At 37.9% G+C, this 72,089-nt stretch overlaps 2 protein-coding genes across 4 annotated transcripts in view; one reads left to right on the plus strand and one right to left on the minus strand.

The window, feature by feature from the left end:
- DNAJC19 (DnaJ heat shock protein family (Hsp40) member C19) overlaps positions 1-8,241 on the plus strand; it is a 9,481-nt gene extending 1,240 nt beyond the window's left edge. The window contains exons 2-6 of the mRNA XM_070945933.1: positions 3,513-3,564; positions 5,377-5,450; positions 5,864-5,940; positions 7,050-7,120; positions 7,488-8,241. Of these exons, the coding sequence (XP_070802034.1) occupies positions 3,513-3,564; positions 5,377-5,450; positions 5,864-5,940; positions 7,050-7,120; positions 7,488-7,558 (345 nt within the window). The 3' untranslated portion in view covers positions 7,559-8,241. The remainder of the gene's footprint in view (positions 1-3,512; positions 3,565-5,376; positions 5,451-5,863; positions 5,941-7,049; positions 7,121-7,487) is intronic.
- Positions 8,242-10,935: 2,694 nt separating this feature from the next.
- Positions 10,936-50,870, minus strand: FXR1 (FMR1 autosomal homolog 1). Of its 3 annotated transcripts, XM_070945931.1 has the most exons (18): positions 50,852-50,870; positions 50,566-50,655; positions 33,574-33,626; positions 33,122-33,215; positions 30,710-30,781; positions 29,413-29,561; positions 27,665-27,758; positions 26,650-26,766; positions 26,348-26,518; positions 24,253-24,331; positions 23,772-23,881; positions 21,553-21,639; positions 20,582-20,789; positions 17,569-17,772; positions 15,825-16,025; positions 15,003-15,083; positions 12,772-12,863; positions 10,936-11,959 (listed from the first exon to the last, which is right to left on the minus strand). In XM_070945931.1, exons 2-18 carry the CDS (start codon positions 50,614-50,616, stop codon positions 11,789-11,791), a joined length of 2,034 nt encoding a protein of 677 aa, XP_070802032.1. In that variant the 5' UTR covers positions 50,617-50,655; positions 50,852-50,870; the 3' UTR covers positions 10,936-11,788. The 3 variants fall into 3 exon arrangements, with proteins under 3 accessions (XP_070802032.1, XP_070802030.1, XP_070802033.1); XM_070945929.1 differs by lacking the exon at positions 50,852-50,870 and having other exon boundaries at positions 50,566-50,713; XM_070945932.1 differs by lacking the exons at positions 15,003-15,083; positions 50,852-50,870 and having other exon boundaries at positions 50,566-50,713.
- Between the last annotated feature and the right edge of the window lie 21,219 nt (positions 50,871-72,089).

The following is a 72,089-nucleotide window of genomic DNA, read 5'->3' on the forward strand; positions in this document are numbered from 1 at the left end:
ATTAGCCTAATGTTACCAGCTGGCTTCCATGCCTAAGAAGTCTTAAGTTCACAGGTACCTGCAGGACCATCTTTTACTAAATAATCCATTCAGACTATCTGGAAGAAGCATTTGGATAAACTCCTTTTCTGTGAAATAAGGCATATGAGCTCAATTTTGAGAAAATATCTTTCCTTACAAGTAAGGTTTTCTCTGTCCAGTATAATATTACAGAATGGATTAGAACAGCCAATGTTATGTTATTACTGAATAAATACTGTGGCTGGAGTAGAACCTGAAGTGTGGGATTTATTCATTGCTGAAATTAAGCCATCTCCAACAGCTGGTAAATTTAAACATGGCTGTAGCCACCTTTGTAGTTTTTTTGGCCATAATATAAGAATGGCTTGTCATTGCATTTATTTTAAAGTTTTTACTGTCCATCAAAAGACTTGGGCAACTTAAATGTTAAAGAAGAGAAATTCAGTATCTATCCACTACTTCTCCATCAATCTCTGTTAAGGTTTCCATAGCACTGCAGTTGTGGTTAAATCAGTAACCTTCTCTATATCTCACCTTCAGATGTATGATTGGCTGTACAGAGTTTTCTGTTGGTTTCATAGGTCACTATTTTAAAAGGTTTTTTCCCCTTGGATTTCTTCATATCCTTAAAGGAATGGGTTTTTTCCCCCAGCTTCCCAGTCTACTTCATAGTCTTGCTTTTCCTTGGGGTGGACTTCAAAATAAGAATACCAAATCTGGGCTGCAAAATATGGTTGCTTCAGAGGATAGAGTTTTCTATATCTCTTTGCTGTCTTTTAATCAGATGACTGTCTCAATTTTGTAGACATAACTGAAGCACTAACCAGGTTAAACCTTAACTAATTTTTCAGCACCTAGTCAAGGTCAGCTAGGTGCTGCCATCTGCTGGGCTATTAAATAAAACTTAGTTAATTCACAGTTTCTGTGTGGAAGGTTCTCAGTCAACCAGATAGAGTTGTCAGAGTTGAGTCACAGCAACTGGACTGCTTGTTGGTTCAAAATGTTTCACTACTTATCCAAGTAGCTTCTTTAATCTGGCCATGTTGGTTAGGGACACCCAATATATGTCCTTCAAGGAGGTTTCATTTAGTGCCTAACCTGGATAGGCTCATTAGGTGAGTAGGCAGAGAGGAGTTAAGGTAAAAGATTTAGGAGTCGAAACTACTCAACTTCTCTCTGCCTACTCACCTAATGAGCCTATCCAGATTAAGTAAGAAATAAAACCTCCCTGGAGGACATATATGAGATTCCTCCTAACCAACTTGCTCAGACTGAAAAAGCTACTTGGATAAGCAGTGAAATGTTTCAAACCAACAAGAAAAGAAGTTCAGTTGCCATGACTCAATTTCCAGATCATGACTGCTGTGTGTGCATGTGCAAGATTTGGGAGATTGGTAGTGTGAGAACACCTTCGACCAGTTTATATTAAAAGTGTATGTTGAAAATATACCATAGTACATAATGTGTTTATTTTCCAAACCCAAGTTTAGTTCCTCTGTCCTGTTTGTGATACCTGGACATGACATAGTTGAGTTTGTTATCTATTCATGTCTAGGCAAAGCTGGCATAATTTGAATTACTGCAATGTGCTGCACATGTATGTGATTGTTTTTGAAAACTATTTAGAACCTTCTGGTACATACTGTATCCAATTTTCCTCTTCTTGTAACTCAGATAATACTGTAGCAATGGTCATATCCCATGCATCCAAGTACTACTGTGATGGCCAGGCAGAATTCAAAGTGCTAGCATAAATGTATAACCATAATAATAAAGTGTAATTCACTTAAATCCATGATATTTCAAGGACTGCCTACAGATTTGAGCTTTATTCATCTTTGGAAGCGATACTCGCCAAATCACTATATAAATATGTAAGGTTAGCAGGTGATAGGGCACATACTCCATCATTCAAGAGAAGATGGATAGTCCCATCTCTGGCAGCATTTTAAAAGGGCATTAAAATGCATTTTTTTCTTTGTCTTTCATTTTTAAATTGCTACATTTGTTGCTGATAAATATTTGAACTTGCATTTTATTTAAAGTAATTGTTTTAAAATTATTTAAATGCCAGAGTTCTTTATAGTTGGTATTGATTTTTACTATTTTATATTTTTAAATATTTTGGAGAAAGTATGATCTTAAAAAAGTGGCTAAAATATATTAAATAAAATTCAAGTGTACCATCTGCTAGATACAATAGAGCTGTAATATTCTTGAGATACAAGCCACAATCTTTTAAGAGAAAAATTAAAAAGCCCCAAACTGCACAGCTTTTGCACAGCTCCCAGAGTTATTCTATTTTACCCCCACTGAAATGAACTAGACGCTACATAAATAAAATATATTGAAATAATATACTGGAACTTCATCCTACTAAATTTTAGATATAAAATATTTCCTATTTAGGACTTTTGAGTAGCTGCAGGAAAGTTGTTTTCTGCTGTGCTATAATACTTGATTAAAAAAAACTACAATGATGTAATTTTAGGAACCTTGCTTATCTCATTTCTGATATAACTTCAAATATAGATTATTAACTTGCAAAAGAAATAAGTATTTCCCATGAGACTGCCTAAACATATAAATGAGAACTACCTATGGAACATTTATGGCTTAAAATTAATAACATTGATTGCTCGCTGCTATAATTATTTTGGAAAAGACAACATAAATCATTTATATATATACAGTGAAAGAACCCTGGAAAGTATGTTCTTAACTCATGAGTATCTTAACTCATGAATTGTTGATAGATACTTGAATTTTAATAAGTATTTTGTGATGAGAAATAAACAAAAATCTTCTTAGAGACAATATTTTGTTTATTTTTAAAAATGCTATTTTATCCAGCTGGAATAAAAATAACTCTTAAGATTTCTGAGAACTTTTAAGAGCTGAATTTCTTATACATATGCAGTTATTTCAATACAGAACAATTAAACTGATTGTCTAGCTCTCAGTTATGTTTGCAATACCTACATGCACCAAAGGTTTGCTCCAAAAGGTTGGTAGAAGACACTAAAGTAAAATCCCATTGGTGAAGTTATTCATTACAGTACCTATATAAGATTGGAAATTGGCATAATAGAAGCTTCTGAATTATAGAATATCTCTGATAGTCAAAAAGGAATGAACAAATACCAAAATGTTTTGTGTCCCAGTTTTAAAAGTAAAGTACAGTATTCATGTTTCACTAACCATATAAATCTAGGTTTCAAGATGACTTCCCTAATTATCCTCCCTTCCCCCCCTCTCTGACACACACACACACACACACACACACACACACACACAGTAAATTCAGTATGATTTCAAATGCATGGAATTGAAAATGGCCAACTGAAGACCTGTATAATGTTTAAGCAATATTTGTCTCAGATATTTGGTTACACTTTTATATATTCAAAAAATCTTTTTCACTGATAGCGTACAAGCAAAATGTTCTGACATTAATATTTCATTTTTATTCCTTTTTTCCTTTCTTTTAGGCTGGTACTATGATAGTAGTTGGCCTGACAATAGCTGCTGCTGGTTATGCAGGTTTGTTCTTGAAAAGCTTGCTTTATTTCTGCTTATGTTAAATATGTACTCTATAATGGATAGTAGTATTACAGTTGGGAAACATAGGCGTCTGTCTACAAGGCTATTTTGGATGGTTTAATAAACAGAAAGACAGTGGATCGTGTGAATGGCTTCAGTGGCACTTTTTTTTTGCCAAATATTGCTAATATTATTTGATACATTTCATTTCATATCACGTTTGTTATTGTGACGTTGCATTTGATGCTTTTAAGTTTAAAATAGATATCATCAATGTAGGCTCACATATTGCAGAAAAACATTGATTTGCTAACCGTAGTTTATTGACTGACTCAACATTTGTTAAGTAAGGTTCACATAGCCATACTACATTACGGCTTAATGTAATTTGTAAATTGGCTCTGTACGACTTAATCTGTTTGAATTACAGCTGTATTATTGGACATAATTCTGCCTATGGCTTGCACATGGAAATCTGGAGTTTGGACCAAAATGATTTAAAATATGGTTAACACCTTCATTCACCAGGATGAGAAATATCAACTAAGTGCTCTAATCTAGGGAATTACTTAAATCAAGGGTCGCCTTGGGGTCTCGTTAAATCAGGGGTTGGACCTCAGAGACCACTAAATTCAGAATTTTAAATCCCACGGACCACTAATATGATTTTTTTAAAAAGATAAATAGTGTTTAGTGCAATATAAAAAATGTAAATTTTTCTGTGGACCACCAAAATTTTCTTGCGGATCACCAGTAGTCTGCGGACCACCAGTTGGTGACCACTGACTTAAATGACAGCCCTCATTGTATTGCATCCACAATAAATTGTCCAGCTTCAAAAGAGAGGATGGATCCTCAGGTACCTGTGCTTGTATCCTATATGAAAAGATGATATACACTCTCAGAATTTGTTATCACATCAGAGGAAGCTGATGGCCAGGTTATGGGGATTTCCATTCTCGTGGGGTAGAATCATACTTGGAATGCTGACCAAGTACCACAAAGGTATTACAAAATGACCATTATGAAGGAGACAGACCATTTATAAAATGTCTACCATGAAAGCTATGGACAATCACAAAACTTGGTAATACTAAAAGCATTAGTAACGCTAGTGAAATTTCATTCATCCCACTGACTTTTGTCTCCCTTTCAAGACAACTTTTTAAACTGACATTCCTCACCCTGCACACTTCCCTGGGTTAGGCATTTCTCTTAATTCTATTGCAGATGTATTATTCTCGCATTACAATACCACAGCTGTCTTTGTTTTGTATATATAAATTACTTGAAACTTGATTTTCTGAAAGAAAGGAACACCATAAAGAGAATCTGCCTTGCTCTTTTGTTTCTGCTGCCCAAACATAACATAAATGGTTCTTTAAGGGATGTGTTTAGTACCCCTGTAAGTAATCCTTAATTTAGATTATTTATGGTTGACTTTGTGAAATTCTTAAAATATATTGCCTTTTTTAAAATTGCATCAATAAATGGTACTTAGTCCTTTAAAATAGAATTTAGATTGTGCAAGGCAGAGGGAAAAATAATTTTGAGAGTGGTGTATGCAGCCTTTCCCGGGATTTAGTAGCCTGAGTGCTGTGGGGTGGGGGGTGGGGATAAATTAAATCCTTTCAGTGGGATAGGAAGTACTGGATGTCTGTTTACACTCTCTTCAGCCTATTGCAGTAGTAGGAAGCTTCTGTGGAAGCATTACATTTTGTCCATTTTGGCCTGGGATTGTCTAGTTGCGTCTACAGGTTCTGCAGATCTCAAATCTAAATAACTGAAATTGAACCTTTTCTTTCCTTCAAGGTCGCTATGCGCTGCAAGCAATGAAGCAAATGGAACCACAAGTAAAGCAAACACTGCAATCTCTGCCAAAAACAGTGAGTTTGTTTTTAACTCCGTATTCTTTTGCAGCAATATCATTTTCTTCTTTGCTTACCATGAGACATGAGACAGAAACAGTTCAATGCATTGGATTATGAGATCCCAAATCTGCCCATTATAAGCCTTGTGTTTATTAAGGTATGCAAATTAATTAAAAATAATTGCTGAGTTTTATAGAAATATTTTTGTCTCATGCTAGAAAAAAAATGATTAGTTGGTAATGATGAACTAAGCCAAGTGGGAGGACATTAAAAGTAAGAAATTGTGTCGCCTCTTCTACTTCTTGGCAATGCTGTATGTAATTGGATGGTGTATTTTCTATTTGCCACAACTGAGTGATGTGCATCTTTAATTTCTTATTGGCAGTATTGCATAATGCTTTCGTAATAACAATGTATTTTATTTTCAGGCCTTCAGTGGCTATTACAGAGGTGGATTTGAAAGCAAAATGAACAAGCGAGAAGCTGCCTTAATATTAGGAGTGAGGTAAAATTAAAAATCACAGGAATATTTTCCAAGGAAATCTGTATTAAGAAAAGAATGGGAAACATCTTAGTTGGCGTAATTTTTGTAGCTATGATTTGAATGATAAAAAGCTTACGGTAATCTTTTTGGATCATACAGACTGTAACTCTGATCAGAATGTAACAGCCAATTTTATGTTCAGTATTGTTAATGACAGGGTCTCCAAGATAGTGACTGGACATAGGGATGCAAAGTGTTCAGATTGTTCTATAGTAGCAATAGCACTTAGACTTATATAACATTTAAAGTGGTGGTGGAGTGGTTAGAATGCAGTATTGCAGGTTAACTCTGCTGACTGTCAGTAGTTTGATACCGATCAAGGTGGACTCAGCCTTCCATCCTTCTGAGGTTAATAAAATGACCCAGATTGTTGGGAGCAAATGCTGACTCCGTGAACGGCTTCGAGAGCGCTGTAAAGCACTATGAAGAGGTATTTAGCAATAGCACTTACATACTGCTTCACAGTGCTTCACAGCCCTCTCTAAGCCGTTTACAGAATCAGCATATTTCCCCCAACAATCTGGGTCCTCATTTTACTGACCTCAGAAAAATGCAAGGCTGAATTGAACCGATCAGGATCAAACTCCTGGCAGTGGGTAGAGTTAGCCTACAATACAGTATTCTAACCCATTGCATCACCACAGCTCTATAAAATTTTGAATGCTATTTTCTCAAGCGAACAGTTTTGTCACATTTTTAAGTCACCTAGCCAATTAAGCAAAGAAGTTCAATAACTGGGTAATGTAATGAGGGATCTGATTTTTTTTTTACTATCCTAATAAGACAATGGGAGGGGAGGGAATAAATTTATTTGTATGTATAATCGCAGAACAATCAGAATTGTGTTTGTTGGTAGATTATCACAAAAAATAACATAGCTTGCAAATATCTCTTAAGCAAACTGTAAAATTCAAGAACACAGTATATCATTCTTCTTCCTAATAGTCATATTGTGAAATGAGGTAGTGAACTGATATAGATGCAGTAATTTGGTGTTTTTAATAATAATCTGGCTAATATTTGATATTTTTCCTAGTTATAAATTATCTAATTAAAAAATAAACTGTTAGTCCTACAGCTAACAAAGCAAAAATCAGAGAAGCTCATAGAAGAATCATGCTTTTGAATCATCCTGATAAAGGTAAATCAGATGTTAATATATTAAATGGCTCATGTAAAACGAGGCTGTCCTATGGGGCTGCATGGGAACATTTTAAGAATTGAATTTAGACATTTTGAGTTCTATTTTCCTATTTTTTTTTTATTTGAAAGTTGTGCACGCACGAGGGAAAAACTAGAATTTTCTGATAAGCCTGGCACGCTATTGTTTCATTACTGCAGCTAATGTAGTTAAATGTTTTTGTACATGGATCATTTTATTATTGAAATGACTAAAATGTTATATTATTTTGAATATTCAGTTCACTGATCACATATACTTCATTTACCAGAATAATGGAATAATTTCTGTCTTGTGAACATGACAACCATATTTTCCTCTTTACCAGGTGGGTCTCCTTATGTTGCAGCCAAAATTAATGAAGCTAAGGATTTACTGGAAACTCAAGCTAAGAAATGAAAACTCATCACTGACTTAACTATTAGAATATATTTTCAAAATAGCCCAAAGAAAATTGACAAATGAAGCTGTCATACATGCCAAAAGGAAATCGTTTTGATGTAGGGCACATCCTTCCCTGTGGTTATTTTCAGAAATTAATGTCAACCACAACTTCTGATGCACTTTTAATGAAGTGCAAGTTTTGTACAGAACCAATTAATCAGATAGTAATATCTGAAATTCACTGTTATTGTTTTAGATTAAAAAATTAGCAGGATAAGTGCAAACATCCAAGATTCTGCTGAAAACACCTGTGAGGCTTAATAGTATTTTAAAGTAATTTATTTCTCAGCTGAGAACAGCTATATTATTTTATCATAGAATTATGGTGCAGTATTCTTCAAAAATGATTTTTATTACCATGATTGCTGAGCAATAAAATTCATACAGTATTTCTCTATATGACTGCATAAGAAAGTGTTGCTATAGAACAGTCACTCTTGTAAGCTGGTCTATACCTTCCTGCTGGTCAAACAGCCATTCATGAATGAGAATCTAATTGGTAGTCTCTAACTTTCTAATAGAGCTTTTAAAACAAGAGTTTTCAATTCTTCATACCAAGAAAAGCTTAGATTTATTTCTGAATAATGGCACCTGCCTTTGTGAACATTTCAAGACTATTAAAATGGGAAAGAAATTGGCTTGAAGCTGTCATGGATTTTAAAAATCCAAGTATTAAGTATTGTGAATAATGTTCTCTGTCTTAGATGTAAGCTAGAATTTTCCCCCCTTTAAATGAAGGGGAAAAAGAGTTCTATTGAGGCATTTTAATTGATTTTGTGGCTTCTAAAACTCTGTTTTTATGTTTTAAGCCTTCTGTAGCTTACAAAACATATTGTTCAACCTATTCTGGAAGCTGTATGCTTTTTTTTTTTACTTTTTTTTATCTTGGAGGTTGCCTCATTTGTTACCCAGATGAACTCGAGTTGCATGGTCCATAATTGAATCTAATTAGAGCAAGAAGCTCTATAGGACAGCTCTTGGAATTCTACATTTGAGTGAGTAGCTCCGGGAATTTTTCTGCGGGACTCTAGTATGGAAGGATATGAAGTATTTGGAGATGGCAGATTCATCTAGAGATAATTATATTATATTTTACATTTTGGGCAGAATTCAAGACACAGCATCAACAGTCATAAATATAAATACATGAAATGATAGATTTCTTCCCAAAGGGACCTGGAGATATTTAGGAAGCTATCTGGAGCAATTTTGTCTTCTTCATGGTACCATATTTCTGCCACTTGTAGTATGGATGTCGTATTTGTGCCTACCTGCTGAAGTATAGGAAGAAATACAATTACAGAAAACGTGAACAAACTTATCTCCAATATTTAGGAAGGGTGAAAGAAGACAGAATAGTTCTGTGAAAGAGCACATGGAAACAGGGAGAGAGGCATGGCAACCATTAGGAGAATGGAAGAATATTGCACATAAGATCAAGGAATAAGATACTAAACCAGTGGTCCCCAATGTTTCCAGCTTGGTGGCGTGGGAGGGTGAGTGGCAGGCATGTGCACACCTCCATTTGTGCAAGCGGTGCACGCACGTGCACTCTTGCGAATGAAGCTTTGCACATAAGCAGAGGGTGCTTGCGCACAAAGCTCCACTCACAAGCAGCCTGCAGTTGCACTCTTCCACAAGCTCCATTCACGCAAATGGCACACAGTTGCACCTGTGCACAAAGCTCCACGTGAATGGAGTTTGCCTGCCACTCACACAAGTGGAACCTAATGCACGTGCTTGCCCATTTCTCCCGCAACCTGGTTTTTGAAGAAGCTGCAGCCCGGTAGCGGGCCGCAGGCTGGGTGTTAGGGACCCCTGCACTAAACTATATACTGAATCTGGACCTATATTTCAGTGGTCAACAACTATTTTTCACAAATCCATTAACATTGTCTTAGATATCCTTATTGGTACAATAGTAAAATACGAACAGCATTATTTATTCCTTGGTAGCGTAACAGCTGGATAACTATACGATACTTAATAATTCCTCTGTCTCAATCTAGAGGAAGAGCTAGGAAAGTATCAAACTCATATAAATTACCTGCAAGAAGCTAAAGAAACATTGCTAATGTTAAAGCTATGTTAATGTAGTCATGAGTATAAGAAAAAAGAATTTTTAATAGATTTGAAGCTTAGCTTTTAACTTGAAGTTCAGTTAAAATGACTTTTTTTGCAGAGAACCTCCATAATTTTAAGGTAGCAGAAATCTAGTTAGGTGGCAATTCAAGCTAGGTATCTTAATGGATCACTAGCAGACCGTGCTAATAGAAATATTATTTTTTTTAAAAAATGTTACTATGAATTTAAAAATTTACTGTTGCAAACATAGTATTTCAATCAAGTTACATTTAGAATAGAGACCATTTATAGTTGACACATTTAAGAAGGATGTTGGCCAGAACATATTGAAGCAGAATTAAATAAGATAGAAGACAAGAGTCCAAATTCTAGAAGTATTGAAAGAAGTTGGCATCCTTACCTTGAAGAAATCTAGGAGATATTATAATGACTTTAAATAAAAAGAAATGCTTCACAAATTTATTAGCATAAGTAAACTCTCCCTTTCCAAAATAATTGTCACCAGTTTTCTGCATGGTATAAACATTAAATACTTTGGATTTTTTTAAAAAACACATCAGAGGGTCATGGGCAGGATACACCAATTCTTACAAAGGACAAAAAAAAAAAACATGGAGTAGACAATGAGAAGTAGTACCAGTAGTAGTAGTAATAGTAACCTAGATGGCAGATGGCAGTGAGCAGGCTTTTGAAATTATAGTGGCATTGACAAGAATATGGCAGGAACTGCAAGGCAGTGATTCACAGCTAAAGGGAATGCTAAGCAATAAGTATGACCCAAAGGCTAAGCTTTTCTTAATCTACAGGGGAAAAGCATGATAAAAGAGGTTCTGTGACTTAGTTCTAATGATGTTTCTCTGAAAAAAATGATTGATTGATTGATTTTTGCAAAAGCAATGCATTCTGTGTGCTACATCAGAAAATGAAGTCAGACTTGCTCTCGGGATAAAATATGTGTTATGGGATATCTAATTAGAATGCCAGGATTTTTAGGATCAAAAATATAAATCAGGGAGAGAATCCAATTGTGAATTGAATTTTACCATTTTTTTCCTAAATTGTCCTATTACTGCTTTCTATGAAATAACCGGTAAAAAGGAAAGACATTTAGACCTGCAACTTAAATGAGGAACAATGTTGCCAGCGACATAAACCTTTCAGAAAATGACAATATACTCTTTCATTCAAAGGTACTGCCTCCATGAGAACTTATGTCCAACCCTTGTAGAACAAATAACTAGCAAATGTTTAAGGATCAACCAATGGAAGATCAAGGTTTATTTTTCTACCAGCATACAAAAACATATTGCACATCAAACAACCAAAAATAAAAATACTCTAAGGACTAACATATGTAGTTTATACAGAATAAACTTTCTGGAAATTGATCTTTTCAGTAGTTCTGGTTATCTTAATGGACATGACTAATTCAGAATTAAGTGTTTTAACTAAAGCTATGTTTGATTTTTAAATACTGTACAGTTTAATAAATAAATCAAACAAAGCCTCAATGTAGAACAGTCACTGCCAATGTCACCCAATATCCCTGCAGATTGAGAATTTAATAAATGTATTCCAGTGGTCTGCAGTTTTCCCCCACTACATACAGCATTTAAAAAACATGTATTAAAACAGACCAGTTTCCAGACTAAACTAATGGAGAAATTACAATTCAGTGCAAAATATTTTAGACTGCATTTTTTTTTCTAGTTTTCCCTCAGGTGAAGAAGTGGTTGCATATTATTAAAAATGTAATAAAAGCAGCTAATGCTTTCATAAAGTAGGTTATGTTAGGGATTCGCCCCCCACATCTGTCATATTTTGAAAACAAAATAACATTTCCTATAGCCAGCAATTTGTTTTTATTTAAATGTTACATATACTATTCTCAAGGCACATCTGATGATATTTATAACACAGTAGGTGTCAAAGTATGTTCAACATTGGATTTTTTTTCAGGATCCCTCCCTGTTGTTTTCCAAAATGGAGGAACTGAAAGTGCGGTGTCAAGACTCGCAATCCATATTCTATCTTTGGCAAGCTTATACAAGCACTATTGTAAAATGTAATGTAAAAGAACTGTAAACTAGGAACTCTTGTTTATGAAACACCATTCAACACAGCTTCTTCTTGTTTATTTCCATCTTCTTGTATAGTACTAGGCTTTTCTTCAGGACTATGTTGCTGCTTGGAAGATTCAGTCCCAGAAACCACTGCCGGGCCATTTACTGCTTTTTCAGAAAGGCCAACCTCTTCAATCACCTCTTTCACCTTTTAAAGGACAAAAAAAAAAAAATTGTTGAGAGAACTGTGAATCATTACAGCATAATTAATACACCCCCCACCCCAATTTCAGACTTCATAAGAAAATCCACAGAAGGTATTAATTTTAGAAAGATGAGATGATGAACATTTTACGTGTATTAGTGGATGTTATACCCAGTTATCTGTAGTACCTATTTATTTAAATAATTCCTAAAATCCAGTTGAAAACACTCAAATGAACAAGGTAGGTAATTATTTCTAGACATAAACTGCATTCTTGCCTTAAGCTGCCATTCTTAGAAAGCTGGAGAATCTGATTAAGGCAAGGTATTCTTAACAGAAGTTGTCTAAATTGGCTAATAAATTTGTAACATATAATTTTCCTATTTTTATAGAGCCCTCCAGATTGGCAAACCTTTTTCAGCACCTACAGATAGATGTAGTAATTTACATAATCTTGGAAGTAAATTCATATGTAGGTATTATGTACAGATAAAAGGTTTCCCTATCCAGTCGTGTCCAACTCTTGTTAGCCAAGGGAGCCAGCCATCATTGTCCAAAGTCGTTTCTATATGATGACATACCACATACCAAAGACATTTCCAGTATGACATCATACTGCAGCACAGAATGTATGGCAAAAACACGGAACACTGTTACCTTCCCACCAAAGTGGTAGCTATTTATTTACGAGCTCACTCTGTCATGTCTGGAACCTAGGCTGTTAGTTTTCCAGCTGACAACCTCGGCTTCTAAAGCACTGAGCCATTGTGCCCCCTCTAGCTAGGTATTGGTTTGTACTTTGATATGTTTCTTACCGTTTCCTTCTTGTTTTTACCCAGTGTTTCCTTTGGGAGGTTTCTTTGTCTACTCTGAGATTCTGCTCTTGATATATAATCAGCAACTGTAACTGTAAGGAGAAAGATTTTCAGACTTTTACGTTTAGGAAATATCCAACTCCTGGTTAACAATTGAAAAGGATAAATTATGTTTATCCTTTTATGTTCCAAGGCTCATATTATACAAATTCAGTCATCTTTTGAGGCCCTCCAAAATAGAAAGACTTAATGATTAATCCTGAAGCTTCATAGAGCTAATTTAAATTAAATCCATATTGGCCTGTTTTTGCTTTTTTTTTTTTTAATGTCAGTTTCAAAATATTTTTGCCTTATTTATTATCAAAGGAGAACTCTACAACTTTCCTGGGAAAGGAGGGGGGTGTTAGGTATTTTTAAAGGTACTGAAGATTTGAAAGATGGTCCAGATTTGGAAAAGAAACCTGGAAAATGATTTTTTAAAAAAAAAAAAAACATGCTTTCATCCAAACTGGTGAGAGACTTGAGGCAGATGGATACAGAGCCCAAAGAGATCTTTTCGAAGGATGCTCTTAGATTTAGGAACATTTTTTTCTGAAGTGAGAAATATATAAGGAAAAATTAAAGGGGTATTAATATCCCACCTTAGCCATGAAAGCCAGCTGGGTTTGGCCAATCCTTTTAGCCCAGCCCACCTCACAGGGTTGTTGTGGGGAAAATAGGAAGATCACACATGTTTTATTTTATTTATTGGCCACACATCTTACCATATGGTAACTCTAGGCAACTTACAATGTTAAAAGGATAAAACTACAAATCCTATATTCAATACAAATCAAATACTATAAAAATATACTCAACCCTAACTAAAAGATTGGGAGGCAGGGAACAGGATTGGGGGGGGGGGGGAAATCTGTTATTTATCAGTCACCCCCAAGGTGGAGCCCCCTCCCCATTGGAGCCCCAAGCCAAGTGGCTGAATCAGGTCTCTGGCAGAAGGTCTGGCGGGTTGGAACCAATCTCACCACCTTAAGTGATTTATAGAAATAATTAAAGGCAGGATACAAATAAAAGTCTTAAAAATCTTTTTTCTTCTTTTGGAGAAAAGTATTCTTAGGACAGATAGTACCTTGGCTCATTGTGTCCTTTTGACTCCATATAGCAACTATATTTTCCAATATAATGTATTGGAAAAGAATTGGAAGAAAGAGGTATTAAAATGAGTTCTGTGTGATGTACAAGGTGTAACTAATAAAGAAATTCACCATATGGCCAAAAATATGCAGCATATATGAAAATACTTCCCAGCAGTGGCTGTCATTATCTCTCTCAGAATTTAAGATTAATTGATCAAAAAGCATACTGCCTTAATTTGTTAAGGATCCCTATGGGTGTAATATTTTTGATTACTATATTTCTCCAGTGAAGTCATACTGCAGTTCTCCAGAATTAAAGTGAAACCATCAGGAGCAGATTGAGAAAGCAATTTTTAATTATCCATCAAAGGATTTTTGTGGTTAACTGATCAATATTATGTGTCTATTATTCTATAGCATTTTGTGGTGTGAAATCCATTTCATTTTTAATTGTACTCAACTGTTCATAAGCCTTTGAACTCTACAGAAACATATTAGAGGACACATTAATGTTCTTGAACTTGTTTAGCAAATGCAAGATATTTACAAATGCAACAAACATGGATTGTTCTGGAAACTAAAATCTGCACTTTTAAGATGTTAGTACATATTTAAAGATGCATCAAACCACAATGGCAGACAGAACATGCAACTATTTTTTGTTTTACAGCAGTTGTGCGATTTCTGTTGTCCTTGAAATGCTGATCGTATTGATTCAAAATGAGAGACAGGCAAATACCATGCAAGTCACTTCATGTTTTATTGCAGTACAATAAGCTGGCCAATATTCCTACTAACAAGTAGTTGCCAGAAATAAGCCTCACCAGGCAGTGTTGCTTTCATTATGGCATATATTTCCATTCTGACATCTACAAATCATTCCATTTCAATGATGCTTGCACTGGGAGCATGACCAGTTTATAAGACACTAATGTTAGTTACTGGTAGATGAGTAACTAGAAATTTCTGAGCCTGTAGTCTAGTTATTAAGTAATTATTTACAAAAGGCACTTCACACGCTTTAGAGGTACACAAACAGACATGGAGCATTCCTTCATGCTTGTGACCTGAGGTGGGCCACCTTTCCACTTAAGTTACCTGGCTGTCTATCTTCTGCCTGACCCCTGAAGCGACGCCTGCGACTACGATTGCGTCGCTGGGTTTTTTTGTCTCTATCATCTGCAATTGCAAAGTTGAGGCATGAACCATCTTACAGATGAATATTTTTTCTCAGCACAAAGCAGAAAGAAAAAGCCCTATTTCATACTTGCAAGTGGAGTAGCAACCGTATAAGACTATGTTTAAATTGGCATTAATTTATGTTGATACCAAAAGTTAAACATTGGTTCAAGGAATCATTTCCCTATCTTATTAGAAATGTTTCTCCTTGATGTACTTTGCATAAACTATTATCATGAAATGGCAGTTACAGAATGCTGAGAGACACCTACACACAAAGAAGTCCTACTGACTTCAATTACTTCTAATTCTGTTAATTCCACAAATTTAAGCAACAAAATCACTCAGGCCCTACCAAACATAAAATGGATGTTAAGTTTACATTTATTTATTCTAAACAGGATTTCAAAATCCTCAAGACTGAACCAACTTTGCACTTCATGGTAGGTACAAAATGGACACTTGTTTGTTGAGACAAATGCTCTGTTGTTCTAACACGGCGGTGTAAACTCGGTTCTGTTCAAACCAGAAGGATTTTAATGCAATTATAAGAACATGGCCTCAAATGTTTTGGTTACATGTAAGTGACATTTTTAATTATGCAAACAGTTAACACTATATTAAATTACAATTCGAGTGGTGACGATAAAAATGTTGAGTAATTGACTGTAATAGCGCGTTACAATTATACAAGTTTGTGGGTATGAACCTCTTCGGTTTTGTTACAAGTGATTTACATACCTAAGCCATTTTCATTAACTGACGCCGTGTCAGATTCTGTCATGCCATCCATTAAGGCAGCATCTTCATCAGTCCTCCGTCTGCGAGATCGCCTGCGTCGGTTCGTGGTGTGATGCGATTCACTTGCATCAGTATCTGCAGTCTGGTCAGACTCTGTGTTATCGAGTAAGCTATAAGGATTGCTGTCTGGGTCTTTCAGCACTAAAGTAATGAGGGAAAAAAAAAAACCCCACAAAGGCCAGAAGTGGCACATAAATTTGTGTTGTTTTCATCTACCATTTTAAACAAAATGTTGCGAGGGTAACCAAATACAAAGTAATCTAATCCAGAACATGCATACTAATATGCCAAGCAACCTAGGAAAAATCTGAAACTTTCTTGAAAACCTGAGAATATTGCTCTTGAAAGGGAAACAAAAACTAAAGAGTAGATGGTACAGACTTTGGAGGTTATGAACATTAAGGCCATTCTTTTAATTCTATCCTCCAGAAAATCCCAGAGGCAATTGGTTTTTTGTTCATCTTGTGAGGTAAATGATCAGACATAAATTTCTTGTCTCTTTCTGGTGGTCTTTAAATTAGGATATAAATAAAGAGGGAAGAATATGCACATCATAGCTACTGGAATTCTTTCCAGTGGTGTTTATATGAGATATTTATCTATATGCACATATTGGAAAATATAGGCAGGCTGCTTCAATTTAAGGGTTTGTGAGCAGGAGACGTTTCTCTGAATACAGAAATTGATAATATCCTAAAGCAGCTGCCCAACGGTCTCCCAATGAGGAGAATTTTTCTTGGGAGTATCATTCTCCACAGTCCCAGTCTATTTTCAAACTTGATTTTTCCTTTCCTGAATTATCCCACTATATTAGCTTTGGTCCTCTTTGGCTCAGTTTTCAGAAAGTCATCCCACTGAGAGACTGATGATAAGAGACTTGAACCCCTTTCCATTGGATGAGAAAAAATAAAATGGCAACACAAAAGCATTTGAAGTTCAAATTTTAATAACCTCAGTGAATCAAGGCCAAGGCCCATCTTAGTTCAGCATTTTCTTTCTCATGGCAATTGAGAAAGCACTCTGGGATGCTTGAAGCAGGTACAGAAATCCCTGTGGTTGTTCGCTGGAGGCAGACTACCAGCTCAGAAATAACAATGAATCTTTCAGGTTTGTTTGTTTTTTTACCAGTCATATTTTAGAAGGTTCCCCCTTAAAACTTGGGCCCTACCACAAGTAGTCCTTGACCACGACTGGTTGCTTAGCAAATAGTTAATAATCCTGACTAATGACCCTCTTCATTGGTTTTTGATATGAACCTTGGTTTCTTTTTCATCTGTCAGTCATGTCCCTCTATTAACCCACTTGCAACATTGTCCTTATCTCTTAGGATATTTTTTGAAATATCTACAACCTTCCAAATCAGAAGGTGCTCAGGATCTATCTGCTTTTCCCCAGGAATTAATTTAAAAGCTTTTCTGCTATTGTTTTTTGTGTTATGCACCAGTAGACCTCGCAATCTAAATTTGGCCTCCCGGATTAGACAATCCCATGTCTCAACATCAGTGGCATCAGCAAGGCCTCCCCAACACCACCGTCTAGCAACCTGTCCTGTTTGGCCGAGATGAAAAATGTGAAGCCCTCTAAAGAATTATTTACATCTAATTACTTTGTGAATTGAGATAATGAGCTTGAAAATGATAGCAGTAGAGCTTTCTGACATAAATTTGAAACATGTTTTCCATACCAGAACTGATAGATGACTTCCCACCTCGGGGGCCACCTCGGCCCCGACCCCCAGAAACACTACGTCTTCCTCCTGGTGGGCGCCTTCGGCTGTCACGCTGGTGTAGGGCCTCTCTATCTTCATCCCCTGCTAGTGACCAATCACTCAGTTCATCTTTTCTTTCTGATTCCGTCTCAGAGGGATTAGATAGCTCAGAATTTGTTCCTTCAGGAAGAAAATGGGAACCAAAAGAATAAAAGCATGAATCAGCAAAATACTTATAAGGATCTGAATCATTTCAAAGGCACAAAGAAATACCAAATGCAGTTCTCCAAAGCCTAACAGGCATTGGATTTACTGCTTTACAAGGAGGAAATTACCATTCAGTACCTAGCAGACTATACATCTAATATCGGGACTACTTGTTGTAGCTATATCTGCAGCAGATAGAACTTAATCCAAAAGGTAGACTAGATGTATTAGATGAGATCCAAATTAGAAAACAGCTGATGCTAAGAGAGCTCAAAAGCATATGAAGATAGTTAAGAGGCAACATATTTTAAAGTCTACTGCTTTTAAGGAATGAGCCCTAGCTGTTTGCTAACTATGTGATACTGTTAGTGGGGAAAAATGCTCCCAAAACAAAAGACACAAAGAATCCTACATAAGGGCCATGTGTTCTACAGCAGAATGTGATGTAGTCTGGGTGGGCGAAACAGGTGCTATACACATTTTAATAAAAGTGCCCTGATTTGGTAAAATTTCATTTTCTGTCATGCATAATACATATTTTGAGATAATGAACCAGTGATCACCATTCATTATAAAACTTAAGGGCAGCAAGAAATAAATAAAACCACATGTGTCACATCCAAAATATAATTCCAAAATATCCAAAATATAATTTCCAAAACACCAGAAGACAAGACAAAAAACAATGGATGGAAACTAATCAAGGAGAGAAGCAACCTGGAATTAAGGAGAAATTTCCTAACAGTGAGAAAAATTAACCAGTGGTATGGTTTGCCTTCAGAAGTTATGGCTGCTCCATCACTGGGCAGCCACTTGAAATGGTATAAGGTCTCTTGCTTGAGCAGAGGGTTGGACTAGAAGACCTTCAAGGTCCCTTCCAATTCTGTTACTCTGTTACCTTCTATATATCTTCTAAGAGAGATTAATTGAGTCTGCCTTCTAATGGCCACAATGGAACCTCGCAGTAACTCAAATTTTTGTTATTAGTAATCAAATACGAAGCCAATGGGAAAGTTCTAGGTAGGCCAGCGTTCTATAACGCCTTCTGTAAAGCAGTTGTCAAAGGCAGTTTATGCAGAAGCAAAGTTACCCATTCTGACAAAGTTATGAAGGATGAGTGTGAAAAAGGAGCCTGAGTGGCGTAGGAGGCTAATGCCTCCTAAGGCAGCATTTAACATCTAGCTGCCTGCAATTACTGTGAGTTCAATTCTTACCAGGCTCAAGGTCGACTCAGCCTTCCACCCTTTCTAAGGTGGGTAAATTGAGGACCCAGTTTGTGGGGGCAATAAGCTGACTTTGTATAAATATACAAAAGGATGAAGGCTATTGCTTAACGCATTGTAAGCCGCCCTGAGTCTCTGGAGAAGGGCGGCATATAAATCAAATTTTTTAAAAAATAAAATACTGAAAACTAGGAAACAAAAACAAAAAAATGCAAACCAGCTGTCAGAACAAATGGTAGAAATTGCCAGAAGAAGAGAAGCTGAAAAAAAGCACTAAAATCTAGGCATTTACAAAGAATTTGAGAGACTTGTTGGAAAAGACAAGAAGAGTATTACAATGACATCTGTAAAGATATGAAAACTGACACAAAAATACAAGAAAAGTCTTCCAAAAGCTCACTGAACTCAAAAGGTTCCACTCTTGAACTGGTATACCCGAGGATGCCAATGGACAGACAGTGGCTGTTTCAAAGCTCAAACTGGAATGGAAGGACTATACTGAAATTCTATGCAGCAAAAATGTCAAAATTCACAAGATGAATGTGGTTTTAAAACTGGAGGGAGGGAAACATCAAATGAGCTATGCTGATGATACTACTCTGAGAGCTGAAAATGCAAATAACCTGCAAGCAATAAAAGTCAAGAGATACAGTTAAAAAAAAGGTACAATCAAATATAATTACAGCGTATAAAGAAACCAGAAGTGGCAAAGAAGATACCACATTTTAAAATGAACTAAAGGGACCAGACGTCAAGAAATACACTGGAGACTTGCACTAAACAGCCTTAGAAAAGCTATCTAGATGCCATGGTATCAAAAAGATCAAAAGTGTGCAGGCAATGGTTTACTTTTTGCTTTTCTATCGAACCAAAGCTGGACAGAAAGAGTATTGAGGCTTTTCTACTTTTGGAGAAGACTCTTGATAATACCATGGACAGCCAAGAAAACCAACAAACAGATCATAGAACTAATCACTTCAGAGTTTTCGCTGAAGGAATAAATAATCTGACCTAACTCTCTTGAGAAGTCTATAATTCTAAGAAAGAGGGGAAGAAAGAGAAATTAAAGACAATCAGTAGCAAGCTGAATGCACTCAAATACAGTGGGCCACATTGGGGATAGAGCATCCTGGAGAAGGTCAGTCTTATGTATTGCTAAGAATTGATACCAACTTGAGGTCCCATAAACAATCACATCCAGAGGGCACTTAATATAAAAAGTTTGAATTAAGATGTAAGAAACAATAAACATTTTCTGAAATTCATTTTGATAATTTTGATACTCTAAAGGTTTGTAGTGTATCGAAAACTCTGAAAAAGATATATATATAAGATAACCTTTATTGTCATTTTTTACTGTGAACATACTGGCACACATTAAAAATGAAATTCTGTTGCCTGCTTTCAAAAGAAAGTATGTATCTACCCATACCCTACATCATACACATATACACGTGCTGTATGTGTATATGGTAAAAAAGCACAATGCCCTTGTTATATTCTCTATTAAGGACAAGAGGAGCAAAGCAAATTTTCATAGCTTCTCTTTATACACTTACCATATCCAGAGGTGTAATTGGGGCCCCTCCGGCCTCTGCCTCTTCCACTATAGGACCTTGAGCCTTGTACAGACGAAGGGTTGCTTTCATCAGTGGTATAACCCTTTTCCTTCTCAGGGCCTCTGGTAGACGAAGGTCTAAAACCCATGCCAATTTGACGTAACTGCTCGTCAATCTGGAGCCTTTCCATCCGTAGTTGTTCTACCTCCTGAATTGAGAGTTGCATTAAATATAAACTAAGCTATGTAACGTTATCTTTCCCCAAGTTATTTTTTTATGCACTCTTCACTTTAGAGAAAAAAAAAAGCAGTTTCTAACTATGCTAACAAATAATTACGTTCACAAAATTACTGGGTCAAAGAGCTTCTGATCGCTTAAATGCCAATGAGAATCAACAAGACATGATTCACTGGAAATACCCTAATATATTTTAGATAGTTTGGTATACATTTCTTTCAAATGTTTCAGAATTTTTACTTGCAGCAATCTGTTTTTTCACATCAAGGACCAATTTCCAATATTTCTTGGTATAAGGTGTCACTTAGGTATTAGCTAGATTTGTTCACATCAACTTTTTTAAATTACCAGAATTAAAATCCTTGAGGTTAAAACTACTGTGTAGTCTTATAATAGAGTTATGAAATTATAAAATGAAAAAGTAGCGATTAGGCTGAAAACGAACAGGCTTTTATACAGGGGTTGAAGAATACAGTATAAAGATACATAAAAATAAATAGCAACAACAATCATGGGAATATAACAAGGTTGATCTAAAAATTTTGCCCATGTGTACTGAAAGACATAAGAAAAAAAAAATGATCACCTTCAAGATAAGGTAGATTTAAGTGAAAATAATTAGAATCAATCCAGATTCCTAGCTCTGCAGCAGCAAATCACATTCATTTAACAGACCCCTCATTGGTAAGAGTGGGTCCAAACTAAATCTGAAAATTACATCAAGCAATGCTTACCTTTAAGTAGGCAATATGGTATTCAAGAAGTACTTGGACATTCCCTATGCTTTCTTTAGTACCCACAAACACAAATGGAACCATTCCCTATAAAGATAAAATATATTGTTTAAATATATACACAAACTAAATCATAAATAATTCTTGCAACTATATATGTGTGCCTGGACACACACAAACCCAAACACTATTTTAAATTAAGCTACCCATGTAATTGATGTGCTAGACTGCATCTGTCTTATTTATGATTATGATTCCAGAGCAGTCTCAACAATATTCTAGTATGAAGTGGTTGAGGGTTTTGTTTTGTTTTTTTGCTATGCTTGGTCTATTTATTTGTATGCTGTCTATACAATTCCATTTGGATAGTGAGCCAGTTGTTAAAATTTGTCTTATGTATATCTTACAAACAAGTAAATCTTAAGAACTTAATCTGACTTCTCAAGAGAGGCTAAACTGATTGGCTTGGAGTTTTATAAAATCTGTAGGAAACGTTAAAAATAACAGAACCCAGATTTTGACTTTTGAAATCAACTTTTAAAAGAATTAGCTAGCTTATGGCCAACCCATGGGGAACAAAAGCCATAACTGATCTATATAATCATTTGATCAAGAATAAGCTAATGTCAAGCGTCTCTAATTAGCGAGGAACCTTTGTACTCTTCCAGAGATGCTGGCGTATTGTTGAAGTTACTTGGATGTACAAGACAGAGCTCATACAGGCATCAGTGAAGGCTTGCTGCTATACCATCACTAGACTAAAGAGGGGAGCACAATCTAGAGCCCACAGCATTCTCCTATGACTGCATACGGAGAATCCATATGCTTCAATGAAAGAGTGCAGTACTTCAAAATACCAATTTAGAACCGTATGCATCTGAGCTATTTTCTACAGTATCTTTGGAAAGTTACCTGGTTAGACACAACGGGAAACATAAATACTGGATTAATTCTTGAGCCCAACTGATCATTACAGACACAGGACATTAAAGAAATAATGAGATTTCACAATTAACAATACAGCTAAAAAGGTAAATGTAAAGGTTCCCCTCGCACATATGTGCTAGTCGTTCCTGACTCTAGGGGGCGGTGCTCATCTCCGTTTCAAAGCCGAAGAGCCAGCGCTGTCCAAAGATGTCTCCGTGGTCATGCGGCCAGCATGACTAAATGCCAAAGGCACACGGAACGCTATTACCTTCCCACCAAAGGTGGTCCCTATTTTTCTACTTGCATTTTTTTTAACGTGCTTTCAAATTGCTAGGTTGGCAGAAGCTGGGACAAATAACGGGAGCTCCCCCCCCCCCGTTATGCGGCACTAGGGATTCAAACCGCTGAACTGCCGACCTTTCAATCGACAAGCTCAGCGTCTTAGCCACTGAGCCACCATGTCCCTTAGCAATACAGCTACTCAAGTACATATTTGTTAGATTTATGTACAGGTAGTCCTTGACTTACGACAGTTGATTTAGTGACTATTCAAAGTTACAACAGCACTGAAAAAAAGTGACTTATGACTGTTTTTTGCACTTATGATCTTTGTAGTATCCTCGCGGTCACATGGTCAAAATTCAGACGCTTGGCAACTGACTCATATTTATGATGACTGCAGGGTTCCAAGGGACATGTGATCAGCTTTCGCAATCTTCTGAGAAACAAAGTCAATGGGGAAGCCAGATTCACTTAATCGTGTTACTAACTGAACGACTGCAATGATTCACCTAACAATTGTGGCAAGAAAGGTCATAAAATGGGACAAAATTTCCTTAACAAATGTTTTGCTTAGCAGCAAAACTTTTGGGCTCAATTGTGGTCATAAATTGGGGACTACCTATGCAACCTTTTTTCCAGGAGCTCAAGATAGCAATAGCACTTAGACTTATATACCGCTTCACAGTGCTTTACAGTCCTCTCTAAGCAGTTTACAGAGTCAGCACATTGCCCCCAACAATCTGGGTCCTCATTTTACCGACCTCGTTAGGATGGAAGGATGAGTCAACCTTGAGCCAGTGAGAATCGAACTGCAGTAACTGGCAGTCAGCAGAAGTAGCTTGCAGTACTGGATTGTAACCACTGCGCCACCGCAACTCATATGGCATGAACAGCACACCCTTCCCACTATTATTCCACAAACAAAACATCAGATCCCTCTTTAATTTCTACCCTACCCCATAGGACATTCATTGCCAAGGAAAGAGGAAAAAAAGAAGTTAAAATCGTACATCTTCTCTGGGTAGTTTATTCTCGTTGTCTCCTTCAATTCTCACTCGCACGACTCCAGACTTGTCCACAATCTCTTGAATAACTTTGCCATTTTTACCAATTACTTTCCCTTTAACAAATAAAAGATATTGAAGTTGTGAGTTATCATTGGGAGTTTGGTCTCAGGTAAACCGTCAACAAGAAAAACAATTAGAAGAATTCTTTATAATTATTTAAGGCTGATGATGGACTTTTATGATTGAAAGGAGGAGAAGGGTAATTCCCACTTCCCCATTAGGCTCTGCTGTGCCCTCAAAATATAAATATTTTTTGCTAAGGTTCAATTGAAATAGTTTGGCAGAGTGTGTATGTGTGTGTGTGAGAGAGCAAAAGCGAGAGAGCGAGTGAGAGAGAGAGAGAGAGAGAAGATGGGGAAAAGATTTTTATGTTGAAACTTTTCCCTGCTACTGTTAAAATGTTGCTGTTATTATTATTACGTACCTACAAGACTCCTAGGAACCTGAATAAAGTCTTCCACAAATTCCAAATAGCTTCTAGCTTTTTTTACTGCCTCAGCACTCTGGTAATAAACAGAACAGAATACATTAAACATTAACAGTTAAAACATTTTTAGGGAACAATTATTTCCATATAAAATGAGAAAAAAACTACATATACTCTCTTTTGCAATGAGAAAATGCAAGTATTTGTACCTGGCAAATTAAAAATGATGGCTATCAGACAGTTGCTTAAACTCTATGGGATTATGGGACTTCATCTCCAAACTACCATATACATTTGCAAATTGGTGCCTGTACTTTTACACAACCATTTAAATAAATGTTTTTATCTGAAGCTCAATGTTATGATATCCATTTTGTCACCCATCTAAAATTTTCTCAGATCTGAGGAGAACCTTGATTATTGTTTAATAATCCTTAATTAACCAGTATTCCTGCAAAGGAACCAAACATGCAGCCAACTGAACTTCACCATCTAGTCTAGGGGTGTCAAACTGGCGGCCCGCAGGCCGGATGCGTTACATGCAGGCCACACACACCCCAGCTCCGCGAAGGGAAAAACATCATGAAACCGTCACGTGACAGCAACGTGATGTGAGTTTGACAACCATGATCTAGTCCTTTAGTTGTAGAAGAGTCATCCTAATGATACAATATAATGAAGGAAAGCACGCCTACTTGATTCTCCCCAAATCAGGGATCATCCTAATCTATCATGTGGCTTTGTATTGTAGCATGAAGACCAAATGTTACATTATGAAGGTGAATGGCATACTATGAAATATATTCATCAAAATTGGGGGTGGGGGGATGGGGGGGAGGAACACAACTAAGTACCTATAGTTAATGTGATTCTTCTTGAGATGTTTGCATGTTCCCTTTCTGCTCCCTTGCATATTACAGTGTGGCAACATCTTGGGGAGCCTCTGTGGCTGCGATCAAACTTCTACTGGCAAATGCAGCCTTAGGGCCTCAGTTGGATTTCTGCTTTCAACAGTCTCAAACACTCCCTGAAGTCTTCTTCCCATACTTCCTTATAAGCACACTCGCCCATTCATTACTAGCATTCCCTGAAGGAATGGGACATCTGGGGGAGGCAAGTTCATTAGCCTTTATGCACCCACCCTTAAATGAGAAACGTTACTGAATTCATCAGGAACACCCTAGCAATATTTTCCTATTTACTTAAATTGGGATTATTCTATCAACTGCCAGTAGGAACCAAAACCCAACATGGAGGTAGGCTCTCTAATTTAAGCAAAGTTGAAGTGAGATTTGAAAAAGCTTTACACAGATACATTTAACAAGTGTTAAATTGTGTAGAACTTAATCCACAGGGACGTCTGAAGAAGATTACAAGTAAAAAGAGCAGTACAATATTCTATATTTGCCTTTTCTTCCACCAATTCCTCATTATTTCCATTATACTGTGATTAAAATATTGGAATTTTAATCACAGTATAATGTGGATAATTAGAACTGGAGAAAAAACAATTATTACCAACCTGCCTTTCATTGAGGAGCTGTATACTGCATGAGTCAAAAAGAGGGCTGTGAAAATATTTACAGATCCCTCACATCCTGGACATAAACTATTTCAACTCCTACCCTCAAAACGACGCTATAGAACACCTCACACCAGAACTACTAGACACAAGGACAGTTTTTTCCCTAATGCCATCACTCTGCTAAACAAATAATTCCCTCAATGCTGTCAAACTAGTTACTAAGTCTGCATTACTATTAATTTTCTCATCATTCCCATCATCCATCTCCTCCCACTTATGACTGTATGACTGTAACCTTGTTGCTTGTATCCTTAAGATTTATATTGACTGTTTCCCCATGACTATCATTAAGTGTTGTACCTTATGATTCTTGACGAATCTTTTCTTTTATGTACTCTGACAGCGTATGCACCAAGACAAATTCCTTGTGTGTCCAATCACACTTGGCCAAAAAAGAATTCTATTCTATTCTATTTGTCCAGTCTATATTCAGACTTCTAGACTTAAGCTCAAAGAAGTCAAGAGTTTTCCAACTTGAAAACATGACTTTTCTGTGTTCTCTTTTACCTCGCCGTAGATCCTGAAAGTTCCAGTATCTTCTTCAAGTTCAATTGCAGTAACGCCTGGCACCTTCCTGGCTTGCTGTATATTACTGCCATGTGTTCCTATTGCAAGTCCCATTAAGTCTTCTCTGACAACAAATTCTTCATGAAATGCCGCTGCAAGCTGTTTTGTGCACTAGGGAAAAGAAAAAAAAATATGTTTATTCTTTATAAAAACTTCAAGCATGAACACCGTTTCAGTGATTAAACCAGAAGCATAATTAAAGGGGGAGGGGGGAGAGAGAAAACCAGCTGAGTCCCACTCACTTCTAAATGCTTTGTTGCTTCTTCATTTCTTGACATGAGCATTAACTTGGTTCGAATGCTACGTAAATGCATGTCACTGAGTATGCCCACTCTCTTTACTGTCGCCTCACTGGCAGACTGAAAGAAAAACGACGTGTAAGGATCTTCATTTTACAGGCGATGAATTTAAAAAGAAACAACTTATTTCACCTACCGTTGTCACAAAGATGCTTTTTCAAAAAGGCAATTGGACTTTGTTTTTCCTTTGAAAAAAGCACCTTTGGGACAACCACGACCTGGATAACTGAGAATCTTCAGACATATACCTACCATTGATTCATTTCTAGTTTAGAACACGTGTCAGATAAGAGAACAAATAAATCTGATATGCTAGGGGGTTTTTTTCTACTTAAATCTGAAATATTTATTTTAATTAGTTTATTAGGGCAGTGAAATCCATTTTTAAAAAAGCGTATGGCATGTGTTATCCAGGGATCACCGAGGCGGCTGGCTGCCTCTGTGAAAGGAAGTTTTTTGGGGCGGTGTTATCTTACCCACGGGACGCTTGAATGCCAGTAGGCAATCGGGGGAGGCTCCTTTCCTGTCCCTCGTGAAATCCATATGGTTATTAGTGGGCAAACAGGGTCTGCTGATCTACTTTGCTCAATGCAGCTTGGTATGCTTTTAGCATAAAGCTAGATTCAGATGCAACAGCTGTAGCAATCAAAGTGACACCAAATAATACAAAACCCATTGCTATAGGTCCCAGGTTGCTGTTTGATCCAACAGGCAAAGGTTACCAGGCCCAAACAGTACAGCTTGGATTATAGCTTGCATGAGATCCTATCTGCAACTCTTCAATCTGCATTCTCTAAAGAATGTTTTCCTTTCACCAGTGGAAAGGTATAGTAATATCTTTTAGTAGTGGTTATTTTTCTATACAAGCCAGTCCCAAAATATCAAATCGGTAACATAATGTTAACATAAAAATGACTTGCTCACGGATGAAGTAAAAAAGAAAGAAACTTTATCTTACCAGAACTACTAATTGAGCTGTTTCAGCCTGGTAAAAAATTCTGCAGGCTCCTACAGCTTTCTTAAAATCCTTGTGAGCACTTTCGTTAGCACACCTAGGAAATTAACGTATGGATTAATTAATTCATTTTGAAAGGTGAGCAAGAAGACACGAAGTTGGAGAAATTGAAAATACTGAAAAATCTCTTAAGGCACAGCCAGAAAAAAACTTGTAACCAGCTCATTTGCTTTTATTGAGAAAAAAAACTGAAAACATATACCAAATTATTTCCAAATGAATAAAACACAACAAAACATTACAAGGTGAAACATTGATTTAACAGACCAATTATTCCCAATTGTCCATTAAATCAGAATATTACTATACAAGTTCTATATACTATAGATACTGCAAGTTCAAATCTCACCAGGCTCAAGGTTGACTCAGCCTTCCATCCTTTCTAAGGTAGGTGAAATGAGGACCCAGATTATGGGGGCAATAAGATGACTTTGTATAAATATACAAAAGTATGAAGGCTATTGCTTAACGCATTGTAAGCCGCCCTGAGTCTCCGGAGAAGGGCAGCTTATAAATCAAATAAAAAAAAAAAAGTAAGAATCAAAGTGTTTTTATACAAATGATGTAAAAGCAGGAAGAATTTCATCTACTGCAACTGAGATCCACTGCATTGAGTTCTGCTAAATCAAAGTTTCACGTTTCAGATTTATGCAAACTGAGAATAATTTGCTTGAGCATACAGTTAGTCCTCACTCAACGATCCTAATTGGCAATTCTGCAGCTAACCAAAGCAGTTGCTAAGTGGGAAATCACATGACCACGATTGCTCTTTCCAGCTGGAAAGAGACAAGATTACTGTACTCGGTTTCAGCTTTTGTTTGCCACCTGGCTGCTGGTGCAGTTGCATTGCTTTCTATGGGCAGAAGAATAAACAGCTTGCTCTCTTGAAATTCCTCTCCAATCTCTACACTCTGCGATGCTGGGAGGGAAGGATCTAACAAAGAAGGAATTGCCTACTGGAATCACTTTCTTTTCCGTCTCCTCCCCCCCCCCCCGCCCCCAAACCTCTACAGGATAGAGCAGTGGTGTCAAACTCGCATCGTCACATTGTCATCACATGACTTATCGCAACTTTTTTCCCCTTCGCTAAACTGGGAGTGGGAGTGGCCAGCGCTTGACGCATCTGGCCTGCGGGCCGCGAGTTTGACACCCCTGGAGTAGAGATTGGAGAAAGGATTTCAAGACAGCACTGTAAGCTGTTTGCATAGTATGATCACAGTTCTCAGCCCCGGGCTGCTGGCACAATTGCATTGTGTAGAAGAGCAAACAGCTTACTTTCTTGCAATCCCTCTCTCTCCAATCTCTCTGCTCAGTTGGGAGGGGCGGGGGAGAAAGAAAAATCCACAGGTCAGGCACAGGATAACATGTTCTGACTGTAATGGTGATTATGTGACTCAGGGACCCTGAAGAGGTTGTAAATGGGCTGTAAACTTATTTTTCCAGCACTGCTGTAACTTTGAATGGTTGCTGAACAAATTATCTGTAAGCGAAGACTACCTATATATATATATCCTTTTATGACCTTCCAAAATATGAGTGCCAGCCGAAAAAGAGAATTTCTGTGTTAATTTGCAAAGATAGGCTGCTTCACTCTTTCATTAGACAGAAAGCGTTAAAATTCAGGATATCCTATGAAAGTCAATTCCTAATAGAGATATAGTTCTAATATAAGGAATTTTTAGAGTACTTACGCCTCTCTCAGATCCTCTGGAACGTCTACGGCACATCTGAAGAATGTATTCTTGCTCACAGGTTTATTCTGATTCACAGGCCGAAGTCGTTCAAATGTGACTATTTCATTGTAAGTGGCATCACAAGCAGCATACTCAATGACATAAAACTGAGAAAAGATTATTCTTCTTAATTTTTAAAAATAAGTTCTGACTGATCAACGATTCATAATATTTACTTTACTATATGTTTATTATCATTCCCTTCAGAGCTCAAGAATGTCAAGTATCATATCTTTCCTAATCCCCATTTTCTCTTTATAACTGCTTTGTAAGGTAAGGTTATAGAGTGTGAATTTAATTAAGAAATTAAGACCCAATAATAATTATATTATAATGAAGGCCCTATTAAGATATTCAAAATAATGCAACACAGTCATATAGCATCCATACATTATCAAAGACTTATTTTCTTGCAGACATTTCATTACCCAACTAAGTAACATCATCACTGCTAGTTATGCTAGAACAGTGCAGTTCTAGTACTGATGATGTTACCTAGTTGAGTAATGAAATTGTTCTGACCTAGGGTTCCTTAGAAAGCATGAAGCAAAATCTTAATCCTGGTAAAACCTCTTTTATTAACATGACTGTGAATTCCATTCATTCACAGTCAACAAGACTTTGGCCAACAGTCTTTCAGAGGAATGTTTATCAACCCCCACCTTATCTCACTTGGAATGCTGCCAGAGAACCACTTTCCAAATGCAGAGCAAGGCCAAACTTGGCACCGAGTCTATTAGAGTCACGAACAGAACTTTCCAATCTTGAAACGAGATTAACTAATTGCTTTCTGCAAAAGCCCACATCCCGTTCGCTCCTCTTTTAAGTCCTATGGGAGGGGCCAATCATCTCCAAGGTGTGACCTTACTCCTTTAAAAAAGCAGGTAGACACCCTGCTTCCTTAATTGTTCTTGTCTTCTGGCAGCTCTGCGCATGCGCACACTGGGAATGGGCTCCAGCTGTACCTCTGCCTCACTGCTGTCTAACTTCCTCTCTGCCTCCGACACAGAGACATCGTCTGAGCTTTCCCCAGCCTCCAGGACTGGCCCAAGTTCCTCCCCAACCTCCTCACTGCCCAGGGCCACAATAGAAAGGTCAAGCTCAGAATGCACCAAGGACCCCCATGGATAAGAAGCAAGTTACTAAATATATATAGTTTAACTTCTAAGTGGTTCTTACCTATTCAAATAATTCACAAAAATTAATGTTCCCTTTAGATGGATCTTTCTCATGATACAATTCCACTTCTACTTACCTCCCCTTTCATCATTCGAACCTTTGCCAGCCACCAGCCACATGGCTCTTGGTCATTTGCTCTTGAGTAAACCTGAAAGTAAATTACACAGCATTTAGATCACTGTGATTTGAACGTCTGCTTTAGAATGAAAATCATTTAAAAATGTTATTTAATATTTAATTTATTCCATAATTGTTCATCAGAGCTCCCAAAATCGGACATGAGAAATTTCAATTTATTGAATTATTTTCTGTTTCTTTCTTCTTACCATAAAGAAGTGGTACCTATGTTGAAAGATGGCTCTCTTCTCTATGCTGAGATGTAAGTGCCCCAAAGTGGTTATTTTTTGTACAAGTTAATATTATGGAGCATCAAAAAATCTTAACTATGAAAATCTTCTTAAATTTAAAGATTATTAGCAGGCTTGTTAGTCTTTTTTAAAAAAAATCCTATTCCTTAGGCAATAGTAAATAAAGCCTATTTTAAACGATAGGTTAAATATACTGAATAAAAGGAGAATATAGTTTTTTGAAAAAGATATCTAAAACGTTAATCATTCCAAAATGTTTATATAAAAATTATTACTATTTGATAAATCTGAAATTAATTTCTTACAAAACTGATTACATGAAAATTCAAATACTAAAGAAAATGTAGATGTATTATGGTAGGCAAATATTTTTCTTTAAGTAGATCAAATTCCTGTGCCCTTTTTTTAATTCAAACATTTTATCATAATTTTTTAAAAAATGCTCATTACAAATTACTTTGAAATTGAGTATGGTGGAATAAAAGGTTCACAAAAATAAAATGAATATAGAACTATGTTTATATGGGGAAAAAAAATCCGATTTTAAATAATTTCCCCCAACCTGAAGAAAATGGAATTCTGTAATTAATAGTTGATGGTATAGAAATGAAATGAAACTATTATTATGTAATTCATAATGTTGTCAGTTAATCTTAATGAGACATACTTTCATAATGAAATTAAACATGGCCACATATAGTTTACTTCTCTACTGAAAAAAATGTGGTGGATGGAGCCATCACAATAATCTAATGTGAAACATGTTTGGCCTGATTTTTGATATTCTATATACAATTACTATATATATATATATATATGTGTGTGTGTGTGTGTGTGTGTGTGTGTGTGTGTGTGTGTGTGTAAAAACTATAAACAATTTACAAATTACTGTCAAAAACCTAAGACTGAATATAACTTAATCCATTTCTGTATAAAACAATACCAACCCAATTCTACTATACTATAGCAAGAAAGTATTATAAGGTCATACCTCTTTCTAGCTACCCTATATCCATTCTCTAAGTCAAATGATGAAGTAATGGCTATGACATTCCAACACATCCCACATATTTAAAATCTAAGCACAGAAGCACAAACTACCTGGCTGAACGTATGAATTAATCAGAGATACTAATAATAAATTTCAAATAAATAGCTTACACATCCCAGATAGAATAAAAGAATTAGGTTAACAATTTGAATTTTCTTCAGACAACATTACAGAGTAGGCAATGAAATCTTGCCTACTGCCTTTTATCACTCCTCTAACTAGAGGAATTTAGCTTTATAGAGCCCAACCAAAACAAAAGAAACCAGTAGGACTAAATTTATTTATAAGAATATCTTTGAAGCACCCAAGAAGCTTTCAAACAATGTTCATACTTGCCCAAAATAAAGGCATATTTAAGTTGAACTATATAAAGTATCTTGAGGGTCTACAGGATATGACAGGAGGAAGCCTCATCCTATCTGCCTTCTATAAATATTGTATGACTGGTTTAACCTACCATAGCAACCATTTTGTGAAAACACCTACAACATGCTCTCAGCATTCCAAACATCCCCCTTCAAAATATTGCTCATATCCACCACTGAGGATGGAGCCTTTTCTCCAAGAAAGCATATTTTGGGTAATTATTAAAAACACATTCATCACAAAAGTTATTTGGCATTAAAATATTCCACCCTGGCACATGGTGGACTTTATTAAAACAAAAATTAAATAGCCTTCTGTCAGAAGTGTAAATTCCATATGGAGCAATTGAGTTTGAGGTGATTTCTAACTATATCTCAGCTTTAGGTTTGGCAGGAATTCAAGACAATCTTTTGTACTGTGTAGTTATTACAATTAATATTCATGGCACAGTTGTGGTGAATTTTTTTACTAATTTAAACACGGTTGGTTAAAAACCTGCCCAAAAGCAACTCCTTTATTTTTTTTTATTTTTGCTAATAAATTTCTTTCCTTTTAAATGATGTTTATGCTTTTTTTTTTTTGCATTTTTGAAGCAGTTAAAAAAAAGTTCAATTGTCTTGATGATAGCACACTAAGTTTGACCGTTAGCCTTCCAGAAGAAACTTCCGCATAAGCAAACAAAGAAATACTTGAATTTAATTACCTCCACTTCATCTCCTTCACCAATTTCTTTCTTGATATCAGGTGGTGGTGGTAATCTTACTTCACTGAAAGGAACCTGGCGTTCTGGTTGCCAACTGTAAATTGAATAGATATTTTAGATTATGCAATGATCACCAAGACTGTTAAATGGAATGCTATCAGCTTTAATTTAGCAGAGAACTCCATTGCATATAGAGACAAGTCAGAAATGCAGCTGTTAGAAAATGAGGACTAAACTGCAGGAAGAACAATCCCAACAGTGTAAAGTGACACCAATTTTAATTTGGTTGCTCTGGTTGCCAATACAGTGGGGCTATGACATGCAATTCAAAGTGTTGGAATCTTTAAATTTTACAGTGATTCAGCCAACCAGTCCTTTCCCTTCAGAGTAAAAAGATGGGCATATTCTACAAACAAAATGAAAGGAGGAAAAGCATTTTTTGTAATACGTACTTGTTTTCAAACACAACTGTGAGTGAATCCTCATGAACATCTTTGATGAATCCCTGAGATAAAAGAACAAAAATTGTTACAATAATTTATAGCACAAAAAAATTATTACAAAATAATATTACAAAATATCTATTATTTAACAGGAATGCCGCAAAAGATACCAAAAATTGTAGATTTATTTAACAGACAGGGATTTATTGAAGAAGAGATACTAATAAATTGCTCTCAGTCTTATTGCGGTGATAACGAGACTAATAAAGACGAATATTCCCCAATGAATTATTCTTGATAGAACAAAAAATCCTGCATCCTATTCTAATTCTCTCCTGGCTTTTCCCTACCCAGACCAATAACTGTTCGTAGTTCCCAAGAACTATGTACTTCATAGATAATTTCCAAACATTATTTATTAAATATGCCACCAATCTTGCTGTTGAAAGATCTGAAATGTTACATGTTGCTAAAAAAAATGATTACTTTCATTGTGTTAGTAAACTGGATTTGTCACTTTCATTCTGTCACTTTCATTGTGACAGAATACAGACTACCAAAGGCAAATGTTCAGACCAGACAAACAACCTGCAAAGTTAATTGGCAATTAACAACTGCAATTCAGACCAGGAACTCCACTGTTAAGCGCTGCTGTCACTAAGTGGAAAAAAAAAAAATCACATGACTTAGGATGGTAGGTCTAGTTATAGTCGTTTGAGATTGTTAAGTGCAATGTCATGACCGCAACTTGAGATTTCTGGCTGGTTTTAACTTTTATTTTATTTTATTTTTTATTATTATTATTATTCATATTTCTATGCTGCCCACTCTCCGAGGACTCTGGGCGGCTTACACCAAAGACAGTATACTAAGTAGCATATTGCCCCCAACAATCTGGGTCCTCATTTTACCCACCTCGGAAGGATGGAAGGCTGAGTCAACCTTGAGCCGGTGAGATTTGATCCACTGATCTGCTGAACTAGCAGTCAGCTGAAGTAGCTGCAGTACTGCACTCTAACCACTGTGCCACCTCGGCTCCCCTTTTGCTTAAGGGGCGGCACAATGGTTAAGCCACTGGGCTTGTCAGCTGGAAAGTCGACACCCCCAACCCGAGCACCCTGCAACAGGTTGAGCTCCCGTTCTTGTCTCAGCTCCTGCCAAACTAGTAATTCAAAAGTATGTAAATGTGAGCATAGTTCCCACTTCAGTGGGAAAGGTATGTGTCTGTGACGTCATGTTAACCACATGGCTGCAGTAACATCTTTAAGACAGCGCTGGCTTAATGGCCCTTGAAGTGGAGATGAGTACCTCTACAGTGGCCAATGACCAGCAGAGTAAAATCCGCAGGGACCCCTTTACCTTTAACTTTTGCTTTTGAGAAGATGACAGAGAGTCACCAATGGGGTTTACATGACTGCAGGGATACTGCAGGGATACTGTGACAAGCGCAACTTGAGGATTGGTTATAAGCCTCCATGTTCAGTGCCATTATAACGTCGAATGTCTGCTGAACAAGTGGTCACTAAGCACTAATGTACTTTCTTCTTCCAGCATAAAAAAGAAACACCCCAGGATTTCTGACGCCTTAATTACACAGCTCTAATGCAACCTCTAATGCATAAAACCTCTAATGCAACACAGAATCACTGATTCGTTCAAAATTGGGAAAGGAGTTCGGCAAGGCTGTATACTGTCACCCTGCCTATTTAATTTATATGCAGAGCACATCATGAGAAAGGCGGGGCTAGATGAATCACAAATTGGAATTAAGATTTCCGGGAGAAATATCAACAACCTCAGATACGCAGATGATACTGTGTTTCTCCAAAAAGAAGGCCGGGTCTTATTTTCTTTTGACCTCTGAAAAAATGGCTAGGCCTTCTTTTTGGAGGGTTCTAATTATTGACTCACCTCATGGCGGTGGCACCGACAGCCCCGCCCAGTAGGAGCCCGCTGCTGGCCTACTTCTGCGGTTGCTTGCCACCACTCATACGCATCACCCCGGCCTCCACTTTGCTTTCAGATGCCTGCCGGAAGGCATCTGCAGCCAATAACAGAGCTCCAAATCAATCCGGAGCTCTGTTATTGGCCCAGATGCCTTCCAGCAGGCATATGAACGCGAAACAGAAGCTGGGGCGATGCATGCAAGTGCAAGAAGCATCCACAGAAGAAGGGAGGCAGGTGTCGGGGTGCGCAAGGCCTGGTATGTAGGGCAGCTCCACCACCCCCATCCCCACCCTAGCTTATTTTTTACCTGTGTGCCTCGTCCCACCCTCTGCACCCTGGGGTGGGCGGCATCTTAATTAGGGATAATTTTGCGGGTGGGGCTTAATTTGATCGTATGCGCTCAAAAACATGATAGGGCTCCTTTTCAAGGTGGGTTGTCTTTTTTGACAAACAGGGTACCACTCTAATGGCAGAAAATGAAGAGGAACTAAAGAGCCTCTTGATGCGGGTAAAGGAGGAGAGTGCAAAAGTTGGCTTGAAACACAACATTAAGAAAACTAAGATCATGGCATCCAACCCTCTCAATTCCTGGCAAATAAGACTCCTAGCTTTCAATGAGTTTATAATACTGGAGGTGATATAGAGAAGTAAAAAGAAAAGATATAAACTTTCTTAATTGTTTCTATTAAAAATTAGTTCCTAATGTTACCTGACTGATGGACAAAAAGATTTTATTTACTGTGTACATGCAAGAAACATTTGCTAAATGATTATTTGAATGAATAGCAATAAGTACAAACACTAGAAATCCCAACATTGCACATTAATATCAATTAATTCAAGACTAAATATCGATCAACAACAAACAAATTAAATGAATGAATGATGAATATGAAAGTTCCCAGGATTATTCCCTGGATTTGAAGAATCACTAGAAATCTGAAAGAAAACTGAAAGAAACCTGAAAAAGTAGTAGAATGGGGTACTTGAAGACTCCAAATGGGATTGGACTAAGGTAAGCAAATTAGTACAATTACTTCCTATGAGTAGACTCTATGATTCTGTTAATGCACTCCCAAAAAATAGCATTTGCTTTTTTAGTAGATGTATCACACTGCTGGCTCACATTTGACTTTTGGTTGACAAGGTCACCCAGAAGCCTTTCACATGTGCTATCACCAAGCCAGACCTCTCCTGCCCTATACAGGTAGTCCTCGACTTACAACAGTTCACTTAGCAACTGTTCAAAGCTACAACGGTACTGAAAAAATGACTTATGACCATTTTTCACACTTATGACCCTTGCAGCATCCCTATCATGTGATTTACATTCAGATGTTTGACAACTGGGTCATATTTATGACAGTTGCAATGTCCCCGGGGTCATGTGATCACCTTTTGCAACCTTCCAGCAAGCAAAGTTAATGGGGAAACCAGATTCACTTAACAACCATGTTATTAATTTAACAACTGCAGTGATTCACTTTAACAAATGTGGCAAGAAAAGTCGTAAAATTGGACAAAATTCACTTAACAAATTTCTTACTTAGCAACATAAATTCTGGGCTCAATTGTGGTCGTACGTTGAAGACTACCTGTATTTCTTATTTCCTACCCAGATGTAGAATTCCCTGTGATATTTCCTCTTATTAATTTCAGTCCATAAGCAGGCCAGACTAGATTTTTCTGATTTATTTGAAACATTTATATAGCTACCAAAATCAACATGACATACAGAATAATTAAATAATGATACAAGATAAATATAACACATAACACTAAAGCAAACTAAAATTTTAAATAGCAATCAGAACTAAAAGAGAGAACCCTATTCATCCTGATCCAAGCAACTGAAGAGTCACATTTTAATTGTGTTTCTTTCAGCCCAGCTTTGTAATATCTGCAGACCTGGTGTTGGATTAAATCATGCGGCATTCAACTCAAACTGAAGTGGAGCCATTAATGAGATGCATTCATTTAACCAATTGTGAGCCCAACTAACAACAGTAACATATAGCTCATATTTTAACCATTTTATTAAGAAGAGTTTTTTTCTCATACCATACTACCACCTTCTTCTGAAGTAAGGAATATTTTCTGCAGTGATCCAGCTCCCTGTATAATTTCCTCTTCTATCTTCCATGTTCCCAAGACCTGTTAGATATGATAGTACCTCCTTCTTCATGCTCACTCTCCTTCCACCATGGACTGCATGGAGAATAATGATCCTAACCGACAAAGACTAGAGTTGCAACTCAAGGCCAATGTTCTTAATCTGGCCAGCCTTGGCATCAACTCTTCTACCTGTTCCTCAAGGCCATTTCCTCTGCTTTCCACAACATTTGACACTGCTTTCAATAATCGCTTTGTGTCAGGATAGCCCTTTCAGTGAATTAAAGGTTTTAATCTCCTCCTCCTCACAGAATTGTGTATTCCCCTCATCTGGAAGAGAGGTGTAATTTAGAACAGGAGGGGAAAATGCTGAATACATAGAACAGGGAAACCATTCCTGCACAAAGAGAAAGCAGTGGACAGGCAGAAGTAAGGTAAAAATTAAATGGAAAACCACTCAAATCCCACACGGTAATTCTTGATCCTTCCTCTCTATGCACATACGCTGTCCATTTACGCACAGCCACGGGGAAAATTTGAGGCTCAAGGAACTCAAGGCCAGAGTAAACCATGTGTGCTACAGCCATAAACTCTGCATCATGCCAAGAGTACAACAAAGTAAAATACTTTAAAAGAGTACTTTTAAAAGAGTATTTTAAAAGCAAATTCTGCAAATGGCAACAAGTCAGGCCAAATGTTCCATTGCTGGACCGAGAGCAAGACAAATATTGTTCTAATATCACATTTCTTCACTCCATCTTCACATTCAATTCCAGGTGATGAGGCAATCATAAATGAAATGACTGGCCAATAATTGAAAGACAGCTTACCAGTACCTGGATGTACATGGCAAACCAAAATCTGGGACCACGTGAGTAATAGAAATCCTATTTTGAAAAAATAGCGCCACACCAGTTGTGTAGCTCCTAGAGTGAATGATAACCTATTACATAGAATAAAAGAAGCTATTACTCTAGCATGTTCATTAAATTATTCAAGACTGGAAGGTTTTCCAAGTCCTAAAGTCAAGCCTCATGGTTCAGCAGGAAAGGCGAGCAGCTGGAGGAAACAGTTCAACAGGCAGGACATGAGGTAACACAGTCCTAGACTATGACAAAGAATAAATCTTCGACAACTGCTCTCACCTGTAACCACTAGAGATCTCTTGACAAAAATATGGCCTATCTTAAAACCTCCTCTGTGCCCTACAGTCTTAATTTCTTAAGAGGAGGAAAAGTGAATAAAGCAACAGAAGAGATTATTGCAGTAGCTAAGGGTTGAATTGTGGAGTCCTTGGTACAACCAAACTCAGAGACCCCAAGGACTCCAGTAACATGTCCTAGAAAAAAATCAAACTGGTGGGAAAGATTTTGGGTATGAATAAAAGGAAAAACAGAATCAGTACCATTTTGAAACGTATAGACCACATGTATCCATTTTATTTCTCTCTTTTTATTCTTATTCATCTTCTTTCAAAAAGATTGCCACACTGCAACTCCAAGATTTTTGTGCAAATATATTGTTTTCTTTATGTACAATGCAACATTCCATGTTCTGCTGCGTTTTCCACTTTTAAATTTTAAGTTGTAGGCTTCTCATGCTATGTGCCGATCATGTATACCATCCCACCAAGTTCTGTCCTTGAATCAGGATCACTAGTTCTCATTGTTTACTTTTTATGCTTTGTGCAGTAGTGTGGAACATCTGAGGTTTTGAGTACCGTAGTAGTGTCTCTGTTGTGGTGGCTTTTGAAACTCTGAGACCCCATCCTAACCTCATTTTCCTATTTACAGTCCCTATCTGCTTACTCGCTAAGCTCTTAACTTTATAACTGCCAATAATACAATACAATAAAACCAGGGGTGGGCAACTATGGCAACTGAACAACCTGTAGACCTCAATTCTCAATTGTATTCCCCTGAATAAAACCAATAATCCTCGAGCAATAAAAATAGTCAATCTAATGAACAATTGGACTCTAAATTTCTCTATGAGAAATTTTCTAATGGTGAGAACAATCAGCCAGTGGAATGGCTTGCCTTCAGGAGTTGCAGATGTCCCATCACTGAAGGTTTTCAAGAAGAGACTGGTCACTTGTCTGAAATGGTGTAGACCAGTGTTGGCTAACCTTTTTGCCATCGCGTGCCAGTAAAGGGGTAGCGGGGGAGGTTCGCACGTGCCCACACCCATAATTCTATGCACCCTGCCCTACACATACGTGCGCAACCCGCCTTCCCTTCCCTGCCCCCCCCCCCCGCTTCTGGCATGCGATGGCCCGGTCTAGGAGTCTCTGGAAGCTGGGGACAGTAAAAAGGTCACTTCCTGTCCCAATGGGAGTAGGGAAAGGGCCGTTTCAGGCTTCCGGAGGGTCTCCGAGGGAGTGGGAACGAGAGGCAGCTCCCAATCAGCTCAGCTGTTCCACGGGTCGCGATTAAGGGGCCCAGCTGCCATTAGCTGACCAGGGAAAGGAAGGGCTGCCTCCTGTGCTGGCCATGCCCACCCCTTCACTAGGGCTTACTTTTGGGGTAGGGCGTATATTAGGCCCACCCCCCCAAAAAATCAAGCTAGGAGTTATTTTCTGAATAGGTCGTATTTTGGGGGAAACACGGTATCAGTTGCCATAGAACAGAATAACAGAATTGGAAGGGACCTTGGAGGTCAGCTAGTCCAACTCCCTGCATAAGCAGGAGAGTCTACACCCGTGATGGTGAACCTGTGGCACGCGTAACCATATCAGTGGGCACACCAGCTCAGCTCTGGTGCGCATGCACATACTGGCCAGCTGATTTTCGGGCCTTCTGGGCCCACCAAATGTAGGGAAACAGGCTGTTTCCTGCCTCCGGAGGGCCTGACAATGGGTGGGGAAGGCCCATTTTTCTTTCTTACCTGGCTCCAGATCCTCTCTATGCATCTGCGGAGGGCAAAAACAGCTGTTCTATCTCTCCGGGTGCCTGGAGGTTTCTTGCACACTCTTGCCAGCCCCACCCTGCTGTGGCACCAGGCAACCTCCCAGCCGAGGGCCCCTCTCTTCCGCAGCTCACCTTGTAGCTCACCTGGCGCTAGATCTTGTGTCGGCTGTGCGCTCTGGACATCACAGATCTGGGACAACTCGCCCCACATCAGGCAGGAGCAGCCCAGCAGGATGGCCAAAAGCAGCGCTGCCAGAAGGGTGAAGAGCCCCCATGAGGCCAGCAGCAGCACAGGCAGCCACTCGGCTGCCAGCAGCCAAAAGTGTCCCAGCAGCAGCAGGGTCAGCAAGCAGGGCAGGCGGAGGCTGGGGTGCACCAAGAACTTGGGCCATTGCAGCCGATTGAGGTAAGGATGTTTTTGAAGGAGGCATAAGGCGCGTGGGCCTCCTGCTGCTTTTACAGCCTCAATCGACTGCCAGAGTGGCCAGGATCCTTCGAGGCGGCAGTGGGATCAGCTGTTCCACAGACCAAGCTGCTGGTAAGAGGGACAGCTTCCCACCCCCTTGCCCCCCACCTCTCTGTACATGGGGGAAAAAATAAGACCTCTAAAAAATAAAACCCCTAGCCTTCCCGAAAATAAGACAAGACCCGGTCTTATTTTCGGAGAAACACGGTAGCTTACGTGTGCCTGAATTAAATGGCATACTTTTCATATATTTTCTGAAACAAAGCATAGAAACCTTCTGAGTTTTCCATAACTGAAGCACTGTCACTGAGACCTCCTTCCTGACCATTCCCACAACCTGTGGAAGTAAAAGTACAGCCTCCCCAGCTGATCTTAGCCCACTGATTAGATGGTATATCAGAACCAATCCTTGAGGTTCTTAAACTATAAGCCATTCAGGGCTTTTTAAACTGATCTCAACACATTCAATTAGTTCTGGTCACACAAAGCCATTGCCATGCTTGTAGAACAAGCATTACACACTTTCATTTTTGCCCACTTAACAAATGGGCAAGTGCATTCTGCGCTGCTCATTTAAGGGCACTGGTTTACTTTTAATTTTAAATGACCATAATCCTTGGATATTGCTTTTATATGTAATTAAGTTTTTATCTACTTAATACATGTTGTTTTTCTGATTTAAATGCTTAACTTTGTAACCTTCAAAGACAATTTTGATTAATTGAGCAAATAATACCATCACCATAACCAAAATTATTGAAATTACTGCTTCACAGACCCATTCTACACAAATCTACTCAGAAATTAATTCAGACACATAAGTAGAAATCCACTGATTTAAACTGTAATCCTCTACATACATATTTAGTAATTAATTTGAATTAAAAATACAGTGTTAAGCCACTGTAAAAATACTACTTTTGGCTTTACACAAAATCAGTTTATACCCAAGAATATCACAACATAGAAACCAACACTATTTTCCATAATTTCTTCCTAAGACATATAAACATTTTAACGTAAAAAAGATAATTATGCAGGAAATCATTTATCATTCAAATTACTAATCAAAATGCCATTTTAATCCTTTCTAGTGATCTTAGTCTACAGTGAGAAATAAGCAGACAACACACCATTGGGAAAGTCTACAACCACACAAATGCATCAGAATAGATCTCAAAGTATAAAGCAGGTAATAAGGAAATAAGTCAGCAAATTTGAAACTGCATAAACCTTTTAATGAAACAGTAAATTTCTACAGAAACAATTTTAATAGGATTTCAGAATTGCAGTGGAAGCGTATCAATTGAAAGGGAGTCAATACTGAGATATTATGGAATCAAACACCACTGTAAAAGCTCCATTACTACAGGAAAGTGAAGGACCACAGCTCAGTAATAAGGTGTACATTTTGTGTATAATATGTCAAATCCAATTTGCTGTATCTCCAGTCAAAATAATCTCCCATCAGAAGACAAGTCTCAACAATTGCCTTTGTTACATTTCACTATAGTAAGTATATCAGTATCAACAGCTACAAACTGTATCAGCAGTTACAGACAAATTTAGCCTCCTCTTGAGGGAGCCCTGCTCAGACATGCTGGTCAAACAATTACTCCTCAAGTATTTTCAAGTATTAAAGTCCAAAATGCTCCTTAGTATTAGTAGTTCAGATCTTTTGGGAAAGAGCAATACAGGCAGTCCTTGATTTACAACCATTTCTTTAGTGACTATTCAAAGTTACACACTACTGAAAAAAGTGATTTATGGCTCTTTTCCACACTTATGATCACTGCAGCATCCCCATGATCACGGGATCAAAATTCAGATGCTTGGCAACTCACTTGAATTTATGACATCTGCAATGTTCCAGGGTCATGTGATCCCCATTTGTTACCTTCTTAGCCAGCTTCCAATAATCAATAGTCAATGGGGGAACCCAGAGTAGCTTAATGTTTCACTTAACAACTGCAATGATTCATTTAACAACTGTGGCAAAAAGGTCATAAAATGAGGCACAACTCACTTAATAACTGCCTTACTTAGCAATAGAAATTTGCCGCTTAATTGTAGTCATAAGTCAAGGACCACCTGTAGACCAAGGGGACTGACTACCTTGATAGTTTTGGGCTCAACTGCGAGTAGATTTCTTGTGAGGACTGCACTCAGTCCATTTTAAGTGATGACTTAAAATCCTTTTTGTGAGAAGGGATAAATAAAAAAATAAGAAATAAAATTTTAGGAAATTATTTGAAAGCACTAAAAATCAAGATTGTTAAAAATACAAGGAAGGAATATAAATTTGTTTATCTGATCAAGGTTAAAATAGATCAATTGTTATCTCTGTTAACCTTTAGTGGTTTTTTGTTAACTAGACATGAATGAGAAGTTTTTGAGGATATGAGTTGAGATATGGGAAGAAGAGATAATGTGTTGTATTTTAAGAGAAGATAAGTTACTAAAATTGTTTATACTTGTGATTAAGGGGGAAGAAATGTATGTATTTCTTTTGCTTTTTTAACTATATGCTTATTTTTTATATATATATTTTTCTGCACTTTATTTTTTCTTTTTGTTTCTATTAGTTTTTATCTTTTTAACTATAATCTTTTTTATATTACTATAAAAATAATTGATTACTACAAAGAAGCAACAGAAGATATACTATTTAAAATGCTCAATAGCTAACTCACAACTCTACTATCAAAATCAGATAGCCTAAAATAACCTCACAGCTATGCAACTTGACAGTGACAAGTGAATGTGAGAGAGCCAATGAGAGCTCAAACTAAAAAAGACATATGACTCATGGGTAACAGAAGCAAGCAAAAGTAGAGGCAGGTATAGCTTATAGTCAAATTAATGATTTCAAAACATATGAAAGGTAGCAAATTTTGTCACTTCTGTTCAAAAAAACCTATCAGGGATACTCCACATTTAATTAGTCCAATTAATACAAATTATTTTAAATAACTGTTAAAATTAAAAATATTCCCACTAGACAAAATGGATATAGATTTTTTTTTCTGCCAGGACTATTTTGTTCTCTGGACAACACTGACTCTGACCTAAACAAAGGTAACGCCTTACAGAGTTTCCAGCTGAAGATTTTTAAAATTGCAAGTACTGAATATTTCTTAGATTTCTGCATATTTATCTGTAGTAGTGTGAACTACTTTGAAAACTCTGTCCATAGAAAAAACTAACACATCCAAAACTTCTTAGAAAGTCATTCTGTCTTGTAGGGTGGGTAATATAGAACAAGGGATTTGTCTCAACAAATTCATTCATGAAATTTTAGCCTTCATATTAAGACAACTATATGAAACACTGACGGTATATGCTTCTTTAAAAGAACAAAATATTACACACGTTTCTCAGCTAGGTTCAAAATTTGTAAGAATACTAATTAGTATACAATAATGCAGAACAGCTGCAACCTAATTCTACTGGTATATAAATAAAAACAATCACATTAGGTGATCACCCACTCCTACAAAGTACTCAAGGCAGTTTATAATCAAAATAACACAACCTGATCAAACTGTATTTAACATAACTAAGTTAAGACAATTCCAGCACCATCAGAGTGTGCACCCTCTCTGCCAAAAACTAAAGTTTTCAAGATCTTTTTGAAAACCAAGGAGCTAGGGAAATTCCTCATGTCAGGACACAAGATCTTCCTAAAGGCAGGGGCAACCAGAGACAGCAAACTGTTGGCTTCCCCCCCCCCCACCTGCTGGCCTCCTGTGGAATGGGATTATTCAGCATTCCTTCCCTCCAACAATGCTCACAGCAAATCAAATCTGAACAGAAAAGCCAGTCCTGGGGTATATTCTGTAATTATAGGATACATGTAACTTTATTTCCATGCCTGAAGCAGACTTCATGGATAATCCATGGAATTTTTTTATGACTACAGAACAAGTATAGATTGCCACCATCTTCATCAATATGCTTTTCTTACTTTTCTGTCTATTCTATGCCTCCAGGTATTCCCATGTAAGTGCTAAAGTTCTCAGCAAGTATTAAAGTTCTCCTAAAAGAATATTTATGTGACTCTAAAACTGACCTCCTTACTGAAAATTGCCTGCTTCTGCTGATCTGCTTCAATTATTATTTTCTCAATGAATTTCTGAAAATCCTTCCAATTTTATCTGGAGGGGGGGAAAACCCTAATATTACTTTCAAGTACGTACAATTCCCTTCACTGAGAACTGCATGCAAGTCCAATCCATTTGAAAAAAAATAATCCCCAATATTATTAATTTATTATTATTATTATTGGGCTGAGGGAACTATTATTGCTAGAATTTCTACCACAGCCCTAATAGCTTGGTATGAAAGTTGCAAAATCCTAAATGGTTAAGGATCAGATAGATGGCAAAGGCCCTCTCTTCATTTAAGAAATTAACCACTTACTGAAATAATGTTCAGAGGGCCTCTTCGATGCCTCAGACCTCTCTTAAAATGAAAAGTCTTTTCAAACAGCTAATCTAAGTCGTGACATCATCTTCTAGGAAAAGTTTTTTGCAGTTTGTTAAAATCGATAAAAAGTCATCTGCTGGATGATTTCACTACATGTTTAATTAATATTTCACTATTTTAGAGGGGTATTAATTGTCAATTATTTGAGAATCCCCTAGAACTCCTTGAAGAGAAAGTCCAAAACATAAGTGTTGATTTCAGAACACAAAATATGAGAAGTAACTCTTCTTTTGGTGCTTCCTTCCCCACCACAAACTTCAGCTGGTTTGACGCAGATCGTCTTCACTGCCTTCTAGTTATGCAAATTGTGGTAAACAATGAAACAGCAATTTGAGCGTAACTTTTTTAAAAAAACTAATTTCAGCCAGGTTAACCATAATTGTTATAGTTCAGCAGAACTAAGCATTATTAAGTATTCTGATTTTCATGACTCTCAATTTACTTTACTTTTTACTTTTATTTGATTTATATACTGCCCTACTCTCGAAGGACTCAGGGCGGTGAACAGCCAACAATAAAATATATACATACAAAATTTAAAAAGCAGAAATAAAATCGAATTAAATAGTTTGGCCCAGACAAATTAAAAAAAACCCCAATCAATTTAAAACAAATTAAACTCTGAATATTAAAAATATTAAAAAATATTAAAAAAATTATTTAAAAAGAGGGAGAAAGTTAGACCAGGCCCGCCTGGTGGAATAACAAGATCTTAAGAGCGCGGCGGAAGGTGCACAGATCCGGGATCCTCCGTATCTCCGGGGGGAGCTCGTTCCAGATAGTAGGTGCCCCCCCAGAGAAGGCTCTCCCCCTGGGGGCCGCCAGTCAACATTGTTTGGCCGACAGCACCCAGAGGAGCCCCTCTCTATGAGAGCGTACTGGCCGGTGGGAGGCTATTGGTGGTAGCAATTAATGACATTGCTATGATCAATGATCATCACACTGACTGATCATAATATGACAAATAGGAAATGCAGAGTAGAATTCCTTTGTGGAGTGGGGAGAAAATTGGCATCAACAATATTTCTCCAGAGGCAGGAAATTTGGCTTGATTAATATAGAAATAAAGATGTAGAGATCTTCTCCAAAACTCTGGTTAAACCCAGCCTGCTTGATTTTTTTTCAACCTAGTTTCCAAATCTAGCTACTGAAAGCTGTCACCTAAATTGGGGGTAAGGAAAGTAAGATCTTTCATGTGTTCCCTTGCAATGATCAGCAATTCCAACAACCTTGGCTAATGATGATAGAGACTACAAGTTGTGATTCAGCATCTTCTGAGGGCCTCAGATAAATTACACATTCTTTTTTGATGAAAATGTTTCTGGCATATTATGTTCTTCAAAAGACAGGCTCTCAACGTCTTTCAGATTACTTTTCGTAAATAAAGGGAAAACTAGATATAGATTTCCAAAAGACTAGTACTCATCTCTTAGAATATGTGAAAATGATTTACGGTATGTCTAATTATATTATTTTTCATGTGATTATAATAGCTATTAACAAGTAAAATATGTGATAATCCTACAAATGCTTAAAGGTGATATGGAACTCTAATTAAAGAAATAATCAGATTTTATAAAGTCCACACCAGAAAAATGGGATATTTCAATTGCCTAAAATCAAGGATTTGTTATTAAACAGATCAGACCCTATTGATAAAGTATCTCCTCTCAAAAGTCCATTTATCCAGCATGCAGAAGTGGATTTTGTTTGTCCTTATTCCTAGGCTATACAAAACATTCTGTCACAAGTCATATTTGGTCTTTATTTTGCTTTTGCTGTGAACTCATATCCTTAATCAAAGTTTTAACTGTCTATTTTTCTGTTAGTTTTAATTTATATTTTACATTTGGCATTATAACTACAGCTATCCACTTAACCATCTGAACGAAGAAACAGGATATAAACAGAGTTTGATGTTGCTGTCTGCTCAGTATTCAAGCTCAATCTAAATAAAATGTAGCACAGCATTGAGAAAATAAATCTGCCAATGATTATTTTAATATAACTTCTTAATGTGATTTTAAATCCCACTACAAATAACTATTATTACTTCCACAGGTTCCTAAGCAACTAAAAAAAGGAATATAGTAATGTTAAATAACAATTCTTTAAAACTACTTTCAAAATTAAAAACAATGTTAATTGTAAGAAAAGTCAAATAAACAGGAAATATGAAATGTGTGGTTCAAGAATCATTACTTTATAAATACCTGGGTAAACAAGCACATCTTCAGCTGACAGCTAAAAGATAAACTACCTTTCCTTTGTAGAATTTTGTAACTGAGGTATTGCTATTGAGAATGTCCTAATAGCAATAGCACTTAAGACTTATATACTGCTTCATAGTGCTTTACAGCACTCTCTATGTGGTTTATAGAGTCTGCATATTGCCCCCAACAACCTGGGTCTCCAATTTACCAGCCTCAGAAGGATGGAAGGCTGAGTCAACCTTGATCTGATCAGAATCGAATTCCTGGCAGTGGGCAGAGTTAACCTGCAGTACTGCATTCTAACCACTGTACCACTATGACTCTTAACGTTAGCCCTTGAACTCTGAACCAAATCAACCTGTTGGGCTTCCCCAGCTACCTTCAGTGCATAGATTAGATTGTACTGGAGAAGACAATATTAAATTCCTGGTACCTAGTTAAAAGTTTTATAGACCAATGCCAACACCTAATACTGGATCCAATAATTAAGGGAAGCCCAGTGCAGCACTTTCAGGCCCATGTTATGTGATGCAATTTAGCATATAATTTAATAAGAAGGTAGTTATGATCTGCAGCAATTTCAACTTCTGGACAACCTTCAAGGGTATCTCAATGTCAAGTGTGTTTGTATAAACCATTTGTGTGTTATCAAACACACATTGAGCTATCCCAATCCAAGAGACCTGAGCTGCTAAATGAGCAGATTGTAGATCCTTCAGTTGTTGAGATGGCCTGTGCCTCTAGTAACAAAATGGACACAAGAAGAGGCCTCCAGCTACACACCTACTAATGTGGAATGGATACCATCACAACAGCTTCTGTTCTAACAACATCATTTCCACTTCCCTTCATTTATGTGCACACAAGCAATAATACACAAAAGCAATAAAGAAACAAACTTCTGTTAAAACATCAATACTAGTGGATTGCAGATACTTTTGGGGTGAGGTATCTTCTACAAATTCAGGCGTTCTCTCATTCCTTTGATATAAAATAGTTGAAGAGAAAATGAATTTGAGCGAACTAAATGAGAAATGTTTCAGTACAGAATATATCCCAACTTCTTTTACATATATATACAAAGTAATGGCTCAACTGATGGCTCCAGATGTCCATCCAGTTTATCTTTTTTAAAAAGTAAATTAAATATGGAATACATGTTAAACACTAAAGTCTTTAAAAAATTTCATTTTATAGTTCAACATTATGAAGCAAGGAAAAGCCAAAACACTTTATAGAAACAGAAACAGCCCTCCCAGTTCAAAAACTTATGAGGCATTTGGTTCAAAAAGACAGACTTTCTTAGCACAACAGATGAAAAGCACAGCTCATATGCTATGTAGGAATTCAAAAGTATGAAATATAGTTGTTAGAGCTATTAAATAACGTTTTATAGGGATTCCTCCCATTAGTCTTACTAAACGATTAAGGACAGTGCTTGGAACATCTCTTTTTTAAGAATCCTTCAAATTTCCATGAGCCCTATTGTTCTTAACCACGACTCATTCAACTTGAAATTAAAAAACAAAAAAGAACATGGAATCTGATAGCAGGATAGAACAAGCATACATTCATGTTATTACATGCAATTAATTTACACAATGCAGTGATAAACTAACATTCACACACCACTGACCGCTAGCAGTACTTCTCTAAAGGAACGCACAGGCCTCACACACCATAAAAAGGGCTAGGATTTTCAAGAATCCAAGGCTTGGCTCAGGAAGACAGATTGACAGCAACAGCTGAGAGAGTATCCTGTATTGATCCTGCAACATCCTGGCATTCCAGAGAGGGTAGCAGGGGAAAAGGCTTTCGGATGACATAAATAAACTCCCGAGAGCACCCAAGACGAAAGAAGCCACACCATTATGCCACAAAGTTGTGACCTGAAAGTTTCCTCAATTTAGGAGGATCAGAACTTCACACAATGTTCCAGGGGCAACATTCAGGCCAGCGGGTCTCTTTTTTACATTTTATTTTAATTGTTATGACTTCACAACTCCTGGAGTGTATCAAAGATGAGTAAAGGGGTCAGAAAATAGATGAGTAAAGGGGCCAGAAAAGAGGAGTTGAGTAAAGTGGTCAGAAAAGAGGGGGTCAAGTAAAGGGGCCAGAAAAGAGGAGATGAGTAAAAAGACCAGAAAGGATGGGGATGAGTAAAGGGGTCAGAAAAGAGGGGGATGAGTAAAGGGGTCAGAAAAGAGGGGGATGAGTAAAGGAAGCAGAAAAGAGGGGATGAGTAAAGGAGGCAGAAAAGAGGGGGATGAGTAAAGGGGACAGAAAAGAGGGGATTAAGAACAGAGTTATCCCTAACCCCACACTCATCCTGGGGTCCCGAAAAACCATGCCCGCCCCCACCCCCCCCCACCCCATGTCTCTGCACTAAAAAAAAACCCAAAGGAGACCAAGGTTATGGACTGGGTTATTATTATTATGGGTATGGATGAGAAAACCATCCTCCAAAGGCTGGAAGAAGAGATGAAAAGCCGCCTTAGCCCTCACGGCATCCCTTTCCCACCCACCCCAGGCTCCCGGCTCCCACTTCTGAGGACGAAACCTCCCCGCAGCCCCAACAAAACGCCCACCACAAACTGCCCCTCTCCCCCCTCCCTACCAGCCTGTCCTCAGCCCCCACCGCCCACCCCAGCGACCCCCTATAGGCCCCTCAGCCTTCCCCCTCTCCGGCCCAGGGCGGAAAGACACCCCCCCCCAACAATGGTCGACCGAGGGGCGATGGCGGCCGAGCCACCCACACCCCCATACACACACCCCGCCCTGAAGTCGCAGCTCCCGGTGGTTCCCGCTTCAGCCGGTGGCCCGGAGGGGAGGGAGGGGGGCCGAAGAGGAGCGGGGCGCGGCGTACCTTATAGAAGGCCCCGTTGGAGCCTCGCACTTCCACCGTCAGCTCCTCCATGTTGGGGCCGCAAAGGACGCCGGGACGGGCTTCTAGAAACTATCGCCACCTGAGTGGGTTATAGAGGAGGCAGGAAGAACAAGGAGGGGACGCGCCCCCCCCCCTCCGCCCCCAGGGCTCTCCCCCCCACCCCCTCCGCACACCCGGCGCAGGCCCAGGGCCGTGGGAGGCGGAGCGGCAGGGCAAACGCGACAGGCGGGGGCGGCGCCGCCCTCAGTCGCCGCGGGCGACTCACAGCGTCGGAAGGATCTCCTCGGCGGTTCTGCGTCCCTCCTCGGGCGCCTCGCGCAAGCCCCGAAGGCGAGTTCTGGCTTCCTTTCCACCCCCACCCCCTAGGGGGCGGGGCTTGCGCGTCTTCTTCGCGTGGCTAGTGTTTCTTCCCCCCCCCCCCTTTCATCCGGCTGCCTCTGGCCGCCACGGCGGTGGCGGGACTTCAACTCCCAGCATTCTTAGCGGCTCGAAGCCGTTATGCACCTGAGCGGGAGGCGTGGGAGTTGTAGTGTAAAACACCTGTGATGAGGTGTGGGGGGAGGCTGAGAGGCCTCCAGTAACAGCCGGGCATCCTTTAAGTGGGGCTCAAATGGAAAGTCGAATGGAAGGAAAAGCTGGCTGTGCTTCTCAACGTTGGCTGCTTTTAAGAAGTCTTGGTTTCAAAGTCCCAGAGTTCCCCAGTTAGGTTTCTGGTGGCTGGGGAATTCGGGGACTTTTAAAAGTCCCCCTTTTAAAAGTTGAGAAACGTTGCTTTATGGTTACAAGCCATATGGGGAGCAATAAAGGTGAAGGCGGAGTGGGTGGCTGCCCTGGAGCAGTTAATCCTATACAAATCAATGGTAGAATAGCGTTCGTCCAACAGTGGAAAGAAAAAGAGATACCGGCTAGGGCCCAAATTATAAATAAAATATTAGAGTGCGCTGAGGCGGATAGAATGACGTTTATGTTGAAAGAAAAGGAGGATTCTGAATTTTTTTCAAAGTTGGGACAGTTGGTATGGGTGGTTGAATAAAAGGATTGAGATGAAGTGAGGGCCTAAGTCAATGTGAGGAGAGATGAAAACCATTTTTGGAGATTATTTACTTTATTCTGTGTTGTGGGCATAATTATTTATTAATGAGGGCAGGAATATTATCTGCCGGGATAGATGTCTTCGTATATTTAGTGTTATGAATGGGGGAGGGAGGGAGGGGAATGTATGGTTTTTGTTTTTATGTATAATCGATGTTTTTGTCTTATGTTGATTTTAAACTTGGAAAAATTAATAAAATTTATTTTTTTAAAAAAACAAATCAATGGTGCCTCTGCATGAGGACTACAGATAGTCCTCAACTAATAACAGTTTGTTTACTGACTGTTTGAAGTTCGTTTACTGACTGTTCGAAGAAGCACTGAGAAAAGTGACTTATGACCGTTTTCCACACTTCCCAGTGGTTATGTGATCTTGGTAAATGGTTCATATTTATGATGGTTGCAGTATCCCAGAGTCATGTGATCACATTTCACAATCTGACAAGCAGTTAGTGGGAAAGCCAGAGTCACTTAATCCCCTTGCTACTAATTTAACTCAGCTATAGTGATTCACTTACAACTGGACGTAAAACAAAAGGACTTAAAATGGGACAAAACTCACTTAACAAATGTCTTACTTAGCAGCATAAATTTTGGATTTGATTGTGGTCATCAGTCAAAGGCTATCGGTATTGTGTGCTATTTTGGTCGTTGACAGGAGCACAGGACATAAAGTGGAGCTAGAGAAGCTCCTGAGGAGGACAGCTAAGATGGTCCAACATTGAAGCAGCATCTGCATGAAGATTATGACTCTTGGGTTCTTGGGTTTTCTTAATAAGATAACCTTTATTGTCATTTTTTACTGTGGGTATCCACACACACATTAAAAATGAAATTCTGTTGCCTGCTCTTAAAAGTATATATCTACACATACACATACATAACACACATATACACATGCTATATACATATATATTTATACATGTATATCTTAATCACTGTCCATTTTGAACACATAGCGGAAAGAGAAAACTTGAAAATTCACAAGGTTGATGCTATATGGAACAAAACTCTGACTAGAAAGCAGGTGACTAATAGGAAGTGGGTGATTGAGATATGAAAAAGTGAATGGGGCAGATAAAATGGACAAGGTAAACCTTTTTTCCCCAAATCAGGGTCATCTAATGAAAATGAACCCTGGAAGGTTATATGAAAAGGTTTTTTTTTTTAATGCAACACGTAATCAAACTTTGAGATTTGTTAGCACAAGATGTGGCACGATACCATCTATGTTGGCTTCAGAGAAGGGTTGGATTCATTCTTGGAAGTCATGGAGATCCATGGTTCTTAATTTAACAGCAATGGGTCTGCCTCTGATAGCCATCTGCTAGGAAACTACTGGGCTTCCTAGGTGTTGGTCTGTGAGAGTTGTCCCAAAGGTGCTTTTTCCAAAAGGCAACTGGAATTTCTTGTTTTTTTTTTTCTTTTAAAACATTTTGCTTCTTGTCAAAAAAGCTAATTTAGTTCTTGATGAAGAAACTGAAGAAACTTCTTGGATGAGAAGCAAAACGTTTTAAAAGACAAAAGCAAGGAAGTCCAGTTGCCTTTTGGAAAAAGCACCTTTGGGACAACCCTGACCTGGAAGCTTGAGAATCTCCATAGATGTCCATGAAAGTTGATTGATCACTGAGTTGGAAGAATAGATTGCTGATTGGAATGGACCAGAGGTCTGATCCAGCCAAGCATTGCTTATGTTCTTATGAAGAATGGAATCCTCCTATCTGATATCTCTGCTATTAGCAGATGCCTCAAAATGGTGTTCTGTGGATTTGCTGTTTCATGTAGAGTAAGTAAACACACTACAAGCCATCACTGTGCAAAAACCATTTTATTAGATAGTGAACAACAGGAACAGGAAATGTATATAAGGAACAATAGACATGAATCCTGGAGAGGCAATGTGATAAGGAAACAACTACAATAGAGAGGAATGATAGAGCTGCATATAAGATAGACATAACATCTGTATGCATTTGCCTAATCACTTATAGGAAATTGTGACCTTATAACAGTAGTGTACATATACCAGTGTTTCTCATCCTTGGCCACTTTCAGATGACTTGAATGTCAACTCCCAGAATTCCCTGACCAACCAGACTGGCTCCACACATCTAAAATTTGCCTAGCTTGAGAAACACTGCCATATATAGTCCTCGACTTACAACTTGGTTGCTTGGCAAATGTTCAAACTTACAACGGATCCCAAATATGAGACTTATGACCTAGATTCAACGTTCTGATGTCCGAAACACCCAAACCTCACCGTTACATTTATGGCCATTTGCGGTTGCCCCATCATCACATGACCACAATTTTACAAGGTTTTTGCTGAAAAACAGCATTTACTTCCAATTTCCAGCAAAACTGCCCTATAGCAAACAATGAGTTTGTTTAATGACCTCAGTGTTTGCTTAACAGCTGCAACAAAAAAGATTGTCACATGGTGATGTACTTGACAACCATTTTGATTTTTGTCCAAAATTGTGGGCAAAATTACAATTGTAAGTGGAAGATTACCTGTAGTGTATACTACTCACATTCTGAATATAGGTAGTCCTTGACTTATAACCATTCATTTAGTGACCGTTCAAAGTTACAACCCATTTATACCAGGGGTTGGTTCTACTTACCTTTACTACCGATTTGCAGTGGGAGCGGTCACACTTCTGCGCATGCGCAGATCACACATGATGACGGGGTGGGCGGAGCCTCCCGCGGGTTTTACTACTGGTTCTATAGAACCAGACCAAATCGGGAGCAACCCAGCACTGATTTATACCCTTCCCAGCCAGCTTCTGACAAGCATAGTCAATGGGAGAAGCCAGTTTCACTTAACAACCTCAAGATTCACATGACAACTGCAGTGATTCGCTTAACAACTGTGGCAAAAAAAAAAAGTAAATTAAAATGAAGCACAAGTCACTCAACAACTGTCTTGCTTAGCAATGGAAATTTTGGGCTCAATTGTGGGTCGCAAGTAGAGGTTTATCTATACTTTTTTTTCCTTCCAATGCAATTTGTTCAATTTTTAATTTGATAGCAGTAGACATTCAGATAGTTTAATTCCCTGAAAACTATCAATTCTTTGTGGGGCAGAGATAGTCAGAAAAGAATCATAATATCTAACATTTAAATAGTGGGGGAAGGGCAGGGATTCATAAAAACAAACAGTTTAACTTTAGTCCTCGAACGTCGTTTTACCTCCTGTTTTCTGGCTTTAAGAAGCCCTGCCCAATGAAGGGTTTTTGAAAACGAAACAACTGCACAACTGCCTTCTTCACAAACTAGTTAGGTCATAAAGGGTCACAAATAACATTAGAACATGGTCAGAATAAAAGAGCAATCAGTCAGGATAATGTACAACCCTGCAGACTTTGAATTGGCTAAGATTCTGCTTAATTTCCAAGTGAGTTGATGTGACAGCCACAAGAAATATCAGCAAGGCTATATTTGGAATATTATTCACCGTTCTGGTCAATAATGATAACAAGAGTTGGCTTGGCCTGCTGTAATCTGCATGTGAATTTGCCTGATTAAAATTGTTAGTGCTGGAAATATGCACTCAGCAGCGTTTAAAAAGCAAAGTGTATTCATATGCTGATACTGGGGTCACTCATTGCAGCTGGCCAAAAAAAACCGGTTGTTTTTATGGGGCTCAACTAAAGAGGGAATAATACAAAGGAAATCAGACTGACAATATTGATCACACTAAAGTCCATGGACAATATTAGCCTTTCCTTGTTCCAACTGGTTCCTTCCAAAGGTCTTCAGGTAGAATTCCTGATGGCCATCTTGGCTGCAAATAAATGAGTAAGACCAATAATACACCAGGGAGACATTTAATTGGTAGAAAAGAGAAAACAATCTACTATGATTCAACTAGCCTGATGCACAGACCTGTTTATTTGAAATACAGGTAATCCTTGACTTAAAACCATCACTCTTTGACCTAAAGGTGCTTTTTCAAGAGGTAACTGGACGCTCTGGTTTTTCTTTGAAGACGTTTCGCTTCTCATCCAAGAAGTTTCTTCAGCTCTGAGTTGAAGTAGCTTCTTCAAGAGCTGAAGAAGCTCCTTGGATGAGGAGCGAAACATCTTCAAAGAAAGCCCAAGAAGTCCAGTTGCCTCTTGAAAAAGCACCTTTGGGACAACCATGACCTGGGTACCTGAGAATCTCCATAAACATGACTCTGAAGTTACAATAAGACTAAAAAAAGTGACTTATGACCGAGACTGTGAGTTCTAATCCAGTCTTAGGCACAAAGCCAACTGGGTGCCCTTGGGCCAGTCCCTCTCTCTCTGCCCTAGGAAGGAGGCAATGGCAAAGCTCTTCTGAAAAACCTTGCCAAGAAAACTGCAGGGACTTGTCCAGACAGTCTCTGAGAATTGGACACGATTGAAGGGAAGAAAGAAAAATGCATGCAAGTATATCTCTTGGTTATCCATCCCCTGAATTACTCATGTTCTCATATGAGCGTGCATCGATAGTCTTCTCTACCAATAATATTGTTTAAGAAAAATATGCAATATAGTTTTTTTTCTTACCTGCTCTAAAAATCAGTCATCTTTTCTTGCATCTCCAGAATTGAGGAGAAGGGCATTCTGGGATCATGATGCAGCTCCAGACAAAACCCAATGTCATTTTTCCTGGAAATCAATGTTTTTGATCATCTTCCACCCGTTACAAAAAATTGTTCTGTAGATTTGCTTCCGCTGATCCATCAGTTCTTGGAGATGCTGCAACAGTCGTGTGAGGATCAGTTGTAAATCCCTTTTTTCAGTGCCATTGTAACTTCAGGCCAGGGGGGACTTCTAAAATTTTTTACTACCGGTTCTGTGGGTGTGCCTTATTTTATGGGCGTGGCTTGATGGTCATGTGACAATTCTTTAGGATTTAACAGAGGTACTGGTCTACCAGGCTTTTAACTGCTTGCAGAGCTGTACCGGTCTACTCATTTGTTTTCTTTTAACACTGATCAGCTGTAGGGCAGCCCATTGAAGCCCCGGGGCAGGAGTTTAAACAGTTTTTTTTCCCTCTAGCCGATCAGCTGTGACTCAGGAGGCAGCAATAGATTGGGGGTGGGGCCAAATAAAAGTTAAGAATAACGTGGGGGTGGGTGGGCAGAACTGGTTCAGTGACGTCATATTGTCACCGCTACCGGTTCGGCGGAACCGGACGGAACCGGGAGGAATTGAGGACTACATTTATTTATTTATTTATTTATTTATTTATTTATTTATTTATTTATTTATTTATTGGTTCGATTTATATGCCACCCTTCTCAGGGCGGCTTACAATGCTTTAAGCAATAGCCTTCATACTTTTGTATATACCTGCTTAGTAGGGCTTTTGGCACCCCCAAGCGGTGTTCTTTTTTATACAAAGTCAGTTTATTGCCCCCACAATCCGGGTCCTCATTTTACCTACCTCGAAAGGATGGAAGGCTGAGTCAACGTTGAACATTCCAAGAACAAGCTATGAAACCTGTATCAATCAAAATTGACTGAAGCGTAGAACTTGGCATATATATTCATGCCTCTGCATCCAATTATGATGGTTGTGGATCTTACAATTTTTGAAAATATTCCGTCAAATATTCTGGAGGACACTGAAGGTAGCCTAAACCCATATACTGTAGCGTGAGCCAGCAAAGGTTAAGATTTTGAAACGAATGAAATAGTAGTAGTAATAGTAATACTAAAACTAATAATTCGAATACATGGTGTGATTAAAGTCTTCAAGGAATCTCACAAAAACGGAAGGATTTACACCAAGCCTGTTAAGGCCTGTTTCCAAGGCTGTGTCTTCTGGACCTCACAGGATTATATTGGGTCCAAGGCAGAGGTGGGTTTCAGCAGGTTCTGACCAGTTCTGGAAAACTGGTAGCGGAAATTTTGAGTAGTTCAGAGAACCGGTAGTAAAAATTCTGACTGGCCCCGCCCCCATCTATTCTCTGCCTCCCAAATCCCAGCTATTCAGGAGGAAATGGGGATTTTGCAGTAACCTTCCCCTGGAGTGGGGTGGGAATGGAGATTTTACAGTATCCTTCCCCTGCCACGCCCACCAAGCCACATCCACAGGATCAGTAGTAAAAAATTTTGACACCCACCACTGGTTCAATGGATTATTTTGACAAGCAGAAAACTTTGGGATGACATGACATCTGGGCATGACAGGTAACCCTCAGTTTACGACTACAATTGACCCCCCCCAAAATTTCTGTTGCTAAGCAAGACAGTTGTTAAGTGAGTTTTGCTCTATTTTATGACATTTTTTGCCACAGTTGTTAAGTCAATCATCAGGTTATTAAAAAAATTTGGATTCCCCCATTGAGTTTGCTTATCGAAAATCCGCTGGGAAAAATACAAATGGTGATCCTGTGACCCCCGGACAGTGCAACTGTATAAATAAATACATCTATTTATGAATTTATTCATTCATTTATTTATTTAGAAAACATATATTGTTGCCTACTTGCACATGATGACTCAAGGTTGCTTACAGGACATAAAAGCACAGTATAAAAGAAATAAAAATAAAACTAACAAAAAGGTTAAAATAATAAAATAATAACCCCCCCTATCAGGGGTGAAATGCTCCCAGTTCAGTCCGGTTCACCCGAACCGGTAGTAAAAAAATGTAAATTTTAAAAAAAAGTGCGTGATCATTGGAACTTTTTTTTTTTACTTTTTTAGCATTTTTTTTACTACTGGTTTTCCAGAACTGGTTGTTAAAAATGCTTTAAAAAGTAAAAAAAAAAAAGTTCCAAAGATTGCACGTTGCTCAGCTGATCGTTGGAATTTTTTTTTTTTTATTACTTTTTAGGCATTTTTTTTACTACCGGTTCTCCGGAACTGGTACTAAAAATGCTTTTAAAAAGTAAAAAAAAGAGGTTCCAACGATCACAGGTGTAGCGTGCGATCGTCAGAGCCTTTTTTTTTTTACCTTTTTTTTTTTTTTTATAAAATAGTTTTTATTGAATATAAATATTAAAAAAGACATACGTAACATATACACAACAAACATTTATACAACATATACACAAAAAGAATATAATTTCTTCTTAAGCATTTTTTCAGAGTGACGTTCTACAATTCTACTTATAATATATTCCTTCACCTTTCTTTAATCTAATAATATTTTTTATTAGATATATATGTATCAATCGGTAATATATCCCCTATATTTTTTGTATATTTCTAATTTTTAACCAATTATACCAATTATTCCATATTTTATAATAGTCTGATTCTTCTTTTTCTTGTAATTCTTTGGTTAACCTATCCATTTCAGCGCATTCTAAAATTTTCCCTATTACTTCTGTTTCACTTGGTATTTTTTCTTGCTTCCAATTTCTTGCGTAGGTTATTCTTGCACCAGTTAATATGTGAATTGTAAGATATTTGATATCCTTAGGGTATGATTTGTTAAATATTCCTAATAGAAATGTTTCTGGTTCTTTTTCAATCTGTGTTTTTGTTATTTGTTCCAACCATTTTTTGATGTTAGACCAAAATTTCTTTGCTGCCGGGCACGTCCACCATAAATGATAAAAAGTCCCTTGTGCCTTTTTGCACTTCCAACAAATTGGGCTATTTTTAGGTTGTATTTTTGCCAATCTGGTTGGAGACATATGCCACCGATAGAACATTTTCAGTTGGTTTTCCTTGTACGCCGTTGCTTTCGTTAACTTTAGGTTTACCTGCCAGAACTTTTCCCATTTTTCCAAAGGTATTGTGTGTTTGATATTTTGAGCCCACTTGATCATCGTTTCTTTGACTGTCTCTTCTTCCAGTTTATAGCGTAGGAGAAATTTATAAATTCTACTAATTAATTTATTTTCTGAGTCTAATATAATTTTATCTATTTCTTGTTTTTGATTATAAATTTCATATGTTTTTATATGCTCTCTATATTTGGATTGTATTTGAGTGTAAGTCCACCAGTCTATTCCTCTGTGTAAGTCTGTCTCCAATTGTTGTTTTGTCTTTAGTTTGCCTTGATAGTCAATTATATCTTTATATCTAATTATTTTTGTCTTATCTGTTAAATTTGGGTGCCTAATTGATTCAGCCGGTGCTAACCAATTTGGTATCTTCATATAATGTTGTTTTTTAATTTTAAGCCAAATTTGTAATAGTGAGTTCCTTATTGTATGTGTTTTAAAATATGAATGTGATTTGTATTTCTCATCCCACATAAAGGAGTGCCAGCCAGTTTGAAGTTCGTGTCCCTCAATTGTTAAAGTTCTAGAGTCCTTTAATTCTATCCAGTCTTTAACCCACGATAGTACTGCTGCTTGGTAGTATATCTCCCAGTCAGGGAGTGCAGTTCCTCCTCTATCTTTTGTATCCTGAAGCAGTTTAAATTTTATTCGTGGCCTTTTCCCTTGCCAGATAAATTTAGATGTTATTTTGTTCAGCTTTTCAAAAAACGGTTTATCTAATTTAATTGGGGTGACCTGAAACAAATATAAAAATTTAGGTAATATAATCATTTTGATGGCCGAAATTCTTCCTAGGAATGAAATATGTAAGTTTTCCCATTTTTCTAAGTCTTTCTTTGTTTGTTCTAGTAATTTATCATAATTGTTTTCTTTAATTGCTGATGTTCTTGTAGATAAGCAAATTCCTAGATATTTTATTTTTGTTGTTGTTTGAATTTGTATATTATCTATCAAATCTTTTGTTTGGATTTCCGTAAGATTTTTAACAATTAGCTTCGATTTACTTTTATTAATTTTTAGTCCAGCCACTTCTCCAAATTCTTCTATTTTTTGGAACAAATTAGGTATAGATTCCATAGGATTTTCTATTAAAAACACTAAGTCATCAGCAAAGGCTTGAACTTTGTATTCTTCTCTATTAATCCTTAACCCTTGAATTCCTTGGTCTTCTCTAATTTTTTTCAACAGGATTTCCAATGATAGAATATATAGTAAGGGGGAAAGTGGACAGCCTTGTCTGACTCCTTTTGTTATATTAAATTTGTCTGTTATGTCATCATTCATAATTATCCTTGCTGATTGCTTGGTATAGATTTCTGCTATAATTTTCCCAAATTTTTCCCCAATTTGCATATTTTGTAGTTGTTCAATCATAAATTTCCAATTTTGGTTATCGAAGGCCTTTTGGGCGTCAAGAAAAACCAACACTGCCTGCTTCTCCGGGTGTGATTCATAGTATTCTAAAGCATTAAGTATTATTCTCATGTTGTTCTTTATTTGGCGTCCCGGCAGAAATCCATTTTGGTCTGGGTGTATATATGTATTTAATACTAATTTAATCCTTTCTGCCAAGATTGCTGCAAATATTTTGTAATCGGCATTCAATAATGAAATAGGTCTATAGTTTTGTATTAACTGGAGATCTGTGTCTTCTTTTGGAATGATTGTTATTATGGCTTCTGTCCATGAATTTGGTATTTTGGCTTTCTCCATAGCTTCATTATATAGTCGCAGCATATTCTCTCCCAATGCTTCTTGCATTGTTTTATATATTTCTACCGGTAGCCCGTCGGGACCCGGTGTTTTATTGTTTTTTTGCTTTTTCAGTACTTCATCTAGTTCTAATTTGGTTATTGGCCTATTGAGAGTAATTCTTTGTTCTTCTGTGATTTTGGGCATTCCTGATTCCCCTATGTACTGTTTTATTTTATCTTCCTCTATTTTCCCCTGATTATATAGATTCGCATAAAATTTCTTAATAATATCTTTTTTGGCCTCTTTACTATGTTGAATTTCTCCTTTATCATCTTTCAATTGGTATATCATTCTTTTTTCCTGTTCTTTTTTCAGTTTATAGGCTAGCCATCTGCCCGTTTTATTTGCGTGCTCGAAATAGTTTTGTTTCGCCATTTTTATTTTTTGGGCTAATTCTACTTGGTTTATCAAATTCAATTTATGCTTAATCATTTCCCATTCTTCTCTTATTGTTTTGTTCTGGGGCTTTTCCTGGAGTTTTTGTTCTATTTGTTTTAGGTCTTTCTCTAATTTATCTAATTGTTTTTTCTTCTCTTTATTCTTTCTCCTCGTATATGCTATTACTAGGCCTCTTATATATGCTTTTAAAGTATCCCATGTGTTTTGTAAAGAGGTTTCCTCTATTTTATTTATCTGAAAGAATATTTTTACTTCCTTTTCTAACATCAAATTAAATTCTTTTTCTTTACATAATCTTTGGTTCATTGTCCATCTCTTACGTCTTCTTTCCCCTTTCCAGTTTATGAATAATGGATTGTGGTCTGCCCATTGGTTTGTGCCTATCTCAATTTTTTCTACTTCTATTTTGATACTTGGGGTCATCCATGCCATGTCCAGTCTTGACCAGGAATTATGCGGATGGGAGTAAAAGGTGTATTGGGCCTCTTCTTCATGTGTTTCCCTCCATACGTCTGCCAAGTTTAGTTCTTCAGCCATGGTAAAGAATTCTTTTGGAAGTATTTCTTTTTTCTTTTGTTTTTTTTTCTCAGTTTTATAGTCTTTCTTTGCATTTACTATTGAATTATAATCCCCTATTACACAAATATCATCATATTCTAATTCTGCTAGTTTTTTATGTAGGTCTTTAAAAAAAACCTGTAGTTTTTGGTTAGGTGCATAAATCCCTACAATTAACATTTTCCTCTTTCCTATTTCTAATTCAACCATCACCACTCTACCTTGCTCATCGGTATAGACTAGTTTAGATTGTATTTTTTCTTTTACGTAAATCACTACTCCTTTTTTCTTTTTTGGGGCCAGAGATAAATATAATTTTCCTAATTTGGGGTTTTCTAAGATTTTTTGATAATCTTTTTGAATGTGTACTTCTTGCAGACATATCACATCTGCTTCTAATTTTCGTAATTTTGTGAAAATTTGATTCCTTTTCTTTGGGGCATTTAAGCCATTAATGTTTACCGAAAAGAGTTTGATCTGTTCGTCCATTGCCTATTGTATCTGTTTTTTTTGTGTTTCTTGTTTCCATCCGTTCCCTAGGTTTTGCACCTTCTCTCTGTTCTCTCTCTTTTTCTTGCCTCTGTCTTATTTCTTTTTCTTCATTTGTTTCTATTGGTTCTTCTTCTTGACTTTTACTATCTGTTTCCTCCTTGCTTTCCTGTTCTACTTCTAGTCTAAAATGTGTGTTATGAAATTCTCTTGCCTTTTCTAGAGTGTCTATTTTATATTTTTTGTCTTCCCATGTAATTAAGATCCCCTCTATTGGCAGCCATCTATACATTATCTTGTATTTGATCAATAGTTGTGTTAAAAACTGATATTGTTGTCGTAGATTTCTTACCCTTCGGGGTATCTGTTTTAAAATTATAATTTCTTTTCCATTATAGATCACCGTTTCTTCTCTAGATTTCCTATAGGCTTCATCTCGGATTGATTTTTTTAAAAATTTAACATGGACTTCTCTCGCCAATCTGTGTCTTCTTATATAATTTGTTTGTACACGATAAGTTTCTTCCAATTGTCCTTTTATTTCTTCTGGCTCTTTTTGTATCATTCCTGCAATAATCTCCACCATCTTTCCTTCTAAATCCTCATTTTTTTTCCTCTGGAACATTTTGAAAACGCAAGAAGTATGAGGCCTTTTCCATTTCGAGCATGGCCAAGGAATCTGACATTTCTTTGTTTAGTTGTAGGGTTTTTTGTTCCATTGCTTCTACTTTTAATTCCACGTGATTTATTTTTGTTTCCGTTTTCCTAATTCTCTGTTCATTTTCTGCTATAGAATTTTGAATGCCCCCAATTTTATCCTTCATGGTCTTAATATCTTCCTTAACTTCTCCTAATTCATTTCTGATCTCTGCATGGAACGTTCTCATTTCTTCCTGATTTTCAGCTATTTTTTCTTGTGTTTGAAGCAGTGTTTCCTGGATCTTTTGAAACATATCTTGTATTACATTAGGTGCCATTTCCAGTTTTTCTTTTTCTTTTTCTTTCCCCATCATGCTATCTATTGTTTTTTGTTGTGAGGGGGAAGGAGTCATTACTAACGTACTCGTTGTAGGTTTTTTCCCTGTCTTTGTTATGGTGGATGTTGTAGACATTTTTAATATTCGTGTAAAGCTTTCCAACCTTAACATCAATTATTAAGTTATTCCTTAATATCTCTTTTCCCCTCCAAATACTACTTATACACCACACAATTTATATATAGTTATATTATATTATATTGCCAGTTATCCCAATTGAGCAATTAATTCTTATTCCCAATATAAATCTATTTACTTATCAATCAAGATTTTAATTTGATTTTCTTAATTTTCTAATTAGCAATCTTTTCAATTACCCCCTTTTTCAATCAGTCTATCTCAGAGAAACAGTCAATTCATCTGTTATTTTGTATAAAAATCAGTCTTTCACTTTAACAATAATTCCTTGTCTATCTACAATTTCACAATACAATTTATAGCTATAAAAATATTGTCAACTTATATATTTCTTTCAAATAATAAACTTATTAACTAATTAAACGGTTCAAAATTAATAATTCACTTATTTTTTATTTTCTTTAGTCCTTATTGTCTTCTTGTTTTACCTCTCTCAGGCTGTTCTTTCACAATCCTAAAAAACGCAATCTGTGTCGTCTCAGTCTTTTTTTTTTTTTAATTTCTTCTCCCAATAATCGGATCTCTGCATTCAATTTTCAAATCTTTTTTTTTAACTTGAGTTCTTATTATCCAAAGTTATTTGTAAATCCAGAGTTCGAAATCCGGACAGGTCTTCTGTATCCGTGAAATTCACCACTTAGTCCAGTATTTCAGTCTCTGCACTCGGTTTCCGATGTTTGGGGTTTGAATCAGTTATAATTCCCAAGATCAAACGGCTTGTCTCTATATCCACAAAGTCCACAGGCTGCTCCCTTTGATCAACTGTAAAAGTCCGCAGTCAGGCCGTTTCAAGCGCTATTTCTCCTTTTCTTATATTTGCTTAGTCATTCTATGGGTTTCTCTTTTCCGCGCTGTAGTTATTCCCCCTTTTTTCCTTCTCCTCTTGTATCGCCGCTGTTATAACTCACTTGTCTTCCTCTGATTGGATCGCGCGTCCCATTTGCCGTCTCTGTTGTAGGTGATCTATCTGACAGTCACTCAGATTTGCTTCCACTTTTTGCTTCGTTCTAGGCGGGCGCCATCACTCCTGTCCGCCGATAAGGCCGACTTTTTCTCCACCAATTTAAGAGATTGATCGCTCGACCTCCCTGATGACAGCGCAACACCAGGGGGCTTCGCGAATTCCTCTTTCGTTTCCCGATCCCTCCAAGTTCAGGAATGCCCCTAAAGAGCACTTAATGAGGAAATTTGGGTTTCAGAGACGGAGCCTCCGTTTCCTCACCCGATCGTGATGATGTCACCGCCGGAAGCCCTGAATAGGTTGTAAAAAATGCTTTTAAAAGTAAAAAAAAGGCTCCGAAGATCACGCGCCACAGCTGATCACACACACACACACACACACGGTTCTCCGAACTACTCAGGTTGTCAGGCAGCTCAGCCAATCACATTTAAACATTCTTCCTGCCCAAACAGTGGACCAGATGGAAAACTACCCTGTTAATATCTAACAGGGCTACAGGAAGTTCAGGAAGGCTAGAAACGGGAGGGCCTCTGGAGCCTGGGGAGGCCGTTTTTGCCCTCCCAGAGGCTCGAGGAAAACCTCCAGAGCCCGGGGAGGGCAAAAATGCCCTCCCTGCGGTGGTGCAGGAGGCCGACTAGGCCACGCCCACCATGGCCACGCCCACCTGGCAACTGGGCAGAGAACCCCTTGCTAAAATCCCCTGACCATTTTGCCTCATAAAAAAAAAAGCTACAGTTATTCATCTTTAATCTAAGCTGACATTTCTGCTCATCAATCTACCTGAATTTAAACCACCTCATCCCTCTAACGACGGGTTTTTTTTTCTTCCAAAAACGTAAAACAGTTTAGCTTCCTTGCTTCTTTCTTTCCCTCCCTCCCTCCCTCCACACACACACACACTCCAACCCTTTTGAACATATCAACTCAGAAAGCTCTATGTGAAATTTTTAGAAGAGGGGTTTTAAACAGCGGTGAAAGCGGAAACATATGTAGAATTCAAAAGAACTCTTTTGTTTAAAAGAAATTTGCCACATTCTAGACTCCTGTTTGGGGGTTGGCCACTCAAGGACATAAAATCCATCAGTCACATTATTATTTTTACTTCTGAAATACACACACACACACACACATACACACAGAGATAGAAAGAGACAGAAACTAGAACAGGGAAATTTCAAACTTCTGAGGTCATTTGCACAGCATGGAATAGAATGCCTGAGTTACCGATTCTAATTAGCTTGGCCGTCTTCAATAGGCCTATGCCTCTGTCTCGGTTTCACCAAATTCCCACTCGGCTTTATCTGTTTCTTCTGTGTTGCTCCTGGAATCCGATTTTATCAGTCCTTTGATTAAAAAAAACACACCACATATTTCAATTACCCCAGGGAGAAGCTTTCAATTTTAGGAAGCCTTGAAGTCTTCCATGTTCGTTCTTCTCTCGAAGAGCAGTTCAAACAAAGAGTTTGGGAGGAAGCCATCGGATAAAATTAGGATAAGGCCTCACTGACTTTTGTGGCCGTGGATGGTGGTTCACGCTGGCTAGCCAATCTTCCTGTCTCATAATCCGAACAGAACGGAAAGAAGCAGGGGACTTAATGCTCAGGGGCAAATTATACATTACTACTCTCCCCCTCCCCGTTGTTGTTGTTGTTGTTGTTTTTTAAGAAGCCAGTTTTGAGCAGAGTGGAGTGGGGATACTGTTGATCCTTTCCCGACAGGCTTTCTCAAATTTCTGTTAAGAAACATGTACAGGTAGTTCTTGATTTACGACCACACTTGAGCCCAATGGTCAAAGCAAATTGGCGGTAGATAAAAATCAAAGGAATTCAAGGTGCGCGGGACTTAGAACTCTTGTGGGCGTAAAGGGACTCCGAACTGATGACACATTTGACTTCTCCCCTCAGGCTCAGCCTGGTCACCTCTTACAATAGCCTTGGAAGTAAAGGGTTGGGCATTATTCCCTATACTGCTACTTTCAATGAGATGAAATACTATTTTTCAATTTCTAGCTTCATCATCTAGTGCAGAGGTGTCAAACTCAAGGCCTGTGATGCCTCTGCCAGCGAAAACATCTCCGTTTTCGCTGGTAGAGGGTTGTAGGAAACCATCGCATCCGAAAATGGAACTCAGCAGCCCGTTTTCACTGGCAGAGCGCCCCCGACATGAGTGACGTCAAGCTGGCCATGCCCCACAGCCCCCTGAGGTCAAACACAACCTTGATGCAGCCCTCAATAAAATTGAGTTTGACACCCCTGATTTAGTGTTTAAAGTCAATTTGAGGGTAAAATCCAATTTATAATTTCCCACTCTTTAATCCAAGAGCTAGTTTGATATAGTGATTCAAGCCAGAAATTGGGAGAGCGCTAATTCTAGTCCTGCCTTAGGCATGAAGTTAGCGGGAGATGTTGGGCCGATCCATTTCTCTCTCTCAGCCCTAAGAAAGAGGCAATGGCAAACCACTTCTGAAAATCCTTGACAAGAAAATCGAGGGGTTCGTCCAGGTATTCTCCAGAAATCGGACATGACTGAATAGAAGAAAATTAAATTTTGATCCACCTTCTCATCAAAGCCAGATCACAATGGGGAACAAATATGAGAAAGAGAACAAGCAAAGTACAAGATTAAACAGCACAGCTAAATCATAGCATGTCAGTGCCATTTGAAAGAGGACATACTCAGAAATGTCATTAGCTGTTAATCTCAAGGGAGAAAGCTGATATGAAAATGTTTCCTCCCATCTGTTTTCCACCTTCTAAATCTTTTATCCATATGTTCTGCCCTTAGTTTAAAACAGTTCATCAGCCATCCATAGGTGATGAACTTTAACTCCTTAACGAACAATCTTCCTGGAGTGCCAGTCAAATATTTTGAGAAAACAACAGATTGGGTAAGGTTATTCAATTTCCATTCTGGCTTTCTATCTGCTCAGTGCTCAACTAATGTTTGCCATTAAATAACATAATAACAGAGTTGGAAGGGACCTTTGAGGTCTTCTAGTCCAACCCTCTCCTCAAGCAGGAGACCTTATGCAATTTCAGATATATGGTTGTCCAATCTCTTCTTAAAAACTTCCAGTGTTGAAGCACCTACAACTTCTGGAGGCAAGTCACTGGTTCCACTGGTTTATTGTTCTCGCCATCAGGAAATTTTTCCTTAGTTCTAAATTGCTTCTCTCTTTGATTAGTTTCCATCCATTGCTTCTTGTCCTGCCCTCAGGTGCTTTGGAGAATATCTTGACTCCCTCTTCTTTGTGGCAGCCCCTTAGATATTGGAAGACTGCTATCATGTCACTCTTTGACCTTCTTTTCATCAAACTAGACAATTCCTGCAACTGTTCTTCATATGTTTTAGTCTCCAGTCCCCTAATCATCTTAGTTGCTCATCTCAACAAACAAACAAGCATTTCCTTTGGTCGGAATGGTACAGGATGCATTTGTTTTGTAACAGAATTTGCGGCAGCTTCAGAACAGGCCAGAGAATTTGAGGCAAAGTTTCCAAGTTGGAAAAGCAGAAGATGGTTAATTGCAGATTTTTTTGAAACTAGTTCTTGGACAACGGAAATAGCGATAGTGTGTAATGTTCTCTGATCACCTATTAGAGGCCAAGCTCCAGATATTCTCCCATGTCAAACAGCTGTGACAAGCAGCTGTCTGGCCATCAAATGTTCTAGTGATGCTCAGAACTCCAGGCTGCCTTCCCTAGTGAGGCATGCATTTTATTGTCTTTGTGGGATCCACACAAAGACATTTTTGTTCAACCAGGTCTTTTAACATACTGCCAATAAATTTTGAGGTTGCAATAGAACTGACTTAGGTCTGCTGTCCATGTGTTCATTTATGTTGGTGTTAGAGGTTAAATCCGGTCCGTGTCTTATTTCAAACTGGGAGAGAAACGCAGGCAGAGGAAAATAGGTTTGAGGCAAGCTGCAATTGGAAAGGAGGTTTATTGGCCCAGAGACAGCAGTGACAACAGCAAACATTTCTGGGGGCAGCTAGCAAATTTGTCTGGTACGTACCGGTAGATGAGTTTTTATATGTTTTTGAGGCTTTGTAATTGACATGTTTAGGTCTGTGTGCACTTTATTATTTAACTGTGTTGCAAGATTTCTATTATAGTCTGCAAGGTTGTGACTGACCCTAAAGGTAAAGGAGAAATGAAAATCCTAGGTGTTTGTCTTCCTGATCTAAACCTGTTAGCCCCGTAATGGAGAACCTATGGCATGCATGCCGGAAGTGCCACACAGAGTCATCTCTCCAGGCACGCCACCCGTCACCTGTTGCTCTTCTAGGTTCCAGCGCACACATGCGCACCAGCCAACTGGTCTTTGCATGCAGGAGCACTGGAAACTGGAAGAGCAGCTCCTGGTTTCCGGCGTGCTAGCTGGTCTTTGCACGTGCATGCGTGCCAGAAACTGGAAGACTAGGTGACCGGCGTGCATGCACACACCGGAAACTGGAAGCTCAGGTTCCCGGCACGTGCATGCACGCCAGGGAACTGCTCTTCCGGTTTCTGGTGCTCCTGCACTTGCATACCAGGGCACTGCTCTTCCAGTTTCCAGCGTTCCCGCACATGCGCGCCACAGGGTGATATCCAACAGGTTCTGACAGGTTCTGGAGAACCAGTAGCAGAAATTTTGAGCAATTTGGAGAACCGATAGTGGAAATTTTGAGTTGTTCAGAGAACTGGCAAATACCACCTTTGGCTGGCCCCAGAGTGGGATGGGAATGGAGATTTTGCAGTATCCTTACCCTGGGGCAGGTGGAAATGGAGATTTTATAGTATCCTTCCCCTGGAGTTGAGTGGGAATGGAGATTTTACAGTATCCTTCCCCTGGGGTGGGGTGGAAATGAAGATTTTACAGTATCCTTCCCCTGGAGTTGGGTGGAAATAGAGATTTTACAGTATCCTTCCCCTGGACTGGGGTAGAAATGGAGATTTTACAGTATCCTTCCCCTGGAGTGGGTAGGGAATGGAGATTTTATAGTATCCTTCCCCTGGGGTGGGGTGGAAATGGAGATTTTGCAGTATCCTTCCCCTGGAGTGGGATGGGAATGGAGATTTTACAGTATCCTTTCCCGGGACTGGGGTGGAAATATAGATTTTACAGTATCCTTCCCCTGGAGTGGGGAGGGAATGGAGATTTTATAGTATCCTTCCCCTGGGGTGGGGTGGAAATGGAGATTTTGCAGTATCCTTCCCCTGGGGTGGGGTGGGAATGGAGATTTTGCAGTATCCTTCCCCTGCCATGCCCACCAAGACACACCACACCCACCAAGCCATGCCCACAGAACCGGTAGTAAAAAAAGTTGGATTTCACCACTGGCGTGCCGGGGAGGTGCTGTTCCGGTTTCTGGTGTTCCCTTACGCCCACGCACACTCCTGTTTCGGCACTCGGTGCCGAAAAGGTTTGCCGACACTGTGTTAGCCTAATCTTGTCAGTTTCTGCCATCTATTTGGAGATTGCTTTAGCCAAGTCCGGTTTTACAATGTATACATTGCTTTATGAATGAAACTTAGTTTCCTTAAGTTTTACCTGCATGCTGTTTTAGTGGAGGAGAGACAGGGGCTGCTCTCTACCTTTGTTAAGGAGATTTTCGCCTCTTCTCCTTTAGGCGAAATATTCTATTCTGCTTCTTTTCTTATTCTGTGGAATATTTTATTCTGGGGAGCGGGGGACTTTCTACATTGGTTACTTTAATCAGTATATAGTTTTGAAAACTTTTAAAGTGTAACTTTAAAATGTTCTGTGATACCGCAAAAAGCCCACAGGTGCTTTCACATATTTAATTTATTCAAACAAAGTTAAAACACAACATACCAAAATACTTTTTAAAAAAGGATAAAAGAAGAAAAAAACACAACAAGCAAGACATTAAAAAGAAAAAGGTGTCTTTAAAAAAAAAGACTAACACATATGCACATATTATCCTCCCTAATTGAACGCTGATTGATAGAATACCACAATGTTAGTTTCCCATCCCTTGCAGAACAGGCCAAAAGAATTTCAAACTATTCAATCTGTTTACAAATTATTAGTCTGTCATCTACATACTATATTAATAACAAAATAGCTAACAGGAAAACCAATAATAATAAAAACAGTATAGTATAAAGCTAATAAAAATTATTAATGATAACAAAAGACAAGATTGAAATTCTAAAACCCTCGGTTACCAAACTGCTATAGCAGCCTACAGATACTTTCAATCAGTCAATCAATCAATCAATCAATCAGTCGGTCAGTCAGCCAAATAAAATCTTAGCAAGATATGAGAAATATGTAACTGGAAGATAAGCTTAATTCTGCCTTCGCTTGGACAGTGCTAAAACCAATATTCTTGATTTATTCCTCAGAATCTCAGACACAGTTATTTAGATTAGTCATTCAGATTATTAATTAAGAACGTTAATGTTTTGCGAGTGTCACTAGCATGATCTCCCTGATTCAAATCTTGCCACATCTAGGAATTTACTATGTAGAGCCATTAGTTCTTACCTTCAGCTGCTGGTAAGTTTCATAGCATATTTGATATGAAAATCAGAAATAGTGCGAGCCTGCCTCATAGGGCTGTTGTAAAGGTTTTAAGATAATGTAAATCAAGCTCTTCCAGTAATTCGGGTAAAGGCTATAAACTGTATTGAACAATTAGCTTCTATTGTTTCATTCAGAAAATCATCTCCTCAGTAGTTAAACTTGATGAACTATATAAATAAATTCATTACCACCTAAATGAACACACCAAAAATAACATATATAATTATGATTAGCAAACTATATTTTCCTCCACGGCTATTTTGTTCCACTGCTGCCATCTAGGGTATAAAATGCTAGTGAAAATAAATGCATTAATGTTATAATGAGACACTCAAATTAACAAGGGAAAAATCATAAACTCTATCAGGACAGCTGTTTGATTTATTCCCCCATCTCTCCCATCTATAGTCTTTGTTTATATTTTGCCCTGCTGCCGTTACCTAAATAATTTTAGCTATATACAACTATATAATTTGAAATATAAATTTCTACCTGTGGATCAACAAGCCAGCAAAATTCAGCTGAGCATTGAATTTAAAATATTTTTATACATGAATGCACGTAGACATGAATATAGTAAGAATCCATTTACCCCTCCCTTATCTGACTGATATTCCATGGTTCCAATTGGTAAATAAGAATTAAAATCAATATTGAGCATTGCTTAGCAGCATTGTCAGAAAGGCTCTGAAGAAGCTTCTCGGATGAGAAGCAAAAGTGAAACATTTATTAAGTGAGTTTTGCCTCATTTTACGACCTTTGTTGCCACAGTTGTTAACTGAGTCACTGCAATTGTTTAGTTATGTTGGAAGA

The sequence above is a fragment of the Pituophis catenifer genome, unplaced genomic scaffold (genome assembly GCF_029215685.1).
Source record: "Pituophis catenifer annectens isolate HBS135680 unplaced genomic scaffold, rPitCat1.0.hap2 SCAF_6, whole genome shotgun sequence".
NCBI lineage: Eukaryota > Metazoa > Chordata > Lepidosauria > Squamata > Colubridae > Pituophis > Pituophis catenifer.

Bases quoted from the DNA above. Each gene is read 5' to 3' on its own strand.
- FXR1 (XM_070945931.1), bottom strand. From the start codon at position 50,616: ATGGAGGAGCTGACGGTGGAAGTGCGAGGCTCCAACGGGGCCTTCTAT. The intron at 33,627-50,565 runs GTACGCCGCGCC...CTTTTATCTCAG, and splicing joins CCAACGGGGCCTTCTATAAG to GGATTCATCAAAGATGTTCA. The intron at 15,084-15,824 runs GTATGTAAATCA...TTGCAATTGCAG, and splicing joins AGTTAATGAAAATGGCTTAG to ATGATAGAGACAAAAAAACC.